We start from the raw sequence: 72,089 nt of genomic DNA, 5'->3' as shown, positions 1-72,089 counted from the left end.
ATCAAATATTTCAATCCTTCCAATACAACAGTGAGTTATTTTGCTCAAGCATTAATGTGCCCGAAGGTATAAGGCAAAATACATTGGAGACGAAAGGTAATGATCCACAATGCAACCATGTTTGCTGCCAATCTATCTCTAGGTTATTTCCTTATTTCATTCCTTTTATTCACTACACTTGTAAACCACAGCGGGAACGAACGCAAAAGACCAATTCTCTTTTTTTCTGTTTCTGCATTACCTCATTCAGAACAACGTTTCACTACCCGCTGATCCGACGCTATGATTCATTTATAACTTTGCTTCACGTTCTGCGACGGACAGAATTGATCCGTTGCTGGCATAAATCTCAGAGAGACCGCAGGATACTAAACACTTCTCAACAGCAAATTCAATCAAACATATTTATGTAATGGATATTACATCATTAGAAACGAGAGTATTCCAACTCGTTCTTCTGAGCATCTTCTGGTAATTCGTCCAGTTCTGCTGCAACAGCACTTTCTCGCTCTCACCCGTCATCCACTCGATTCCCCTTTTCTCCTCTCCTATCCACTTTCCACGTATACGTTCATAATGCATTACCGTGCTGTAAAGAGAAAAACTAAACAAGCAAAGCACCTCCTTTCCAAAATTATGTGTTTCCATGCACCTTCCGCACAGGGGATTACGAGTATTTGCAGACTCAGCAATTCATTGTTTCATTAAATGCTAATATCCTGACAAACGTTAGCTGAACTGCTTGATCAAAAATGTTGAACCATGTGGGAGAAAAAAATCCAATCAAATCCCTGACCAGAGAAATAAAAGAGCAGCCTTTAGTGCTCCTGCGTGTTATTTTCTTTCCTCCCCAAACAGTTCATCGTAAAATTTCAGCAATGCTTGTCAATATACTCATCGCAAGTGTAACGGCTTTCTTCAAGTTAATATAAATGCGATTGCGATCCTGTGCTGTGAAAAGAGTGCGCTCTCCAAGTGCAGCAAGCATCACCTGGCAGTAAAAGCTATAGTCGTCGTTATTTGTATAGTATAAGCAGAGTCATTGGTAAATACTTCCGCTTTAATGATCTGAACTATATTGCTAAAGACAATGGTTTATATTTACAGTGACTTACATGTCTGGTTAACAGACGGTTTTACTCTAGATAGGTTCATTGCAATTTGCAGAAAGAGAAGACTAAGTAATATGCTGAGACAACGGCAGCTCTGGATATAGGCACTGTAATTGGTTTGAGAGGAGTTTTGTTTTTGTAATAGGTACCTTTGTATTAAGGAATGAGACCTGTATACTTCATTGACGATGTTCTGATGTTTTGTGGCACTACACCAGCATTTTACAGGCAGCCCTTTTGGATAGAGAATTCCTGGAACAGTCATATTTTGACAGCGAGTCTGACGTTAGGGCTCATGATGCTATTTAATGTGCTGTCAAGTTGATACGCTCTAGTTTTCAGTTCGACGGTTCGACAGGTCTGGAGAGGTAACAATGCTGGAAGTATTGTTGATCTGGCGAAAGAAAGCAGGAAGAAATATATCATTTTACTTTTCAAGCATTTCTGGAAGTGAGGTCCTTTTATGGGCGACCAACGCTACAAAATGCCTTGACTAGAAAATTACAAGCATCATTTTCTATTCAGACACAAGATATTCCAAATTTACCTTTCATGAATCAACTTAAATGCTTTCCTTCTGAGCTGCTGCACAAATATATTTACTTGTGTCACAACGCAAAAGAAATTCAGAGATAACTTGATGAATGCTTTGAAATATCTGCTGGCTGTGATATTGAAATTCTGTGAAAGAAAGATATAAAAGATATTGTTACGGTACATCTCCAGCAAAAATGAATATAGAATTGAGACAGGGGTTTTTAATTAAAAAAAACATTTATTTTACTCCGCTCAACAAAAATGAGAAGTAAACACACGACTAACTCAAATGGAAGTTATCTGTTGTACGGCAAGTCGAACAGTTCTTGAAGCGATGAATGCGAACACAGTTCTTAATGTGGTAAATGCGAAAGTCCAAATGAATTATACAGTCAATTAGGAGAGACTTTCCTGAACTAACGAATTCCTCAACGACATGACGTTACTGCTGATCCCAGCCAAAATATGCTTTGCCCGAAAGACTGACAATGAAGGAAATTAAATCGGCTTAAAGGAACTGTCCTCTTCCTTGGCAAATAATACTGCCCCAACGTGTACTGCACCTACAGGCAGAGGTTATCACGGACATGGGTTACTGTTTCCTGAACGAAAAACCAATAAGATCGATCCTGTATTAAACCGCTGACGACACCAACTTTACTCGATCCTTTGGCTTTCCCTACTTTGATAAATTCTTCACTCTCCAACTGAATTGCAAAGGTAGATCAAACCAAAATTGCAACGTTTGGCAAACACTGCTGCCAATAACCTTTGAGACTTAAGATAGAAAGTAAAACTCCACTTTAAAACAAAGCTGCGTCATGAAACCAAATACGCGGCATAACGAAATAACTGATGACAGAAATGACGTCTGAACACAAAGCTCTTCCTTCACAGCAGGCTTCCCGTTTTATACCTGTTGGAACAGTCCATCACATGATATCACACTGGCGGGAAAATACCATCACAAGACCAATACATCATGCCTGCCAGATACTCAATTATATCATGGTCATAAGACAGTCACAAGATACCCACGGGAGATGTAACAATGTCAGGATATAAGCGTTCAGTTCCTTTCATTTGTCCTGCTAGGTGTCATGAAATGAATATATAGCTGTTTTCATGTGATTATCGTACAATTTTAGGTACGTTCTCAATTGTAGTAACAATACGGGTTTTTTACACCACTGTGTTCCTGGTGAATCTGTCTGCAGCCTCGCTCAAGACTCCGCCACTTTTGAATACTACTGTGACAGAAACTGAACGTATTAATTCAAATTCGCCCTAACGTTTCTTTTTATATAGCCAAAACTGTATTTGTCAGCTTTTCAACACAATTCTCCAATAATGAAAGTGATATTTCCCATCATCTGTCAACTCGCCTCTTCTTCAGAGCTTATCTGCTAAATTGTCCAGCATGGCCAGATGGGAGTCGCTGCATAGATTATTCTTCAATGTCATCTTGATAGAGGTGTATAAGATTACTAATGACATAGGTAGGAAAAGGGAAGAGGTCCTGAAAAAAGACTACAGGTATTTAGGAAGGAAGCTAAGAAACAGGACCGCAAAGGTAGTAATCTCCGGATTACTGCCTGTGCCACGAGACAGTGAGAAGAGGAATAGGATGAGGTGCAGGATAAATGCATGGCTGACGGATTGGAGCAGGAGGCAGTGATTCAGATTTCTGGACCATTGGGACCTCTTTTGGGGCAGGTGTGAGCTGTACAAACAGGACTGGTTGTACTTGAATCCCAGGGGAACCAATATCCTGGCGGGGAGGTTCGCTAAGGCTACTTGGGAGAGTTTAAGCTAGAATTGTTGGGGGTCGGAACAGAACTGAAGAGACTGGGAAAAAGGAGGTTAGCTTACAAACAGAGAAAGTTTATCGACAGTCCGACAGGGAGGAAATGTAGATGATAGAGAAGGGACGCACTCAGACCGAAGGCCTGAGATGAGTTTATTTTAATGCAAGGAGTGTTGTGAACAAAGCAGATGAGCTTAGAGCGTGGATCTAACTTGGAGATATGATGTGGTGGCCATTACAGAGACTTGGATGCCTCACGGACAGGATAGGTTACTTCAAGTGCCGGGTTTTAGATGATTCAGAAAAGACAGGGAGGGAGGCCAAAGATGTGGGGACGCGGTACTGTTGATCAGAGGTAGTGTCACAGCTGCAGAAAAGGTAGACGCCATGGAGGATTCTGTGGGTGGAGGTTAGGAACAGGAAGGAGACACCAACTTCACTGGGTGTCTTTAAATGCCGCCTAATAGTAACAGGGATATCAAGGAGCAGATAGGGAAACAGATCCCAGAAAGGTATAATAATAACAGAGTTGACGTGATGGGAGATTTTAATTTCCCAAATATCGATTGGCATCTCCCTAAAGGGAGGGGTTTAGATGGGGTGGAATTTGTTAGGTGTGTTCAGGAAGGTTTCTTGACTCAGTATGTAGATAAGCCTACAAGAGGAGAGGCTGTACTTGATTTGGTATTCACAATTGAACCTGGTCAGGTGTCAAATCTCTCAGTGGGAGAGCACTTTGGAGATAATTATCATAATTCTAACTTTTTTAAAATAGCATTGGAAAAAAATGGAACAGACAAGTTAGAAAGCATTGAATTGGGGTAAGGAGAATTATGAGGTTGTCAGGCAGGAAACTGGAAGTTTAAATTGGCAACAAATGTTCTCAAGGAAAAGTATGGAAGAAATGTGGGATATATTCAGGGGATATCTGTGTAGAGCTCTGTCTAGCAGAGGTGCTTAATGAATACTTCGGTTCATTATTCACTATGGAAAAGGATCTTAGTGATTGTAATGATGACTTGCGGCAGACTGAAAAGCTTGAACATGTAGATATTAAGAAAGAGAATGTGCTGGAGCATTTGGAAAGCACCAATAGATAAGTCGCTGGAACCGGATGAAATGTACACTAGTCTACTGTGGGGAGGGGGGCCGAGGGAGGAGATTGCTGGGCCTCTGACGATGATCTTTGCATCCGCAATAGGTACGGGAGAGTTTCCCGAGGATTGGAGGGTTGCGAATGTTGGTCCTTTATTCAGGAAAGGGAGTAGAGATAGTCCAGGAAATTATAGACCAGTGAGTCTTACCTCACTAGTTGATAAGTTGATGGAGAAGATCCTGAGAGGCAGGATTTATGAACATTTGGAGCGATATAATATGACTAGGAGTAGTCAGCTTGGCTTTATAAAGGGCAGGTCGTGCCATCGAGCCTGATTGAATTTTTTGAGGATGTGACTAAACCTATTGATGAAGGAAGAGCAGTAGATGTAGTGTATATGGATTTCAGCCAGGCATTCGATAAGGTAACCCATGCAAGGCTTATTGAGAAAGTAAGGAGGCATGGGATCCAAGGGGACATTGCTTTGTGGAATCAGAACTGGCTTGCCCAAAGAAGGCAAAGAGCGGTTGTAGACGGGTCATATTCTGCATGGAGGTCGGTCACCAGTGGAGTGTCTCAGGGATCTGTTCTGGGACCCTTTTCGTGATTTTTATAAATGACCGTGGTGAGGAAGTGGAGGGATGGGTTAGTAAGTCTGTTGATAATACAAAGGTTGAATGTATTGTGGATAGTATGGGGGGGGGGCAGTCAGAGGTTACGGCGGGACATTGATGAGATACAAAACTAGACTGAGAAGTGGCAGATGGAGTTCAACCCAGTTACGCGTGAAGTGTTTCATTTTGGTAAGTCAAATATGATAGCAGAATATAGTATTAATGGTAAGACTCTTGGCAGTGTGGAGGATCAGAGAGATCTTGGGGTCCGAGTCTATAGGACGCTCAAAGCAGCTGCGCAAGTTGACTCTGTGGTTAAGAAGGCGTATGGTGGACTGGACTTCATGAAACGTGTAATTGAATTTAGGAGCTGAGAGGTAATGTTGCAGCAAAATGGAACCCTGCTCAGACCCCACTTGGAGTACTGTGCTCACTTTTGGTCGCCTCACTACAGGAAGGATGTGGAACCCATAGAAAGGGTGCGAAGGAGATTTACAAGAGTGTTGCCTGGATTGGGGAGCGTGCCTTATGAGAATAGGTTGAGTGAACTCGGCCTTTTCTCCTTGGAGCGAAGGAGGATGAGAGGTGACCTCATTCTGCCCTGCAGAGCCGATGTATGGTTGGCATGACAATAAAGTTTTTGAATCTTGAATCTAGAGGTATACAAGATGATAACAGTCATTGATCATTTGGATAGTCAAAGGCATTTTCCCCTGGGCTGAAATGGTTGCCACAAGATGACACAGGTTTAATGTGCTGGAGGAGTAGATACAGAGGAGGTGTCAGGGATAAGTTTTTTACTCAGAGAGTGGTGACTGTGTGGAATGGGCTGTGGTGGTGTCGGATACGATAGGACCTTTTAAAAGTCTTTCAGGTAGGTACATGTAACTTAGTAAAATTCAGGGCTATAGACAAGCCTAGTACTTTCTAAGGTTGGGATGTGTTCGGCACAACTTTGTGGACCGAAGTGTCTGTATTGTGTTGTAGGTTTTCTATGTTTCTGTTACTAGACAACGGGGTGACCCGTTGGGGCACCCTTTGAGAGAAATGTAGTGTAGTCTGATGCAACCAGAATGAACATTAAATTTTCCTTAATGCTATTGATATTGCTTTGTTTTAAAAATTGAAGAATAAAACCCAGTTTATTAAAGAAGAAGGACGCGTAGCAATGCAAATATATAGCTCCTACTCGTTTAACGAAGGTCACTTCTGATGGCAACATTTCTGATTGATCTGCCACCCTTGTGCCTCTCGTTGTCATTATGGAAACAGGCAGTCCTTTCGTGCTCTGTCTCTTCATCTCTTCCGCTGTTTGTTCTTTGTTTCTGACCTTGCAAACGAGCATTTCTCAGTTCCTTTGCCTCTTCCTCTGTCCTCCTCCTGTGCCTGTTGTTGTCATTCTGGAGATGTACATGCCTCTTTTCCTCTGTCTCTTCTTCTCTCATCTTTTTTGTCCTGACTCTTTGATCCTGGAGTCGTGCGGCCCTGTCCTCATCCTATTCTTGGTCTCTCTCTCTCTATTGCTGCTTCCCGACGACGTTTGGCGTCCTCCTTCTCTTTCCACGCGGCATAAGTAGGCTGAGCATAATTTTTTTACCCTAATTCTGGATAGATGATTCGAAGAAGTAATGCCAAAGGAAGCTGAGTATTCTTGATAATGTGGTTGGTGCTCTCCTGAATGGACGTTCTACCGTCACCGCTGTCCTGTGACTGTAGCAAAGGGTTTTTTGGGTGTTTCGAAGTACGTCATTACGGGTTAGGGTTATTATGTCATGCTTAAATTTAGAGAAGATCTGATATTCCGTTTTTGAAACTAGTCAACACTTTTATCCACTGTGGGGACCATTTTTGAGTTATTTTAAGAACCTTCGATTTATTGTAAAAGTACAGATGGTGGCTAATTATATATTTTATTATATGACAAGGGTCTCCCCCCCCCACTTTTTTTCTTGTTCTTCTTAATAGCTCAGACTTTGGAAGTATATACCATTTTTTTAATATTTCAATATTACGGATTAACTATTTTTATGAATACATAGTTTTGTGGTTGTAACTGTATTTTAATACAATGTATTTGGTACTATTTCTGACTTATCAGATATATCTTCTTGTACTCTGTATTCCTTTATGCAGAAACTAATAAAATTTTTGAAAGAGAAGTAGGTCATTACAGTAAGATTTAATGATCTCTTATTGATGGGTGGCAGTTAGTACTGTCCCAATCCTGCACATGCTGATGGTGATATCTGACCACTCGAAATGGAGCTGCCCTGCCCTTTTGCTCCGGTTGGTGCCGCTGTTGAGGCTAGCCGTGCGCATGCCTCGTGGTGTTGCGTCCCGATTTCCAGGAAGGCGGATCGGCTCTCGGGTGAAAGGTAGCCTGTTGATTTTTGCGAATGAGCAATTTTATACGAATATATAACTTTGAACTTTGCCTGCATTCTGTAAGTTAGCGCATTTTAAGTCGACTTAGCCAGAAAAAGTGCCGCTGTAATATTCGATTTGCGCTAATATGAGGTCACAAACAGACAAACAGACAGACAGAGCATGAGAGTTTTAGTAGTATATTGATGGGAGAAAGAAAATAGTAAATTTTGCTAGCTCTATTCTGAGCAATATCCTCACCAGCATTCAGAAATTGCTGTAGCAGAATACATTATCTTTTCGCCAGATCTTAAAGTCCAGAGTGCATACATTCTGTTTAAGAGGAGGGAAACTTAAATGACATGTAGGAGGCAAAATTGCTTTAACCTAGAGTGCTGGGTGCCTAGTATGCGCCTGCGAGGTATGGTGGTGCAGGACATTATCTCTACACCCCACCACCTTCCATCGTCAGAAATCTGAAAGCACATATATCCAGATTGAAGGACTTTTAGTGTCCTCATTTTATAAGAAGACTCAAAGGTTGACTAAACTCAAAGTCAAAGTCACGGTGGAATTTATTATCAGAGTACATAGATGTCACCACATATAACCCTGAGATTCATTTATGTGGGCAGACTTAGCAAATCTATAGAAGAGTAACTGTAAACGGGATCAACGAACAACAGATTTTGACAATACAGATATAAATGAATATCAATGAATAACGAACATAAAATAACAAGATAATAAAGTCCTTAAATGAGTGAAATTTTGATCAAGAGACTGAGGGCTGAGGGGTAGTATCTGATCCTGAACGTTGTGGTGAGAGTTCAGAGGCAACTGAACCTTCTACCTGATGGAACTAGCGAGAAAAGAACATGACATGGGTGGTGAGGTGCTTTGATGTTAGATTCTGCATTTCTAGGGCAATGTTACATATCGATGTGCTTAATATTCAAAATTTTCAAAAACCGTTAGTGGGATTCAGCAAATATTGCATGTGTGCGTAAAAGGCCACTGTACTCCCTCCACTCTATTATTTATAACTTCGGAAATGACCTTCTAAATCATCCTCATAAGCTTCAGCTAATGATGGATGAGAATCAAGATTCATCAGAAATAAAATTAACAGCATGGAGATCATATTATATATGATTGATATTATTTATCATGTTTCAGCTTTATTCGATGTTGTATATGTTTTGGGGATTCGATATTTATGTATTATTTCTAATTTCGTAAATTTCATTATTAAATGATCAAATGTTGAGAGGGTAGTGTTCCTAGTTCATTTTATTGCGAAATATAAGACCAACAGTTTAGGAAAGCTTCGTTTTAGAAAATAGACAATAGACAATAGGTGCAGAAGTAGACCATTCGGCCCTTCGAGCCTGCACCGCCATACTGAGATCATGGCTGATCATCTACTATCAATACCCGGTTCCTGCCTTGTCCCCATATCCCTAGATTCCCCTATCCATAAGATACCTATCTAGTTCCTTCTTGAAAGCATCCAGAGAATTGGCTTCAACTGCCTTCCGAGGCAGTGCATTCCACACCCCCACAACTCTCTGGGAGAAGAAGTTTTTCCTTAACTCTGTCCTAAATGATATACCCCTTATTCTTAAACCATGCCCTCTGGTACTGGACTCTCCCAACATCTGAAACATATTTCCTGCCTCTATCTTGTCCAATCCCTTAATAATCTTATATGTTGCAATCAGATCCCCTCTCAATCTCCTTAATTCCAGCGTGTACAAGCCCAGTCTCTCTAACCTCTCTGCGTAAGACATTCCAGGAATTAACCTTGTGAATCTACGCTGTACTTCCTCTACAGCCAGGACGTCCTTCCTTAACCCTGGAGACAAAAACTGTACACAATACTCCAGGTGTGGTCTCACCAGGGCCCGGTACAAATGCAAAATAATTTCCTTGCTCCTGTACTCTATTCCCTTTGTAATAAAGGCGAACATTCCATTAGCCTTCTTCACTGCCAGCTGCACTTGCTCATTCACCTTCAGTGACTGATGAACCAGGACTCCTAGATCGCTTTGTATTTCTCCCTTACCTAACTCTACACAAGTCAGATAATAATCTGCCTTCCTGTTCTTACTCCCAAAGTGGATAACCTCACACTTACTCACATTAAACGTCATCTGCCAAGTATCTGCCCACTCACCCAGCCTATCCAAGTCACCCCGAATTCTCCTAACATCCTCATCACATGTCACACTGCCACCAAGCTTATTATCATCAGAAAACTTGCTGATGTTATTCTCAATGCCTTCATCTAAATCGTTGATGTAAATCGTAAACAGCTGTGGTGCCAATACCGAGACCTGTGGCACCCCACTAGTCACCACCAGCCATTCCGAGAAACACCCACTCACCGCTACCCTTTGCTTTCTATCTGCCAACCAGTTTTCTATCCATGTCGATATCTTCCCCCCAATGCCATAAGCTCTGATTTTACCCAGCAATCTCCTATGTGGGACCTTATCAAATGCCTTCTGAAAATCGGGGTACATTACATCCACTGGATCTCCCTTGTCTAACTTCCTGGTTACATCCTCGAAAAACTCCAATAGGTTAGTCAAGCATGATTTGCCCTTGGTAAATCCATGCTGGCTCGGCCCAGTCCTATCACTGCTATCTAGATATGCCACTATTTCATCTTTAAAAATGGACTCTAGCATCTTCCCCACTACTGATGTTAGGCTGACAGGACGATAGTTATCTGTTTTCTCCCTCCCTCCTTTCTTAAAAAAGTGGGATAACATTAGCCATTCTCCAATCCTCAGGAACTGATCCTGAATCTAAGGAACATTGGAAAATGATTACCAATGCATCCGCAATTTCCAGAGCCACCTCCTTTATTACCCTAGGATGCAGACCATCTGGACCTGGAGATTTGTTAACCTTCAGTCCCATCAGTCTACTCATCACCGTTTCCTTCCTAATGTCAATCTGTTTCATGTCCTCGTTTACCCTATGTCCTTGGCCCATCCATATATCTGTGAGGTTGCGTGCATCTTGCCTAGTGAAGACAGATCTAAAGTACTTATTAAATTCTTCTGCCATTTCTCTGTTTCCCATAACAATTTCATTCAATTCATTCTTCAAGGGCCCAACATTGTTCTTAACTATCTTTTTTCTCTTCACATACCTAAAAAAGCTTTTGCTATCCTCCTTTATATTCCTGGCTAGCTTGCATTCGTACCTCTTTTTTCCTCCCCGTATTGCTTGTTTAGCTAAGTTCTGTTGTTCCTTAAAAATTTCCCAATCATCTGTCTTCCCACTCACCTTAGCTCTATCATACTTCTTTTTTTTTAATGCTATGCAATCTCTGACTTCTTTTGTCAACCACTATGGCCCCTTTCCCCCCTTTCAATCCTTCCTTCTCCGGGGATGAACTGATTTTGCACTTTGTGCATTATTCCCAAGAATACCTGCCATTGCTGTTCCACTGTCTTTTCTGCCAGGATATCCTTCCATTTAACTTTGGCCAGCTCCTCCCTCATGGCTCCATAGTGTCCTTTGTTCAACTGCCACACTGACACCTCCGAGCTGCCCTTATCCTTCTCAAATTGCAGATAAAAACATATTATGGTCATAACCTCCTAATGGCTGCCTTTACTTCAAGATCGCTTATCAAATCCTGTTCATTACACAACGCTGGATCCAGAATAACCTTGTCCCTGGTCGGCTTTCGTACAAGCTGTTCCAAGAATGCATCCCGTAGGCACTCTACAAACTCCCTATCCTGGGGTCCAGCACCAACCTGATTCTCCCAGTTCACCTACATGTTGAAATCCCCCATAACTACTGCGACATTACCTTTGCCACATGCCAATGTTAACTCCCTATTCAACTTGCACCCAATATCAATGCCACTGTTTGGGGGCCTTTAGACAACAACCATTAGGGTATTTTTGCCCTTACTATTCCTCAGTTCTATCCACACAGACTCTACTTCTCCTGATCCTATGTCCCCCCTTGCAAAGGACTGAATCTCATTCCTCACCAACAGGGCCACCCCACCCACTCTGCCCACATTTCTGTCCCTACGATAGCAGGTATACCCTTGTACATTCATTTCCCAGGTCTGATCTCCCTGCAGCCATGTCTCCATTATCCCAACAACATCATAGTTACCCATTCACCCCTGAGCTTCAAGCTCATCGGCCATATTTCTGACACTTCGTGATTCAGATATAGAATTTTTTGCCCATTTCTCCTCTCTCTGTTTAAGTCGCTGCCTATTGTGCTTAACCCAGCTCCCCGAACATACATCGGGCTATACGCCCCTTGAATTTTGTTGTCCTTCTTAAATTTACTTATTCTTTCTGCACATTTAGCACCATGTCCCGTCAGACCATCCCTCTGTACATGTGTCCTCCTTATCCCTTGTTCCGCCTCACCTTTCTCTACTACACACTTAATATTCCGGAATCGTGAATTTCCCACCTATCCTTTATTCTTCATCTTGCTATCCTCTCTCACATTCTGAATCACTGCCCACTGCAAATTTAGTTTAACACCCCCCTCCCCAACCGAGCAGCACTAGCAAACTTTCCTGCAAGAATGTTAGTACCGCTCCAGTTCAGGTGTAAACCGTCCCGTCGGAACTGATCCCACCTTCCCTGGAACAAAGCCCAATTATCTAAAAACCTGAAGCCCTCCTCCTGCACCATCCTCTCAGCCACGTATTAATCTGTATAATCCTTCTGTTCCTTCGCTCACTCGCACGTGGCACAGGTAGCAATCCTGAGATTGTTACCCTGGAGGTCCTGCCCTTCAGCTTCGCACCTAACTCCCTGAACTCACTACGCAGGACGCCCTCACTCATCCTACCGATGCCGTTGGTCCCTACATGGACCACAAAATCTGGACTCTTGCCCTCCCTCTCGAGAATAACCTGAACCTGTCAGGGTCCGGTCCGGTCCGGTCCGGAATCCGCGTTCCGGGTCTTGATCCGGTCCGAGGGCACCGGACTCCGTGTCCTGCAGTTGTCCCACCCATCACTCATTGAGCTGCAGGTGTTTATAAGGGACCTTGGGACTCGGACCAGGTGGGTGGTCGTTTTGTTCTGTCTCCTATTTCTCCGCTGGCTCCGAACTCTTCTCTGCATTCTGTTAACCTGCCCTGGCTCAGATCTACTCGTCATCATGCTTCTCTGCCCCGTACCAGTACTGCCAGGTTGGTCCTCTCCCCCCACCTTTCTTCCCATGCGCTGGTACCGCTTCTCCGCTAGTTTGTTTTGTTCGCGCGGTCGCGCTGTCTGCCGGCCGATTCCGATTTTCCTGCTTTCATGGCTGTTGTGTTGGTCACCCTGGACCTATGCCTGTTCCTATCCCTTGCCTCCTTCGGGCAGGCCCGGCCGGTCTGCCGCTGCCCGGCAAGGTGTTCTGCCCCGTCCTCCTCTTCCGCCCGAACCCTGTGATTGTGCCCCGCACCCGCCTAGGGGTCTGCGTCGTGCCCAGGCCTCCGGTGTTCCCGCCTGCGAGGCGGCCCTACCCGTGACATATGCGGCAGGCCCAGGGAGGGCTCACTTCTGCCCCGTCGTCCTCTTCCGCCTGAATCCTGGGATTGTGCCCCGCACCCGCCTAGGGGTTCGCGTCGTGCCCAGGCCTCCGGTGTTTCCGCCTGGGAGGCGGCCCTTCCCGGGATTTATGCGGCCCGCCCAGGGAGGGCTCTCTGCCAGCCTATCTAGTCACCTAGACCTGTCTGCCTGCCTGCCTGAACACCCGGGGACCTGTCTACCTGCCTGCTTGAACCCCCGGGGACCTGTCTGCCTGCCTGCCTGCCTGAACCCCGGGGACCTGTCTGCCTGCCTGCCTGAACCCCCGGGGACCTGTCTACCTGCCTGCCTGAACCCCGGGAGACTGTCTACTTGAACTCGAACTCCGGGAGCCCGCTCCGCTCTGCCTGCCTGACACTCTATCTACCTGAACCCCAGCTCTACCCTTAAATGCACATGGCATCCCCATCCTGTCCTCCCCAGTACTTCAGTGTCTGCGTCCTGCGTTTGGGTCCATCCGGCCGCGTTCCTGACAACACCCTATCGTGGATGTCCCGGACCCCAGCACCAGGGAGGCAACATACCATCCGAGACTCCCGATCTTCCCCACAAAATCTCCTATCTGCCCCCCTGGCTATAGAATCCCCTATCACTACCGCTCTCTTCTCTTCCCTCCTCCGCTTCCTAGTTGACGGTCCAACCTCAGTGCCAGAGACAGGACCACTGCAACTTGTTCCTTGTAGGTCATCCCCACCAACAGTATCCAAAACGGTATACTTATTGTTGATGGGAACAGCCACAGGGGTGGTCTGCTCTGTTTTGGGGGAACATTGTGGATCTTTTTTATGAAGTGTATGTTGTATGACATGTATGCGCAGCAGGACAGTTGAGAGTCCAGAGATGCTTATGTAATGCAAGCCATCACTTAAGATTGAAGTCAGAAGGACTACAGGAAGTTGCGTGGTTGCTCAAACATAGGAAGTGAATGAAAATCTCAGGGGTTTATACAGATATATGCAGAGCAACAGGATAACAAGGGAAATGGTGATCCGCATAAAAACCAACGTGAACATCTATGCATGATGCTGAAAATGATGGCGGATATCTTAAATGAGTCTTCACATCTCAATTTAATGGGAAGACGGACATGGACCTTGTACAACGAACACAAAACTTTAGTGATGTAATGGACCACATCTGGACTACAAAATATGTGGTACTGCTGACTTGTGGCAAATTAGAGTAGATTAAGTACCTAGCTCTTGGCAAGGTGTATTTTTCAGCTACTGCAAGAATTGCAGGGGAACTATTGGAAGAATTTCAAATTTCCTTTGTCATGGCTGAAGTGCCGGAAGACTGGATGATAGCTAATAATTAACTGTTCCGTTGTTCAAGAAAGTCACCGTGCCAGGTAATCATGGGACAGTGAGTATGGTATTAGTAGCAGGAAAATTATTGGAAGCTACTCTAAGACACGGGATATTTCAGCATTTATGTTGACAAGAACTGATCAGGGATAGCCAACATGTCTTTGTGCTTTGTACGCCTTGTCTAAAGAATCGTACTGAGTTTGTCGAGTAGGTTTCCTAAACCGGCAGTCGACTTTGTCTACCTGGACTTTCGTAAGGCCTTTGACGAATGGTAGGCTTGTCCAGGAGAGTCAGTCGCTTCCTATTGAGGCAAAAGTAAAAAAATTGGAGAAAATATTGGTCTAGCAGCAAAAAACAGATTTTGGCAAGGAATCTCTCTGCAGATTGTGAGTAGTCATGAAATCATTGCGGATTTTGTTGTACTTTATGAGATTGGGATTTACATAGTGAACTGAACAGTGAAGCCGAACAAAGAGATCTCGGAATACAGACATATTATTCATTGAGAGTGGAGTCACGAGTGGATTGCGTCGTAAAGCCAACTTTTGCTGCATTAGCCCCCGTTCATCAAAATACTGAGTACAGACGTTGCGATGTTATGTTGAAGACTTTTGTGAAATCAAATTTGATTTCTCTTTCTCCTCTTTTATGGTGACCCATCTAAAAGATGTTATCAATAAAGTTGTTGAATTACAGGAAAAATTTATGATGTTACCATGAATTTGAGGATCTGACTTATGGAGAAAGTTTAAGTAGGTTATAGTTTTATTTCCCGCAACATAGAGTACCATTTTCAGTATTTTAGTGCTCCATTACTCTATTACCGTCTTTGGGATTATGATAAATGCAATGAAATTTCAAATATAGATTAATATCACAGCAAGTTTTGACAGGAGGTGACACAAAATTCATAGTATCGCCGCGTGCATTAACTGTGAATATACTGCGGAAGGGGTTAAATTGCAAATCTATTTCTTACTACGATTTCTTACTACGGAGATGCAGTACAAAAAAATCGGAGCATTGATTGAGTGCAAGTTGCAATGCAGAATAAATTGTTTCCGTTACGAAGAAGGCAGACAACGTAATACAAAATCATAGCCGAGTACACTGTAAGGTTATGAGTCCAGATTATCTTACTCGGAGAGCATTCAAAAGATTTTGTGTAGAGTAGAATAATCAATGAACTTCAAGCAATCCATGGAAGCTGCATTTCGACTTCAATATCATTTGTCCGATGTGAGGTTCTGGGCAGCGGCTGGGGCGAGAATGATCGGTGCAGACGAGGTCTTTGATTTTGTTAGCTGTTTTACAGAGGCAATGAAATCTGTATTCAGTTGAATATGCCGTTTACAACGTCCATCCAAATTGACATCGTATTTAGTGATGGCCCAAATGTAGTGCGAGAGACACAGACGCGGAATGAACAATTCGCTGAGTTCAAATAAGAACTGTACATAACAAAACAAAAGCAAACTAAGACTAACAGGATTACTAACTAAAACTTTCAAACTAAGTTGCAGGAAAGGAATGGAAATATGAATAGACAGTTAGCGCAGAGATCCCCTGCGGCCATTTCCCTCAATATTAAGCATACCGTTTTGGATACTGATGTGGGGGATGAACTTCCAGGGAATACGTCGGAGACCAGATTACTGGCACTGAGCATAGATCCGTGATGTAGAAGGGAAACAGCGAGAAGGGAGAGGTAGTGATAGGGGACTAACTAGTCAGGCAACAGACAGCAGATTCTGTTGACGCGAACGGGAAACACAAATCATATGTTGCATTCCAGGTGCCAGGGTCAAGGAGGTCTTGAACCGGGTGCACAGCATTCTAGAGGGGGGGGCGGATAGCAACCAGATGTCTTGGTACATATTGTTACGAATGACGTAAGAAGGAAAACCAAAGATGTCCTGAAAAGAGAATTTAGAGAGCTGCGTAGAAAGCTAAGAACCAGGACATCCAGGGTAGTAATTCCCAGACTGCTTTCTGTGCCACGCGCCACTGAGATTTAAAACAGGATAAACTGGCAGTTTGATGCGTGCCTGAAAAACTGGTGCAGAGGCAGAGTTTCAGGTTTTTGAATAATTGAATAATTTAGATCTCTTCTGGCGTAGGTATAACCTGATCAAACGTGACAGGTGCTCCTGAAACCGAGGGGGACCTATATTCTCGCGGACAGGTTTATTAGAGCTGTTGAGCAGGGTTTAAACTAACTTGTCAGAGGTGTGAACGGGAGTGAAGGTTTTCAAGATAGGACAGATGGTAAAAGGCAAAGATAGCGTTCAGTCAGACTGTCAGGAAGGACGGTCAGATGATAGGACAAAATTGCAGTCAGCTTGGTGTACATCAGCGCGTTACAGATGCAAAATCAAAAATGGTAGCCCACAGAGTACTTAAAGTGTTATATCTCAATGGGCTGAGTATAAAAATGAGGGTGGATAATCTTGTTCCATTATTACAGCTTGGCAGGTATGATGTTGTGACCATCAATGAATCGCGGCTGAAAAATAGTTGTCATTGGAAGTTGAATCTTCAAGGTTTCACGTTGTATGTGAGAGGGTAGGAAGATAGGCAGAGGGTGTGGCGTAGCCTTGCTGGCAAAGAATGTCATCACTTCAGTACAAAGATGTGACTTAGAATGGGAAGATTTTGAACCCTTGTGGATTGAGTTCAGAAACTACAAGTTTTAAAGGGTCCTCATAGTAGTAGTGTACAGGCCTCCCACAGTAGCTGGTTTGTGAACCACAGATTACAATGATAAACTGAAAAGGCGAGTCAAAAGAGAAAAGTAATGATAGTCATAAGAGATTTCAACATGCAGGTCGTTTGGAGATGTTAGGCTGGTAATGGATCTCAAGATAGTGAGTTTTTTGAATACCTACGAGATGGCTTTTGAGAGCGATTTTTCGTTGCGCCTACTAGGGGATCAGCTATAATGGATTAAGTGTGGTATAATGAACCGGAGGCGATTAGGTAATTTAAGGTAAATGAAAACCTTAGGAAACCGTGATCTCAATATGATTGAGATCAACTTGAAATTATATGTGGAGTAAGTAAAGTCTGTCGTAGCAGTATTTCATGGAGTAAAGGAAATTACAGAATTATGAGAGAAGAATTGGCAAAAGTAACTTGGAAGGAGATGCTGGCAGGGATGACCACAAAACATTAATGGCGGGAGTTTCCGGCAACAAATCTGAGGAAGGTGAAGAATTGATGTATTCCAAAGCAAAGAAATACTCAAATGGCAGAAAGTACAACCGTGGCTGACAAGGGAAGTCAAAACTAAAGTAAAAGCAAAAGGAGAGGGCATAGAACTAAGGAAAAAAATAGTCGTAAGTGTGCGGATTGGGTAGCTTTTAAAATCTTACAGAGAACAACTAAAGAATTAGTAGGATGAAAGAGATAAAGTATGAAAGCAAGCTGGCAAACAATATCAGTTTGGAAAGTAAACAGTAAAAACGTTTTTTTTTCAAATATGTGAAAAACAAAGGAAAGACATAAGTGGATAAAGGACGGCTACAAAATGAGGCCGGAAAAATAATGACGAGAGTCAACGAAATAGATTATCTAAATGAGTATTTTGCATCAGTATTCACTGTGGAAGACACTAGCAGTGTTTCAGATGCGGAAGGGTGTGAGGGAATGGAAGTGAGTGTAGTTCCAACTACAAGGAGAATGTACAGAAAGCTGAAAGACCTAAGGGTACGGAAGTCACCCTGAACACATGAACGGCACCCTAGTTAATGGTACAGACTGTGGAGACATTAGAATGCACTTCAAAAACAAACTGGACTCTGACATGGTGAGACAGGACTAGTAAATTCCAAATGCCACTCCTTTAAGGAAGGAGGAAGGCAGTAGAAATGGTATTATGCACTGGTTAGGTTGATCTCAGTGATCGGGAAGATGCTGGGGTCAATTGTTAAAGATGTGTTTATGAAGTATGTGGTGACATAGGACAAGAAAGGACATAGATCTCGTGGTTTCCTCAAGGGAAAATCTTATCTGATGCAACTGTTTGAATAATTTGTGGAATTTAAAAGTAGGATAGATAATGGAGTATCAGGGGATGTATATTCGGAGTGTGAAAAGGCTTTTGAAAACGTGTCACACAAAGCTTCCTACCAAGTTAAGAGCACATGGTACCACAGGAAAGATACGAGCCTGCTTTGAACACTTGCTGATTGGGAGAAAGCAGCGAGTGTGATTAACAATAACCCTTACTGGTTGGCTGCTGAAGGCCCGTGGTGTTCCACAGGGGTCGGTGTTGTGACCGCCTCTTTTTTATGCTGTATAGCAATGATTTAGTTGATGGAAAAGATGACTTTCTTGCTAAGTTTGCAGTTGATACGGAGGGGTGGGTCATGTATTGTTGAGGAAACAGATAGGCTGCAGAAGGACAAAGAGATTAGGAAAACGGGCAAGAAAGTAGCAAATAAAACACAATGTTGTAAGATGTATGGACTTGCACTTTGTTAGTTGAAATAAATGCGCAGACTATTTTTTTAATTTCTAAACGGGGAGAAAGTATAAAAGTCTGAAATGCAAAGATACCTGGAAGTGTTTCTGCAGAAAATCCTAAAGGTTAACTTTCAGGTTGATTCAGTGGTGACGAAGGCAAATGCAATGTCAACATCCATTACACAAAGTCTTCTAGAATGCAAGACCGGGGATGTATGCTAGAACTTTTGTATGCTAGAATAATTATATAAGGCAGTGGAGAGACCTCACCTTGAATATTCTGAACTGTTTTGGGCTTCTCATCTAAGAAGTGGTATGCTGGGATTGGAGACGTTTCAGAGGAGGTTTATAAGAATGATTCCGGGAATGACAGTTTTATCATAGAAGGAACGTTTGATAACTCTGGGTCTATATTCGCCAGAATTTAGAAGGAAGATGGGAGATCTAATTGGAACCTTTCGAATGTTGAAATGGCTAGACAGAATTGAGGTGGAAAGGATATTTCCCACGGAGGGCTGTTTAGGACAAGAGGGGCGTCTATTTAAAACAGAGACGAGTAGGATGGTGAATTTTTAGCCGGTTGGCGGTGAATTTGTGGTTTATTTTCTACCATAGACAGCTGTGGAGATCAGGTCATTCCATGTATTGAAGGCAGAGCTTGGTAGGTTCTTCACTGGACATAACATCAAAGGAGAGAAGGCCAGAGATTTGGGCTGAGGAGGGGAAAGGTTATCAACCGTGATTTAGTGGCAAAGAATTCGATGGGCCAAAAGCCTAATTCTACTCCTATGACATACGGTATGTCTTATGTCTAAAATCTAACAGCGTCCCAGCGGCTCGGAAATAGTAACTTAGTAATAAGTTTTGCAGCTCCTTTACTGGGTCGATCCAAATTGTATTGTTTATTCCTGCATCGTGAATCGATGTTAGCCAGGGGCGTGGTGGGGGCGGGGGGCGGCGTTCCAACGCTGATTCGGTCGAGATGGCTAACGCGAAAGGGAGGGTGGGAAATGAACTACCATTATACTCAGTGCTCTCAGATTTCATAACAGAAGCCATGAATGTGACAGAAACTATCAATACCCCAAGATCCTTGCATTTTTAAAAAGGTTTGATTTTGGTTCCCATTTCCGATCGTAAATCCTCAATAGGAAATATGGACATTGTTTTGTTAAAGCAGTTCAGTTTTCATTGGAATATTTTTGTTGTTTGTTTGATTGACCGCTTTTAATTTTTGGTTCCAGATGGCTAATTTTATGGTTTGGGTTAATTATTGATTGGTCTCAATATAGATGTTGTATACTGAGCAGATTTAACCGTCAAGTTCAAACTGGGAAAAACTCTATATGAGGTTGAACCCACGCTCCAACGACTGATTCATGGCTTTGCAGCATAAGTTCCCTGACTCGGGACAAATCTGGAGAAGCTTGCAGGTAAATATTACTAATTAATTTTGAGAATATATCTTAAGAATCTAGACAATACGCAAGAGGACAGAAGAATGGGAAAGATTTTATATGGGCATTGTGTTGCTGAATATCTGTGCAAATCCACCTTAAGAACATGCTTTTTGAATTCATTGTAATTAACACAGATTATTATTGTCTTTGTTCAAATTGTTGGCAATAACAATGTACAGAAGCGGAAATTATGCAACAGATATAAATAAGATAATTTAACTATAAATAAACAATGTATACATAGAGTTTTCCTATTGGGAAATAGTTACATTTATTTAGCTCAATGATATTCAGAAAATCCAGACTACTGAATGATCCCACACCCATCCGTCCAAAAGCTTTGAGCAGAGAATTTACCAAGGCGTCTCTCAAATATCGTTCATTATTGCATTAGCACAACTGATATTTCCAATTCCGTAATCGGATGGAAATGCCACAGAATGTATAGAACTGCAACACTATCTTTTCCACGGAATCAGGATCATTTTTTTTCAGATTAGTTGACAACTAGCCCATATTTGTCATTATGCAACCTGTGCACATATTTATCCCTATAAATCGTGATGCAGACATATCGTCGGAAAATAAAGTTCAGAGAGGATTTGAATTGTGCAGTGAAATTTCCGTTAGCAATGATAGTTAAATTAAATAAATGAAAATGCACACGGTGACCAGTCTTCCTCTTTACGCATTAATTATTTTTCAGTAGGAATGAAATGACTTATATTTGATTACATCCTGCCTGAAGTATACATCATCCATGCTGTTGGATCTTCTGAGCCGTCTGACCCGTTTAACGACATTGAAATGGAAAACTCTACAGCTGTTATTTGCAGAATGAATTTTTAAAAATATCTACAATAATGAAATCGAATGGAAGGAATGAAAGATGAAAATTATTGGATACATTATGAAATGTAATCACAGAATGAAAGAAATCATGTGGGAAGGAGAAAATGAATGAAGACAGAACACAAGAGAAGAAGAACAAGGAGAAATAAATACTAAGAGAGAAGAAAAAGAAAGAAAAGTCGAAAATAAAAGAAGGTCCTGATGGGATTTCAATTCTTTGCGCTGTCACAAGCCTACCTATAACTAAATCCGTTCCAAATGTTCAATTATATCAACAGTGTGATATTGTGTGAAACACATTAAAGTCTAAGTAGGCCATTCTCAACGGGTGGGGTGGCACATGGTCCACCTTAGGGGCTCTGACACATTTGAAGGGGGCCAAAAACTGAACATTTTAAGAAAGGCGCCCTGGTAAATGAAACGATGAAATACTCAAGCAGCAACCTTCATTGGAGTCAATAGTTTCCCTCCTATTTACAATATCTTTCCAACATACCGTTGGGATTCAGCGCACCTGGTAAATGCAATGCTTAAGCTCGCCCCACACAGTCTCATTTCAGCGTCAGTCGCGAATCAGACTGCACCGGGTCAACGTATTCAAATCAAGGGTTCTCGCAACCATTATCGCCATACTTTTTTCTCCGAAGATCAGCATGTCTTGCTAGGCCTTTTTTAACCTAGTAACTTTGAAGTATATGTGTTTGGGTATACTGTACGTTAAGGCAGGTTGTGAAAAGTATTTATTACTGCATATGAAGTCACCAAAAAAAAATCCCTGGATCCGGGTGACAGCATTTTTTGTCAGTAATGTATCTGCATTTTGCGCGCCTATTATTTTCAGAAATATTTCTAGCCATGAGTTCCTTGTTTTATATTACTTTATCACATAGTTACTACTAAAATAGTGTTCATAACGGAAGACTCAGACTGCAGGTGTGTCCATTTCTGCTGGTCCTTTTTAACCGGGAGCAGCTAGACTTAGTAAACTTAGTAGGACGTCTCAATCTTTCGCTTTCAGTTGTCATAAAGGCAGTAAACTTCATCAAATCCCATGCCCTTCAGTATCATCTTTTTCCAGCAGGTCTGTGAAGAAAATGATGAAGACTTCCAGACGTCGCTGCTGCACACCAGGGTGAGGTGGTTTCCCAAGGAAAACTGTCTTCAACGTCCTGTTACAGTCTGGGACACCAGAATTTCCTCCATGTCTGATAAAGAGTATGGAGAAAGACTCGTTGATGCTAAGGCAGACATATTTTATCTGGCAGATATATTTCAGAAACTTAATTTGCTAAGCAAACCTTGCAGGGCACAAACAATAACCTCATATATTGTAAGGAAGCCATTGTTTCTTTCCTTAAGAAACTCGAAGTCTTTTGCCACAGTACGGGACGTGGGGATTTTTTTTACAATTGTCCAACCTGAAGACGATCGCAGAGGCTCTGAAGGATGATGTCCTTACCGTTTACGTGAAACACCTCAAGCAAACACAAAAGGATATGCAAGAAAGACTTGATGACCTGTTAAATATTGATATCTCGGATTGGATTTTGAATCTTTTTGAAGTACAACCCACCAAAGTTGCGGCAGAAATTCAAGAGAGTTTGATTGATCTTCAGAGTGATCTAACTGCACGTCGTCAGTTCAGTCAGTTTCATAAAGATTTTTGGTCTGCCGAATAGATTTACAGCACTGTGGGAAAAAGCCCAAATGTTTTTATTGCCATTTCCTCAACATATTTGGTTGAGAGCAAATTCGGCAAGGTAGTTTCCTTGAAAAATTCCAGGAACAGAATTGATATCGCAACAAGAGGTGACCTCCGACTGTCATTGTCTAATTTGGAGTCTAATATCATGAAATTTGAAGAAAAGCACCAAGCTCAAGGATCACATTAAGCCAGGTAGATGTTTAATTTCATACAGTCATTGTTTTTAAAGTTTTGTCCAGTATGTCGGAATGTTCAAGTTTACTTGGTGTTCAATAATAAATGATTTTCTGTCTATCTGTTCATGTTGTATCATGTTTATTTGAAAGGGGGTCCCTGGAACCTCAGAAGAACTCGTAAGGGGGCTGTGGCCAAAAAACTGCTGAGAATCACTGATCTAATTCATGAATACATTTAAGGAAAGCAATGCTAAATTAACAAATCTTTAGAAGTACCTTGGCAATAAATCTACACTTCTTATCCTTGCTTTCCACAGCAATCTGTGAACAGAGAGTCATAATCTCATAGAGAAGTAAAGCAACACAACAGGTTCTTAGGCTAACCAAGACCACCGTGAAGCACTTGAATTGCCTTGTCACATCACCCCGCGCACGAATCACGATCCTCCATTGTGGAGTGCAGAAAGAGTAAGACGAGGGGATACACACCAGTACATATAGAGGAATCAGAAGTAGAAAGGGTGAGCACATTCAAGTTCCTTGTTGTCAATATCTCCAAGAATCTACCTGGACTCAACATACCGATGCGGCTATAGCGAAGGCGCAACAGTTATTAAATTTTGTTTGAAGTTTGCCGAAATTTGGTATGTTACCTAAAACACTCGCATATTTCTACAACTACATTGTGAAGAGAATTCTAATTTGCTGAATCACCTTCCGGTACTGGAGGCAGGGGACCGGGGCTGCTGCACAGAAGCAAAGTAAGCTGCAGGTAGTGCTTTGTCATGGCACTAACCTCCTTAGTATTCAGGACATCTGCATGGAGCGTTGCCTCAAAAAGGCGGCGTCCATCATTGAGAAACGGCATCACTCCGGACATGTCCTCTACTCATTGAGACAATTAAGATGGAAGTACGGAAGCCTGAAGGCACACACTCAGCGGTTCCAGAATAGCTTTTTCCGCACTTTCATCCGCTTTCTAAAAAAAAATGAATCCAAGACCTCAACCACTCTTACTCTTATTTCGGTTTTTGAGCTACTAATTTAAATATAAATATTTCTATATATCGAGCCGGCATGCTACTATTCGCTCTGGCAGCTCGCTCCACACTCTCACGGCCACCACATGTTCCACTTAAACGTTTTACCTTTGACCTTAACAATATAACCTGTAGGTGTAGACTCAGCACACATCAGTGGAAAAAGACTGCTTGCACTTACCCTACCCATATCCCTTGCAAATGTGCATACCTCTATCAAATCTCCCATCGATTTTCTACGTTCCAAGGAATAAAAAACTTTCCGTAAAATTGAAGACCTCCATTTCCAGCAGCAACCTTGTAAAATTTCTCTGCAGTTTTTCAACCTTATTTACAACTTTACCACAGGAATGTGAACAGTACTGCACAATACCGCAAATTGGGCTTCACCAATATCTTATAAAACTTCATCATAACATCACACCTCCTGCACCCAATGCTTTGATCTCTGATGGCCAATTTGACAAAAGTTTTCTTTACGACAGAATATCCCTTGACGTCACTTACTTTGTTCCACTGTAGTCCTCTGGGCTCTCCTGTTCACTATTAAAGGCCTACCCTGCTTGGCCCTATCAGGGTGAAACTCGTACTTCCTTGCATGAAATTCGATATGTCTTTTTTTTCTCCTGTTGTACCAGCTGGTCCATGTACGGCTGCAAGTTATGATAGTTTTCCTCACTGTCCACCACACAGCCAGTCTTTATGTCATCCACAAATGTGTTGCTTACCGTTGCCGACATTATTGGTGTACATGACAAGCAGCAACGAACCCGGCATTGATCCTTGCGGCACTCCACAAGTATCATGACTCCAGTCAGAGAGGCAAACACCTACTACCGCTCTCTGGCATCTCCCACAGGGCCAATTTCTAATCGAATTAACTACCTCAATAGGAATGTCAAGCAAATAAGCCTTTCTGACAAATTACCAACGGCGACCTTGTCATATTCCTTACTAAGTTCTATGTAGACAACATCCACTGTCTGCCTTTATCAACTTTACTGGTAACTTCCTCGAAAATCTATTTGAGATTGGTTAGATACGACGAGACACGCACAAAGCCATGCTGAATGTCCCAATGCAGTCCATGTCTATCCACAACTTCATATCTTCGATCTCTTACAATATATTCCAATAACTGTCTGTTACGTACCCGTGACACGTGACAGTGGTGTAGTTGTCACGTGACAGGTGTTGAAGCTATACTGGACTTGAGATAATGGTCTTGTGATGGTGGAGTGACGTCATTTTCCCGCCAGTAGAGGTCATGTGACAGGTTTTTTTTACAGGGTATAAAAGGAGGACCCCTTCCTGTGAGGAGGGGCAGTTCGCGGCTGGATTTGCCATGTTGACTTCATGCTACTGCGTGATTTAATGTTATGAACCAGTTTAGTTGAAAGATGGAGCTTTATTTAATGCCTAAAGTTTAAATGGTCATAGCCAGCAGTTTCTTTATAATACTGCTAGTTAAAGATCAGTGGAGAGTGAAGATCGGATTTCGGGAGTTAAAAGATCGAGGAAAGTCTATTTCGACGGTGAAACGGGTTCGACCTTGTTTGATCCTCATTCGGAAGGAATTCGTTGACTGTGCTCGTGTTAATCCCTGTGAAATAGCAGAAAGGATTGAGTACAGTGTTGTAAAGGAAAGGTCAGTGCCTTTAAGCCGTTACATTTCATCTTCATAAATTCTTCGTGGGAAAAGTAGTTCGACTGGGAACTGCAACAACACGACGTGAAAGAGAATTTAAATTGTCTTAAAAAGTCTCTCCCTTAAATGGACTGTAATAATTTTGCACTTTTGCAATACTACTTTGAAGAACTTTTTTTTCAACATCACTTTAAGAACTGTTTAAGCTGCCGCACAAGCAGCTGATTTCCGGTTACGTTAGTGATTTGTTTGCTTTTTGGGGGTTTGTTTTTCAGTGTTTAATAAAAGTTTTGCTTGTTATCAAAACCCTGCCTCACTCATGTATTAATTGTTGCTGAATCCGTATGGCTGTCCCACTACTGATGTCACTCTCAACGACCTATAATTTTCTGGTTTGCTTTTAGAGCCTTCCCTGAACAGCGTATCAATGTTAGTTATCCACAAATCCACCTTTACCCGCAGGTCACAGGATATTTTAAGTATCTTGTTACGTATTCCGTAACTGGATCACTTACCAGTAATAATAGAGAGGGCCGCTGAAGTCTGATGGTACCATTTTCAAACGTTTTTATTTATAAAGGGGCACAAAAGTAAGGTTAATACAAACATTCAGATACCATAAGTCGTCACTACTCAATCTAAAGCGCAGGTATAGTAATAACCAATAAGAAATAAACTCTATCGTTGTCTATGGGTAATGTATATATTGTCCGCTGTATATCTGAAAGTCTCTTGCGGTCACTGCAGTTCCACCAGCTGCCGCCTTTGGTGGTGTCGCGTTGGTGCACTTTTGTTAGAAAGAGAGAGAGAGAGAGATTGAATGAAACAGTTACCCGCCGGGTTTGTCCAACCTTTAGGGGTTCGATTCCGTCTTTTGTCTCATTGGGGAATGGACGCTCACTGGTGGCCTCCCCTGTAGCCAAGCCGTTCTCTCGTGGTGAGGTCGCCAATCCCAGGCAAGGAAAAGACGCACAGGAACCCCACCACCGGCTGTCGCTATTAAACGCTGTCGCAGGATTTCTAGCGTGTCTTCTGATGCGTCTAAAGGGGTCCCTCCCCCCCCTCCAGACCCTCCTTTATACTTCCTCACGGGATCGCAGGTGTCAATCTCTCTCAACCAGCCCACTTTGCCCGAGGGCTTTACACGTGGTCTTCATGAGACAATGGTCAGGGTCGCTTTATTCTGCATCCCGGACGTGGTATTCAGCACGTCTCCCTCTCTCTCCCATTTCCGGTGTCTATTCAGCACGTCTCTCTCTCTCTTGGGTCATTGACCCCCCCCCCCCCCTTCACTAGGGCTCTTGCGATTCTCGCAAAGGAGGGGGCTGGTATCATAACAATCTCCTCTAGGGCATTTGCAGTTTCCCCACTTGCCTCCCACAGAGTACGAGGGAACAACTTGTTAGGTCCTAAGCCTTTATCAACCCTAATTTGCCTCAAGGCAGCAAGCACCTCCTCCGCTGTAATCTGTATAGGTTCCATGAACTCGCTGCGAATTTGCTTCTCATCTATGAAATATGTATTAGTCACCCGATGAAATACAGATGCAGATAAATTATTTAAGATCCCCTCCACATCTTCTGTCTCCACGATATATTAGCGTTCTGATCTTCTTGAGGACCAATTGCTTGTCCTTTGCAATCCTATTGTTCTCAGCAAATCTACAGAGTCTGATAATCGGTTAGGATTCTCCTTCACCTTGTCTACTAGAGCAAACTAATGCTATCATTTAGCCTTCCTGGTTTATTTTTAAAGGCTTTCTTGCGTTTGGCATACTTCATAACTCCTCGTTTGCTCCTATCTGTCTAATCTACTATGTAACACATTTTGTTCTTAGCCAGTGTCCCAATCTCACTTAAAAATAAAAGGTCAGTGCACTTGTTACCTTTAGCTTTTATTCTGAAAATCACACAAAGTTTGTACTCTCACATGCAACTCTGCCAGAAAATAGCCAACCCAATCCAAGCCTGATCACTTCTGATAACAAAATGGCTCATTTTCCAAATTAGCACTTTATCTTTAGGACAAGACTTATCTTTTTGTTTTCCATATTCACTTTGAAACTAATGGCATTCTGATCACTAGACGCAAACGACTTTCACCTGCCTTGTCTCATTCCCCAATAAGAACTTAAGCATCGCACACTGTCTCATTGGGAAAAATAAAAATTAAAAATAAACTTAACTGGAAACGTTTGATACACTCTATCCCAACTTCTCGTTTTACAGCATGAGAGTCTTAGTCAATATGTGGAAAGTTAAAAGCACCTACTATTATAACAACCTGATACAAGATCCCGCTATTTCTCTAAGTTTTCCCTCAAATTCTTCGTACTGTTGGATGTTATATAATTCAGCCCAATTACCTTCGTGGTAGCTTTCCTATTCCTCTTTTCCACCTATAAAACCTCACTGGACGAGTTATTTGGGCTGTCCCGATTGAGCACTTCAGTGATGTATTCCCTGCTTAGTAAAGCCACACACCCTCTTTCATCTGTGGATGTCGACCACAACTGAACACCGGAATATTAAGCTGCCAGTCCTTCCCCTCCTGCAACCAAGTCTGCAGTATAGTAACTCCATGTGCTTGCGCACCAACACAGCTTATCTGCTCTTCCTGAAATACTTATTGCATTGAATTATAGGGAACCTTTTGATTCCCGACTTTGACTGAGGTCCGAAAACATTTTTCTCCTTAACGTCCCGACCTTCTGTTCTGACATTCGTTTACTCGTCCCTTTGCAAATCAACGCATTTAACTTTCTGATATTCTTGATCCTATGCTAATTTGCATGTTGCCCAGGTGGTAATCCAGAGATTTGTACTATTTGTATTCTACTCTATAATGTAGTCCAAAGTTGCTCACATTCCCCTAGCAGACCTCTTTCCTCATTCTACCTAAGTCGTTGTTACCCACATGGATCATGACAACTGAATCTTTCTCCTCCCACTGCAAACTCCTCTGCAGGTCTCATAGGATGTCCTGAATCAGGCACCAAGTTGGCAACACAGCCTTCAGGACACTTTATCCTCGCGACAGAGAACTTTGTCTATTCCCCTGACTATAGTATTCCCAAGTATTGCTACATGTCTCCTTTTTCCCCACTCTTCAATGGCTCCCTGAACTAGGGTGCCACGGTTAGGTTTTTCAGCATTCCTACATACACCATTCATCCTGTCTGGCGCTCCAGCAGCACTGTCTCTTGGATCCCACTACCCGCCTCATTCGCATTTACATTGAACTTTACCACAAAACGAATTTGTGGCGGATAATCTCATGCGTGTGTCTATGTCCTGAAACAGTGAATCCAGATAACTCTGCCCCTCCCTGAAGATCCTCAGTGTCGTAAGCTCAGATTCCAGGTCATCAACTTTAAGCCTGCGTTCCTCAAGCAACCAACACTTGCTCCAGATGTCAAGAGGAACCACAATGGGGTCGACAGCACTCACAACATGCAGCTACAGCACATCACTTGATCCTGCATAATCCCCTCTTTATTTAAAGAGCTGTAACTTAGTGATTTTTTTATTCAACGACTGCAAAAGCCTTACTTGCTACTTGCTTGTGCCTCCCCGTCAGAGCCTCAAGTTCCCACTCCTACACTGGTCCACTCGCATAATTGCCGCTCTATTTTTGACCCTGCTTTACTTTAATTTGCGCCTGCTATTGAATCGATTGTTCTGCTGGTAATGCACAAAACCCTGAAAAACGCTCCCTCTTTAAAACTTTTCTCCCCGACCTGTGCGAAGCTTGCTCTCTCTGCAAATTGATTGGTCCAGCACTAATGCACCTAGCCCAGCGAAACGTTGTATTTTTAAACACGTGTACCCGACTTGTGTGAGGCCTACTCTCTTTCCCTCCGAATCGATTTGTCCGTCAATAATGCAGACCTTCCAGGAGATGCAGCTCTGTGCATCTGGTACACATGTACTGGAGATCGCCCTGATATCCGACATCCCACACACATACTACATATACAGTGGCATGCAGAAGTTTGGGAACCTTTGGTCAAAATTTCTGTTACTATGCATAGATTGGCGAGTAAAAGATGACCGGATTTCTTAAGGGCATCAAGTTAAAGATGACGCATCTCTTTAATAGTTTAAGCAAGATAACTTTTTTTTTCCCATCATTTACAGTTTCAAAATAACAAAAAAAGGAAAAGGGTCCAAGCAAAGGTCAGTACCCTGCACAGTCAGTACTTAGTAACACCCCCTTTGGGAAGCATCAGAGCTTGTAAATGCTTTCTGTAGCAAGCTAAAAGTCTTTCAGTTCTTGTTTGGGGGATTTTCGCCCATTCTTCCTTGCAAAAGGCTTCAAGTTCTGTGAGATCATTGCGCCGTCTTGCATGCACTGCTCTTTTGAGGTCTATCCACAGAATTTTGATGATGTTTGGATCGGTGGACTGTGAGGGCCTCGGCGAAACCTTCAGCTTGTGCTTCTTGAGGTAGTCCATTTTTTTTTTCATTTGTGGTGTGTTTAGGTTCATTTTCTTGTTATAGAAGCCATTCTCTTTTCATCTTCAGCTTTCGTACAAATGGTGTGAGGTTTGCTTCCAGAATTTACTGGTATTTAATTGAATTAATTCTTCCCTCTACCAGTGAAATGGTCCCTGTGCCACTGGCTGCAACACAAGCCCAAAGGATGATAGATCCACCCCGTGCTTAACAGTTGGAGAGGTGTCTTTTCATGAAATTCTGCACCTTTTTTTCTCCAAACATACCTTTGCTCATTGCGACCACATAAGTTCTATTTTAACTTCAACAGTCCACAAGACTTGTTTCCGAAATGCATCAGGCTTCTTTAGATGTTCCTTTGCAAACTTCTGACGCTGAATTTTGTGTTGAGAACGCAGGAAAGGCTTTCTTCTGATGACTCTTCCATGAAGGTCATATATGTGCTGGTGTTGCTGCACAGTAGAACAGTGTACCACCACTCCAGAGTCTGCTAAATCTTCCTGAAGATCTTTTGCAGTCAAACGGGAGTTTTGATTGGCCTTTCTAGCAATCCTGCGAGAAGTTCTCTGGGGAAGTTTTCTTCGTTTTCCAGACCTCAACTCGACATCCACCGTTCCTATTAACTGCCATTTCTTAATTACATTACGAACTAAGATAACAGCTAAATGAAAACGCTTTGCTATCTTCTTATAGCCTTTTCCTGCTTTGAAGGCATCATTTATTTTAATTTTCGGAATTCTAGGCAGCTGCTCAGAGGAGCCCATGACTGTTAATGGTTGTGACACGGTTTGTGGAGTCCGGGTGTTTATAAAGCTGTGAAATTTGCATCACCTGGCCTTCCTAACGATCACTGTGAAAAAAAAACATTGCCCTAACAAGCTAATTAAGTTCCGAGACTTTGGTAAAAGTTATCTGAGAGCTCAATTCTCTTGGAGTACCCAAACCTTTGCATGATGCTCCTTTCCTTTTTCACTCTAAAATTCTACAAAAAGGAAATAATACACTAATCTTGTTGAAATGTTGAAAAAAAGGTTTCATCTTTAATTTTTATCACTTTTGGAGATAAGTTCATCTTCTGCTCACTTAACTATTCACAGTAACAGAATTTTTTACCAGTGGTGCCCAACCGTATGCATGCCACTGTAAAAACATTGCCCCAGGAGCTATTCTCACTGTTGTACTCTGTCGTAAAGGATGAGCAAATTTCACGGTCATACACGCATACACGTCTTACTGGCAACAAATAAAGCAATAAGTTTGGCCTTGTCATCACCTACCACCTTATGAGCCTTTGCATAAAACTCATAATTCTCCATAAATCCTAGCAGATGAAAGGAAGATATCACGAAAGAAACTGCATCCCACATCAGCATCCTCCCCTCTCTCCCCCCTCCCCCACTCCACTCTACGGGAGTGGGCTCCCGCAGTGAAACCCTTTACCAGTTACCTGACTTACCTTGTTATATATAAAGTGGTTGTCTTTCATCTTATTTTTCTGTCCTGGAGAAGGGTTTAGGCCCGAAACGTCTGTTCATTTCGTTCCATAGAAGCTGCCTGACCTGTTGATTTGGTCTGGCATTTTGTGTTGGTCTGGATTTCCAGCATCTGCACAATCTCTTGTGTAAGTGAGTTTCATACTCAAATACCCCTTTGCTGCAGCTTTTCGATTTATCTAATGCATGTGCTGATATGGCCTAGAACACGTTTAGCCAGCTGTGGTATTTATAAATAAAATTGAAGTAACCCTTTACGGAAGGAAGGATTAAAACAAAAATCACTTGCTGCAGAAACAGCGAAGTTAGGTCCTGGTATTGTGATTATGTTGGTAATGAACATTTAGGGAACAGAGTAATTTTATTTGAGGTTAGCAAGTGGCAACAGAGGATGTGAAAACTAAGAAAGGCCGTGTCACTGTGTACTCCTTGAAGCTAATGCTGATACAATCTTAACACCAGATTTTCCTCTGCACACCTCACCAGAAATCGCTGAATTGCCTTTCATCAGAAAATGACATTTTATAGGCCATAGATTTAGCGACCCATCTTCACGGCTCTATGGAGCAAAGAATTCCAACATCCTTTGAAAAAGGTATTCGGTACGTTACCGACCTAGGTTGTGACTCCTTACTGTTTAACAGTGCCCCATGTTCTGGACTATATATAGGATATTCTAAGAATCGACATTTTGGTATTTCGAAGCCATCTGCCTCAGAATCGTAAGCGTAATCGTAACCTTGCAATGGGGTTTAGCTTCCCGATGGTGTATCCACTCAGTAGTGATGAGAATATCACCTGAACAACATGAATAGCGTCTTAGCATTTTTACGGTGGAGGCAGTAAATATTTATTTCACACTGCGCTTATTTTTCTTTGACGCCATGAGCATTTTCTTTGTTAGGTTTAGAGTAATGACTGTTTTCTTTTTTCGCCAGTTTTGCGAACAGACATTCGGGGATGGCTATGACACTGCCCCAGTGTCCATTTTGAAAGTTACTGCCTCATTTTGCAGCTGAACCGTGGTACACCAGCCTTGTCTATTAGATCTACAACCCACAGGAAAGCACTATTTTCGTCTGAGTTATATTCTGCGTGCCTGAAACACTGCTTTGGAGTGACACTGGCTTCTCTAATGGCCAGCTCATTTCCATTGGGGGCAGTTCACTTCTTTTGATGTACAGAACTCTTCGACATCTAATAGAGACTTGCCACGTATCCTGTAGTTGAACATTTTACGTGTTATTTGATTTGAGTGTGTCTTTCATTTGAACTGAACTCCACTGTTACCCCTTTCTGTATTATTTCTGACTGCACCTTGATTGTCTTTACTGTATAGCTTCTAGCTTTAGCTCAGCATAGTTTTCGTACCTGTGATTTGCCTGTTGCTGACGAACAATCTCACTTTGTCTGACCATAGTATTAGCTTTCGCTAGTAGGAGATTTGTCTGCAAATTAAGTCCCACTGACAATTGCATGTCCAGTAGACTTACAACAATCGTCTCTTTCCTGAGCTCATCTCTCACGTTTCGATATGCACAGTTGTCTGAGTACATACAAAGCTGCGATAAAATCGTTTACACTGTCACATGGCTCCTACTTTCTAAAATTATACTTTGTCATCTCGTATATCACATTGTACTTTCCTCAAATTTTTTTCTTTGAATTTGTCCTGACTGTGCTGTACCTGTTTTTCTGAGCTTCTATCAGTCATAATCCACACATTTGCCCTGTCACCCATGCAGTATTTCAATGTGTTTACGTACTGCTCCTCTGAAGCCTGATTGAATTGCTTGCAGCCTTATATGTCTCAAAGCGCTTGCGCCATCTGTTAATGTCCTCCAGTTCAGAGAAGTCAAATGTCTCTGGAGTCTTTCTTAGGTAGGTAGATTAAGCTACTTCAGGTATCCGCGCCTTTTCCTATTTTTTTTTAATGTTTAGTTTTACTGATTGGACTCAGAAGTCTTATTTTCTTCCCTGGAGAGTTTGGATGACTTTGCTGTCTTCTCTGCTGTGCCTGTGTATCTGTGCACTTCCACAGCTTAGTTAAAATATATCTAGTGTTGAGTGCAACTTGAAAACGTTGCCTAGCAACCTTGTCCAGGTCTCCTCCTCTAACCCTAACCTTCCCACGAGAGAATTAAAATGGCCAGTTAAACTACCAGGTATATGAATGGTCTATGGGACGAATCCGGAGCACCCTGGGAAAAGTCACGCACTCCACAGAGCAGTCGTAAAGAGAAGCCTTCAATAACGGTGCCGGAATGGAACTCCGAAGTCCAGAGAGCCCGTGTTGTAGTAGCATGGCGTTAGCTGCTAAAATATGGAGGAACTGGAGAATATCAGCGTAAGAGGAAAGGGTACGGACCGGCAGCAGCTTTCCTAAATGTATCGCCGGTTAAAATGTCAGATTGGTAATTGGGCAAACTCGTTAGAGCGAAGGGTTTGCTTCTATGCTGCATAGTAGTACGGGCAAAGCAAAACAGCAATGAGCAGAAATAGGAAAAGAAAGTAATCCTTTCAGAATCTAACTGGTATTTTGCTCCCCTCACCTTCCGCCAGACAAACTTAGAATTTAGCCAAAAAGACGTTTACTTGATTCGCGTGATTCTTAGAATTTTTGATAACCCAGTGGCGAAATGTACCCAACAGTATGTCTCAGTAAAAAGCAGTTGGAAGGACCTCATCCGGTGCTCGATTGTGGTCGAAGTTTCCACAGCAACGAGGCTGACGTCAGCAAATAGCGGTTTAATTTTGTCCACGAGTTGACCCAGTTCAACACTGTTGATTTGTGAACTTACTTTTTCACATTGTGGCAGCAGATAAAAAAGATCTACAATGCTGGAGAAATGGAAACTGAAGCCTGTTTTGATTTCGCTGTTATTTCAAGCAACCTTCTATGGTAAGACAAGTCGTTTATGGTGAAAGTATGGCGGTTTGGCAAGACTGACGTGACAGACAGAAGTGTTTGACAGAATAGCGTCTGGCGTATGTATAACAAAATTAACTAATGCTGAACAGTAACCTGGAATGGAAGTATGAGGGGAATGATATCCCACGATGCTTTTCCTTGACAAGATTTTAGTTTACTTTCGTATAACAAAAGTAAATTTAACTGGATGCTATCTTGATTTGGAGACCCCATTTACAAGTAGAGTTTACGTAGTCTTGGACATTGTTGTCTGGGGCTTAGAAAATTTGCGGATGACCTGATGGAATTATTTAAAATAATGAGGGGTATCGACAGTGTGAAAGATATAAATGTATGTTTTTTATCCGTGGGACGTTGAGGGAGGGGTAGATGGTTGTTAAAATAGTACGACACAAATTTAAGAGGAGTACCATGCGATTTTTAAAAGTTAGTGGATTTAGCCTAGTATATCATGGATTAAGCTCTTGCAACCACTGAGCACATCTACACGGGTCGCTGTCGTGGGACAGTATCATCTATCATCAGAGATTCCCGCCACCCAGACCATGCATTTTTTTTCTCTCGTTACTGCCATCAGGTAGAAAGTACAAGAGCCTCAGGACTCCACCACCAGGTTCAAGAACATGTACTACTCCTCAACCATCTGGCTCTTGAACAAAGTGGATAACAACACTCACTTGCCCATCCATTGGTTCCCAGAACCAATGTTTTCCCTTTACAAGCTTTTTATCATAATCGCATGTTCTCTTTGTTCCCATTGCTATTAAATTCTATTTGCATTTGCGTATTCTATTTTTTTCTTCTGCACTCAAGTTGATCTTTCACTGATCCTGTTACTACTCTATAGATTTGTTGAGTGTGAGAAATGAATCTCAGGGTTGCATATGGTGATATATATGTATATTGAAAAAAATATATACAGCAATCGGCAAGTTCACACATGTGCAGCAGGTACATGAAATGGGCTAACAGAAATGTGCTTTGAGATGGGTCCATTAGCAACACTTAATAGCCATCCAGATCAGTACCTAGCTAGAATAAATTTAGCGGACTATGGGCCAAATGATACAGAGCACAGGGCATGACTTTCTTTATCATTTTGTCAATACAATTGCCTTGTTAAATTCAGATCAGTCAAACGTAGACGTTAAGATTAGGAGAAGAATTGCTAGCTCTGGTGAGTTTTACTTACCGCAACCCTATTCTGATCGGCAAAATATAACTTTGCACACTATGTACGTAGAGTCATAGAGGATTGTTTAAGCAGCGTATGAAAATCTATTGCTTCCTTTCATAACAGTGCAGCGCACTGCTGCTGAAGAAATTACAAATGTTGCATTATATAAATTCTGATAATCGCAGGGTGCGTCTAGACTTTGATACTGCTACCTGATTGACAGCCTCAGTGAGACGTAAAATGGAATCTATTCGGGTGAAAACACGCATGTTGGGGAGCTCATAGCAGGCCAGGTCGCATCGATGGAAAAGTATAGTCGGCGTTTCGGGCTGGTTAAAAAGGTTAATAATGATATTCTGATTCTAATCCGGTATCCGTGATGTTCCAATCTAATGCTGCATTGGGGAGAGGAGCACATTGCCCAACATACTGCATTACATGCTGACTTGTAAATATATGCTAATTTTTTTCTTAAATTCACTCTAAGCTGCAATACAACACTGAGTCTGCGTGTTCAGGAGTGGGCTGACGCAGTTTTATAACGGGATTGAGCAACACAACATCTACTGCAACTGCTGTTAAGACAAAATACTGGTCAAACGATCAATGTCTGTACAGAGCAGGATGTGGTCTGTTCAGGTTCTAAGAGCATTGTAACTGGAATTTGAGTATGAAACTGTTTATTATTCTGACACGTGATGAGATACAGTGAAGTCTTCTGGCATGCATTTGCTACAAATCAGATTATTACACTGTGCATTGTGAGAGAACAAGATTTAAATAAAACAAATAGTGCAAAATAATATTGAGACAGCTACAGAGAACGCACAGGACTGGCATATAATAATATGTAGGATCATAACAGGTCATGCCATTATTCATTTGTTTTTATTAGGGAACTACCTAGTTGACTTAATATAGTGGGATAGAAGGTGCTTTGAGCTAGTGATAAGTGTTTTCGGGTTTCTGTAACTTCCGCTGGAAAACGTAGATGAGAAGGCAGAATGTCCAGGGTCCAGGGTGCGTCTAGACTTTGATAATGCTACTTAATTGACAGCGTCAGTGAGACGTAAAATGGAATCTATTCGGGGGAACACACGCATGTTGGGGGAGCTCATAGCAGGCCAGGCAACATCTATGGAAAAGTATAGTCGGCGTTTCGGGCAGGTTAAAAAGGTCAAAGTTAGAAGCTGGGGACAGTGGATGTGGCGGGGGGTGGGGGAAGAAGCACAAAATGATAGGTGAAACCGGGAGTAGGACAGCTGAAGTAGAGCGATGGGAAGTTGATGGTGAAAAATATATAGGGCTGGAGAAGAGGGATTCTGATTGGAGAAGAAAGGAGGGCATGCAAGAAGGAAAAGGCAGAGGAGCACCAGAAGGAGGTGATGGGCAGGAAAGGATATAAGGTGAAAGGGACTGAGGCATGCTTAATGGAAGGCATTACCAGATTTCCATTCCGTTGTTCATTCCATTAGGTAGACGGTGTTGCTTGTATATCCAGCATCTGCAGATTTTTTTTATTTTTTTGTCCATGGAGGGTAGACTGATGTCCCGCAAGGGCTGAACTGTGTCCACGAGACTCTGCAGTTGTTTTTTTCTTCCACGTTCAGAGCTGGTGACATACCAAGTCGTTTTGTATCCAGAAAAGATTACTTCTAACGTGTATCAGTAAAATTAATACCTGTCGACTAAGTCACTCCAGCATTGGCTTAGCCTATGGAGGAAGCAGAGGCATTGGGGAGCTTCCCGGACAGGACCGCGACAGTACATTGTTAATGTTCAACCTTAGGATTGTGCGTATTGCAACCTTCTCAAACCTCTCAGACTCAACAACTTTTGAGTAAACAGGAGTATGTACACCTATGCCGCTACTAAATACAATGTGCAGTTCCATGGCTTTTTTGATGACGAGAGAAGTGTTGTTCATATGAAACCATGTTACTAATCTATAAATCTCCTTCTATTACTCCGACCCATCGTCAAGCGAGATGTGGCTCACTACGGTGGTATCTTCTGCAAACATGCAGATGCCAGCAGATGTTTTGAGAACATAATCTGTCCACGAATTCAGGAATGTACAAAGAAGCACTTGCAGTATATCCTGTTATAAAAGCATGAAAGGGGACAGAAACGTGGTCATGTGGAAATGACCACAGCACAAAGAGCGCCCACGAACTCTGGAAAGTGTGGCATGTTTGGACATCATGTTGCAGATCATTTTTATTTCCATCCCTCATAAGTTTACGAGGCCGGAACTAGTGACCACAGAGTGCTACAATGGTCAGATAAATCTGTATGTTCATTTTTGCAGAGTTCATTTGGTCCATTTTGGTCCAAGATACTGGTAATCAGATTGAGAGTGTAGTCGAGGCAGAGATAAGAAAAGTCATGATCTCACTGCATAGCCTGATGTCCGATTAATATTGCAGAAACTGGCGAATCTTAATCGGTGTAATTACGGTCACATATAGAGAAGTACTATGAAAAATATTCTTTCGTGTACCATCCGTGAACATTGCAACTGTGCATGGAGGTAGAACAAAGAACAAACAACAAACAACAATAGAGCAAGGTACAGGCCATTAGGCCCAAAATGTTGTACCGACCCTTTAACCCTGCCTCCCATATAACCCTTCACCCTAAATTCCTCCATATACTTGTCTAGTAGTCTCTTAAATTTCACTAGTGTATCTGCCTCCACCATTGACTCAGACAGTGCATTCCTCTCATCAACCACTCTCTGAGTAAAAAACCTTCCTCTAATATCCCCCTTGAACTTTCCTTCCCTTACCTTAAAGCCATGTCCTCTTGTATTGATCAGTGGTGCCCTGGGAAGGGTCGCTGGCTGTCCACTCTATCTATTCCTCTTAATATCTTGTATTCCTCTATCATGTCTCCTCTCATCCTCCTCCTCTCCAGAGAGTGAAGCCCCAGCTCCCTTAATCTCTGATCATAATGCACACTCTCTAAACCAGGCAGCATCCTTGTAAATCTCCTCTGTACCTTTTCCAATTCTTCCACATGCTTCCTATAGTGAGGCGACCAGAACTGGACACAGTACTCCAAGTGTGGCCTAACCAGAGTTTTATAGAGCTGCATCATTACCTCGCTACTCTTAAACTCTATCTCTCGACTTATGAAAGCTGAACCGCATAAGCTTTCTTAACTACCCTATCTACTGTGAGGCAACTTTCAAGGATCTGTGGAACTTTACCCATAGATCCCTCTGCTCCACCTGACTCCCAAGTATCCTACCCATTTACTGTGTACTCTGCGATGAAGTTTGTCCTTCCAAAGTGTACCACCTCACACTTCACTGGGTTGAATTCCATCTGCCACTTCTCAGCCCACTTCTGCATCTTGTCAATGTCTCTCTGCAATCATCGACAATCCTCAACACTATCCACAACACCTCCAAACTTTGTGTCGTCTGCAAATTTGTCAACCCACCGTCCAACCCCCCACATCCAGGTCGTTAATAAAAATCTCGAAAAGTAGAGGTCCCTGAACCGATCCTTGTTTGGACACCACTAGTCACAATCCTCTAATCTGAATGTATTCCCTCCAGCACGACCCTCTGCTTTCTGCAACCAAGCGAATTCTGAATTCACCTGACCAAATTTCGCTGGATCCCATGCCTTCTGACTTTCTGAAAAAGCCTACCGTGTGGTACCTTGTCAAATGCCGTACTAAAATCCATCTAGATCACATCCACTACACTACCCTCATCTTTATGCCTGGTCACCGCCTCAAAGAAATCTATCAGGCTTGTTAGACACGATCTGCCCTTCACAAAGCCACCCTGACTGTCCCTGATCAGACCATGATTCTTTAAATGCCCATAGATTCTATCTCTAAGATTCTTTTCCAACAGCTTTCCCACCATAGACATAAGGCTCACTGGTCTATAATTACCCGAACTATCCCTACTAACTTTTTTGAATAAGTGAATAAAATTCGACTCCCTGCAATCCTCCGGTACCATTCCCCTGGACAACGAGGAAATAAAGATCTTAGCCAGAGGCTCAGCAATCTCTTCCCTCGCCTCGTGGAGCAGCCTGGGGAATATTCCGTCGGGCCCCAGGGACTTACCCGTCCTTATGTATTTTAACAACTCCAATACCTCCTCTCCCTTAATATCAACATGCTCCAGGACATCAACCTCACTCATATTGTCCTCACCGTCAAGTTCCCTCTCATTGGTGAATACCGAAGAGAAGTATTCATTGAGGAAGTCGCTTACTTCCTCAGCCTCCGGGCAAATCTTCCCACCTTTATCTCTAATCGGTCCTATCTTCACTCCTGTTAAACTTTTGTTCTTCAAATGATTGAAGAATGACAGAGTTTTCCTTTACCCTACTCGCCAAGGCCTTCCCATGCACCGTTCTTGCTCTCCTCAGCCATTTCTTAAGCTCTTTTCTTGCTACCCAATATTCCTGAATAGACTCATCTGATCCTTGCTTCCTAAACCTCACGTAAACTGCCTTCTCCCTTCCGACTAGATTATCCACCTCACTTGTCACCCATGGTTCCTTCTCCCTACCATTCTTTATCTTCCTCACTGGGACAAATTTATCCCTAACATTCTGCGAGATGTTAGGGAGCACAAGGAAAAAGTAATAACCGAATTCAGAACAAGATGTTGGTTACAGAGAAAGTGAGGAGCTGTCCAATAATAACTATGAAGAACATAACAATGCAGAATATGAGGACAAGAGTCTATCTTGTCATAATAGGTGACGTTGAATGTTATATCTGTTTCGACTGTATGCTGAAAACGTTGCAAAAAGGTATTTTGATTTACTACGTGTATTTTCAAATGATACTAATTATATCAATTATCATTTCCCTGTAGATCTCTGATTACTGTGTCCTTTGTTATACACCGGTATCTCAAATTCCATCTTTCTCATTCCTCAACTGTATGACGGTATGTTTCTGATCTTCTAACAGACAACCAGGTTGTAATCGAAGCACGTGAAGATCATCTGATCGGAATACTGGGTGAATCGGTTTTATTCCCCCTTCACCGTGCCTCAAGAGAGGAAGTACGTGAAATAAGCTGGGAGAAAGGGAGCCAAGCATTTCTAAAGTGCATTCCTAACCAACATTTTTGTCATGTGTACAAGCAGCAGGAAAGCAGAGTATATTGTTTCCCGGATTGTTCTTTAAGACTCTCTGGCCTCCTGGACAATGACAGTGGGATGTATCGAGCTGAAATTCTTTTCTATAATGGGCGGATGGAAATCAAAATTATCTACCTCGATATTCTTGGTAAGTATATTGTTTCCTGTCAGTTTGTCATTGTGTCTAATTTTAGGACCGACTTTTAGATTTGTCATAAATTTATCATTTTGTCACTGTGCTGCCGTGTAAATTTCTGATCGCCCAGCTGTGCAAACGATTCCATTAAGGCGGTGAAGGTGCAGACAAAGACTGGAGAGCTCGCATAATAGGAAAAGGATGGATAGGACAGGACTTCATTCCTTGGAACATAGGAAGCTGGAGGGGACGAGAAAATTGAATATAAAATCAGTCAGGAGGGGCGTAGAAGAGGTGGATTGTCACGCATTTTCTCGGTTACGGGAGTGACGATGGAACAGGATGGCACTTGTAAAGGCAAGAGGGCAATGCATAGACACTCTCCAGTTCGCCTCAGCTACTGGGCATTGTTGTATACAGAAAGAAACAAATGGTTCCAATTTCCACCAAATAAAACCCGCTTTAGTAATGTTTGTAAGTTCAGGGTTTTATATTAAACTTCAGGACAAATGAACAACAAACGTTTTTCGGCTGTAACTAAAGAGTCGAATAGTAACGATAATTGCTTGTTTATAGTTCCAGTTTCGCTTCCAACTATTGTGGTCGTCCGAGGTAACTCAAGTATCCATCGCAGTTTGACTTTAACTTGCAACATAACAGAAGGGAGCTTGCCGCAGTATTTCTGGGAGAAGGACGGGAAACGATTGACGCTTAGCCAGAGATATATCTTAACGAACGACAATAACAGCATATCGATTCATAACTTCACCAGCACAGACTGTGGGACTTACACCTGCACAGTTCGGAATAGTATTAGCAAGCACAAAGCTGAGCGGACTATGCTTGGTGAGTATGGTCACTGGCATCAATAAACATTAACATATTAATCATGCCATGTTTGTATGATTGCTGTGTTATTCTGACCATGTTACAGATCCGTTGCTCTTGCGGTTCCTACCATTGGTTAGTATTGGCTGTCCGTATTATTCTACAGTGACAAGAGATCTTTGCCTGTGAATGCTAAAGTGAAAAAAAAAGCCGTTGTACGGCGACAGTTCCACTCCTTCGACCTTGGAATTCGGGTCCAGTGGTACGGGTGGTCTTTACAAACTGAGGTCTTCCCTGTCTGCAGTGGATGGCCGAGACTACTAGGCATTATCGCGCCCATCGCTTCCAAGGGCGCGTTGCAGAACCGCCGTCTTTGTTTTTAAATTTAACTGCTGACACCTTCCGTATAGTCCACAGCAGATTACTTCACGTGCTGGGACATGCATGTCCCATTCACACTAGTGCATGAGGCCCGCCGGCTTCTTATAAGTGCTTTAGTCTGTCTGTCGATGCACTGTACCGGGTGTGGGCCCAGCAAATGCAAACAGCTGCTAGGAGACGCAGGTGAGAGCTGAGTTTCCGCTGTGGCCCAAACATGAGTGATCTGTCACAGGTGGACACGATTCCCCTACAGCAGAGGTCCTATTCCTTCCTGGAAACGCGATACACCCCGCCATTGCTTCGTAATATGAATTTACATTGTGTATTTCTTCAACTCAGTAGAAGTACAATTTAAACTAAACCTTATAACTGTACAGTGCGTGTCACATTGGGGTTTATTTCTAAATGAAAGCCAGTATCTCTAGCAAGTATAGAGTTATCTCTGAAAACTTCATGCCAGTAGTTCTCTCCTACGGAAAAGCTGCAATGTGTGCATGCGTCTCAACGTACGTATGGTGAGCAGTTGGTATTATTACACCAAATGAGACTGTTGACTGAAACAGCACTTGGTGAGAGACAACATCTGATCATGATTGTTGTCAACACAAAAGATAAAGCTATGCGTGCCCTCATAGTCGAAACGCTAGAGAGATGCAGTGTACTATCTGAGATTGCAAACCTTCGACTATGATTCAATGCGAAACATCGAACGTTTATTTTAACTAATCACATCTTAACACATCCCTGTTGCCAGCCCCTTTTCCACTCCCTAACAACTTACACACACACACACACACACACACACACACACACACACACACACACACACACACACACACACACACACACACACACACACACACACACACACACACACACACACACACACACACACACACACACACCCAACACAGGTCAGCTTATACCCTAGGCTGGTAATCTTATTACGAAAAATTACCCAAGAAAACATGTGTCGCTGGGATCTGAAAGATAACCGGAGCATTTCCAAGTAACTCATGCACAACCGGGTAAAACGTGCCAAACCCTGCCTGCAAACAGCTCAGGATCTCAGTATGGACCCTTCCTCTCTGGAGATATGATACAATTTTACCAGTTACATAACAAGTCTACAGTGATTTGCAATTAGAAATGACGAGGCTTCATAGTTCTTTTTTCTATCCACAATACTTGCCTTTATTGCCCAAAAACTGTCATAATAGAAAGGAAGACATGTTAACGATCTTAAAGTGGAAAAGTCGTCTTTGGTTAGGATACCCTTGGGGTGCTATTTGCAATTGCAAATGTCAAACGAATGGAATGTTTTGGAAAGGTGCAGAAAGGTTCACCAGCAGGCACACTAGTTTAGAGTTTATAAGTTAAAAGGAGTCTGTGAACAACTTACATTGTTTATCTGAAGCTTTGGAACTTCAATATTCAATATTGTACATTGTCGTACCTTTGTTCACAGCTCAAAGAGAATGTTGTGATTGGTCTGAAATACGGTGCAGCATTATCAAAAATACAATATGCATGAAAACACAATAATTATAAATACATATTATTATCTTATATATATATATATATATATATATATATAGGCTGACTTTATGTATATAAATTAAAGCTAGCTACACTAGTATCTGTACATAAGGTAATTCTGTCAAGAAAAGCTTAAATATTGGTGGTGTGGATTGTGGGTCAATGGGTTTATTGGTGGAGGTAATGTTCAATCTTGAAGGTCTGGATGAAGTAAATGTTTGTTCAGTCTGTCCTCCTGGCGTGGATGCTAAATAATCCGTTCGCTGATGGGGTAGGAAAAACAGTCCATCCGCCTTGTGGGTGGATCCTTTATGATGTTACTAGCTTTCTTTCAGGCACTTTTCTGTGCCTATCTCTTTGATGGAGGGATGACTGCTACTAGGTTCGATGTTTATGTTCTAATCATAAAAGTATGAAAGGGAAATTAGTAGATTTTAAACGCCCGTCCAACTATGTGATCAGAATCCTAATGAGGACTTCTTCTGATGAATTTTTTTTTAATAAATATTGCTAGTGAACACGTTGGAAGTTCTGCTCATAGAGCTTATAATTGTTTACATTTCTTCTCCTTATACCTTAGGTGAGGATAGCTTGGAATGTGCGACGTCAGTTTATCTTCTTATAATAAGTGCCGCAGTAATTTGTTTCCTCGGGTTCGTTCTAGTCGTTGTACTCTTCAACAAGTGGAGGGCCTCTAGGACAGGTAATATGCACACATTGCACACCATTAATGGCAGTGCATTTTTAAAGCTTCAGAGGTTCATAGGTCCAATTTAATGTCACAAATTGCCACAATATACATTCTGAAATGCTCTTTCTCGGCAAACATCCAGGAAAAAAGAGAGGTGCCCCAAAGAATGAACGAGACTTAAACGTGAGAACCCCAAAGTACTCCCCCTCAGCTACCCTCCCTCCCGCGCATAAGCAGCAGCAAGCAACGATATCGCCCTCACCCCCCAGCAAAAAAAAGTGCACCCGCTACCGAGCATCAGTGTGATCTAGGCGATAAGAAAGACAGACCATGCAGTTAACCCAAAAAGTATCGCATTTCATCCGGCATTCGACAAACCAGAGGTTCTCTCTCTCCCTAATAAGAGTGAGGGAAGCGTCCCCCATTTTCACAGCGAGCGGGACACATAACCACAACACGTTAGTTTACGATGTTAAGAATTCACTTTCGTGGCTTTTTTCAAGCTCTTTGCCCGAAGATTGCAAATATCTCGAGTCGTCGGGCCCACAGCGGGAGATTTTCCGGCCTTCCCGACCACTGACGTGTCTCTTATCGTGACACTGATCCTCGATCCACCCGTTTCCAGAGCCCCGAGATCTTAGGCTTCCGAGTTCGAGCAAAACCCTTAGGCTGAGCGCTTGGCATGTTGAACAACAACGGCTGGTCCTGAGACCCCAAGAACGGGTCCCATTTCCGCAAAGAACCGAAATCTGCGTGTAAATCCAAGTCGGGGTCTTCAAAATATATTAAAGATAGAAATAGAGCTGTTTCGGAAGATACAACCAAAAGAGTCGCCGTTGAGCTCCATCTTAACTTCGCCTCCAACCCCGTGTTATATTTCTGATATAATATCGAATGAAAAAAAGATTATTCCTTCACGTTGATACTTATGTTCTCATTCCCTAAGATAGGCCTGCGAATTTGGCTTTCACGAATATCAGGTATATCACAACTTTGGGGTGCACGAATCACTGTGTGAATCATGCTTTCGTTTCCTTTCGTTTCATTTCAAAACGTTGTTTCTCATTACTCTTTCTAAAGTACCTCTTCCACCTATCATATTCCAGCTTTACTATCATTCCCCTTCGACACTCAACTCCCCCCTTACCTGATCTTCCATGTCACCCTCCAGCTTGTAATACTCCACCTTCCCAACATTTTATTCTGGTTTTCCCCACTTTCGCATTTCGGTCATAATGAAGGGTCTCACCCCGTGTTATCGGCTGTCTACTTCTCTCCTTAGATGTTGCCCCGCCTGCTATATTCCACCGCTATTTGGTATGCGCTATTGTTCCCATATTTTTATATTTGCTGTGATATCGTTAAGCTCATATAAACAGCCGTTTTACTATTAATCGAGTCAGCATCTGAGGACTGTAACAATAAACAATTATATTCAGTAAATCCTATACTATTATAAACATCCTTTCCATATGATGGAAGATCGATTTAGAATGAACATCAGGTTATACAGGAACGGCTCGCTATTTCAGCGAAGTAAATGGTGCAGGCAAAGTGCAACACCAAAGAATAGCTGCCATGTTTCTAGACGATTTCTTACGCCAACTGCTTCCAAACAACAGTTACATTTCATAATCTTTCATTTACGTATACCTGTTACGTTCTCAGTGATTCTACAAGGTTTGAATAAAACAGAGGAATAAAGTATTTTTTTGTATTTTTTTATTGAAGTCCATCATCAAACAAACATTTCCATAAGATTAATTTCAGACATTATACATATATATCATATATATTCATATATATAACAAATCACCACAAAGTATTTATCTGAGGTATAAACTTAAAGAAAAGAGTGGAAAGAAAAACAAGCAAAATGAAAGAACTATGTACAAGTAGGGAGTGTTTTTTACAACAGATTCATTGATTTGTGAGAATAAAATCAGGCCTATGAGGCATTATGTAGTTAAACTATTTTTCCCAGTAAGAATCAAATTGTTCCAGCTTATGATTAACAGATGCTGTTATCTTCTCTATTTTGTAAATGTCCATCGTAATTTCCATCCATGTATTTAAAGTTGGGCTCTCCTGTGATAACCATTTCCTAGTAAGAGTCTTTTTATCAGCCACCAACAGTATATTCATTAAATATTTATCACTTTTCAACCATTCTTGAGGTATATATCTAAAATATATTGTCTTACTCACTAAGGGTAATGTTAGAGTCAAAGAGCTGGAATGCACGGAAGCATGTCCCGCACATGCTTGCACATACGCAATCGTTTGGCCCATATTTTCAAATATTACTTCCTACCATGTACCGGCCCAAAATATTGTTAGCCTATTTTTATTGTCCGGCTATTTCCTCTCGCAGCTATTTCGATTCATATACCACATTCTGTGTGTAAAGATCTTGTGTTCTCCGTAAGATTCAATTAAATATTTTCCTTTTGAACCTGAGCCTAAACAATTCAATCAAACAATTTAGTTCTTGATTCCCCAACCTGAAGAAAATACTTAATACATTCCCTCTTTCGATACATCTGAAGATTTTACATCTCTGTAAGATCACCAGTTCATTTGCTCCGAAGAATAAAGTCTAAGTCTGTCTGCCTATCACTCCCCCCACTAATAAACTTTCTTGTAATTCCTTTCTGCACTCTTTCTAGATTAATCATATTTTTAAGAATAGGACAACGAAACCTAAGCACAGTACACCAAATAAGGCCTTACTAGCGCCCTCCACACGACGTCATCATAACTTCTATATTCAATGCCCTGATGGATTCAGGGCAAGAAGATCTTTCATCATCCTCTGCATAGATAACTACTTCCTTGAAGTACTGTGCGTATTTGACCCTAAATTCCTTATACCACGCAGAAGTCTGCGGTATCTTGTGGACTCCGCAGTGACCTCCTTTTCACGGTGTTTATATATATATATATATATATATATATATATATATATATATATATATGTGTGTGTGTGTGTGTGTGTGTGTGTGTGTGTGTGTGTGTGTGTGTGTGTGAGTGTGTGTGTGTGTGTGTGTGTGTGTGTGCGTGTGTGTGTAGATAGATGGATAGATATAGATTGCAACTGCCTATCTCTATTTTTTATCAGAATTAAAATCAATTCGTCACTCTTCAAACCCTTATTCAGTTGATCAAGATTTTCCTGTACTTGTGATAACTTTGTCGTTGTCCAGTTAGTTGCTTATATTAGTGTCATCCGCATACGTACTCGCCATGTCTTGTAGTATATTTTTATTTGAATCGCTGACATAGATGAAATATAACTATAGGCCAGTACCGACCCTGAGACACGCTGCTACTTGGTGGCCTCCAGTCCAAGAAAAATACATTTCACTAACGCCCTTTCCTTCCTGCGATCAAGTTGGATGTGTACTGAGTTAGCCATTTATCCATGATTCCAATGGAATCAAACCTTCCAGAAATATCTACCAGGTAGAGATTTATCAAAGACTTTACAAAGTCCTTATGACCTACACCTACACGTTACAGACCTTTCTGGTCGAATCATCAAGAGTCATTGCCGATGGTCACACATTATTGCTCACGATCAAAGCCATAGTGAATACCATTGTCTTGCCAACATCATATCCATTAGACTTCTCCCTAGTAACGTATCTCAATGTTAGATTTATTGGTCGATAGTTTCTCTATTTCTCTGCTCCTTATAACGTATACGCATAACATTCGCTACTTTTCGTTGTAATGATAGCTCAACCAGGGCTAGTGCCGATGCAAGCATCAGCTGGGGCTTGGGTAATTTTTCTCTCTAACCTTCCACTGAATTCCGCTGTGTACATAATAGGCAGGGTTGTATGCTGCAAGTCTCCGCTTTCCACACCACCGATGTTGTCCAAGGGAAGGACAAGGGCCAATAAAGATTGGCACCGGTAGCTTCGCAGAGCAATGTCTTGCTCAAGGACACAACACGATAGCTCGAACTAGCTGCCTTCAGATCACTAGACAAACGCCTTAACTACATGGCCATGCGCCAACACATATGTCAGTGGACATATGTTACTTTAAAACCGTTTTAGACCACCACCTCCGCCTTAAGTTTAAAACGAAGCATCTTCGTGAAAAAGTGAAACCCCATCCACACCACACATCATTTAAATTTCCGAACAGCAAGGCATTACATCTTTCTCTACGGCAAAACAATGGGGGAAATATCATTAAGACCTTGTCCAAATTCTAATCTCAATAACATATATAATAAATATATTGTTCTAAACAAAAAAAAACTATTGTGCATATTTTAGAAATTACCTGCATCTTATGTAAACGGAGGTTACATTACCACAAGAAAATCTGCAATTCCTTGGAAATCCAAGCAACTCACACAAAATGGTTAAGGAATTCATCGATGGAGAAGAGTAAACATTTGAGGTTTTGGGCCGATACCATGCATAAATGCCTTCAACAATTTATGTGCGAGAGCTTACATAGAAATATATTTAACATATGGAACAAATACAAAACCGAAAGGAATACGGGACACGATTCATTGTTTTTAACTCACCTTTGACATGTTCCATGCATTGCAAAATATATTGCTCTCTGGGTGGCGAGATAAAGATACAACCCAATGAAATGAGGTGTAAGGCACTTCTTCCCTCCGCTAGCCTTCAAGTCGACATTAAGCAAAGAGTAGAATCTGCTTAGCCCCCAGATCAGGGTCTGGTTAATCCATGGGAACTGTTAGCGAATGCTTGTACCAGCAGCTAGTCCATATCATGTCCTGGTGATTTGAGCAGGGCTGCGATTCAACCAATCTCTGAAAAGTATCAATTATAATTATTGTCAACCTTCTTGTCAAGATACTGCCCTGAATAAGCCAAATGCCAAGCCATTTCTGTATAAAGAAATGCCAAGAACAATGATGGTCAAAACACCAGGGTCGCCTACAACACCACACTTAAGGATTATATTTTATCTAGTTCAGATTCTGCCAACCTGGGGACCACTGACCTTTTGGTTAATAATAGTGGTGCATGATATATAAAAGATTGGGTACCCCTGTTAGTGAATGAGCAGCTTTTAAATTTCAATCAATTTGCAGAACCAAAAATACTTGCATGATATGAAGCACTGACGATTTCTGTACATTTCTGTACAAATGTACAGAAATCGTCAGTGCTTCATATCATGCAAGTATTTTTGGTTCTGCAAATTGATTGAAATTTATATAAATTTAATATAAATTTATATACATATAAATAATATAATATAAATTTATTTAATATAAATTTAAATAAATATATTTATACAAATAAATATATTTGTATAAATATACAAATTTATATAAATATGTATATCCATACCTCTGTACGAAGTATATACATGTAAAAATATGTTTTTTTTAATTTTCTCTTTTCTTCCTTTCTATGCCAGCACTCATACTTTCAGGAACAGTTTTCTAAATATATAAAATATTTTCCAAACTGCATGGCACAATTTAAATCCAATAATAATCTTGTATCAAGCAAGGATTGTTTTGAGTATTTACTTTCCCATTTGTTACGGAGGTTTTTGTTTTTTTTGCAAATTAACCGGTGATAAAGAGACTGTGTGGATGATCAATCCTACATTGTGATTGAATAAGATAGCATTCGGTTAACCAGGTTGTTCGTCTTAAATGACTGTCGAGAAGCGCTCATTAAATATATTTCATACATGAAGCGTTTTCACTGCATTAACATAATAATATATAACTCTATTGGATGTTTTAGAAGTGTGATGCAAGTCACAGGTTTTTTACAAGCATCTTTACATTATAACATTTACATTCATAGTAAGATGGACTGAGGGCCCAGTCTAGAGTTATCAGTCTATTTTTCTATTTAGTGATACAGCTCGGAGTGGGCCCTTTCCTCCACTCGAGCCCCGCCACCCCAGCAACGCTTAACTATTGCGGTTAAGCCTAACCTAATCAATGGACAGTTTAGAATGACGAATTAACCTTTTCCGTACTTCTTTTGGCTGTGAGTGGAAATCTGCGGACCAGGAGAAAAACAATTCATTCCAGGGGCGCGACATACTGAGCCTCCTTAAAATGGGTCATAACATGGGTGAAATCACCCTCCTTCGTGATTAAGTTCAGATGTCCCTTCTGATTGTATTGATGCAGAATTGTTCACTCGGGAACTTAGTTGGTTTAATGCGTTTACGAATATTGCGGCAGAGCCGAAGAGGGCTCTTTTACTCTATCAGATTCGTTCGGGAACGCAAGTGGTTTATCTAACATCGCCTTGAGTATGAAGACTCTTTTGTTTATTTCATAGATGAACAACGAGGACGGAGGCGGCCAATATCTTCTCATCTCTTTTCCCGATAGTGCACAGCAGCCGGGCAGAAATGGACAAGAGAATGCCAACCAAGTTGTTGTATATTCAACGACTGCCAGCAGTTGATAAATCAAACAGTATCCTGCACGATTAAAGACAACCTTATTACTCGATTCCCCGACTTATTTTTGATATCCTTAAGATGAAGAAACTGGCTTCGAAAGTGTCCAAATATATTGCCCGCACGGTTTCCTGAAAATCATTATTCTATCCAAATGTTTATCCTGTGGCAATGCACGCTAACGTCAATGCACGCAAATAAGTGGGAGCTACTAACAGCACTGAAATTGAGATTGAAGTACACTATAATTTTCACAATGGATTTCATCATGAATGGAAATTGCAAAGTTTAATGATACCACAAATACTAAATTTTACTTCAGTGATGGTACAGAAAAATATTATTCCTTGTAACTATGTTTCACTTGCTCAAACGAATATTAAATTATCCATCCATAAATTCCCTGAGAAAATGTGACGTGCTGCTTTCTTGAACCGCTGCCGTCCCTGACGTGTTTATGGAGGGCATCCATATTTCAATTGCCTTCGAGGCAATTGTTGATTTTGCTTTCCGATCTCAGTCTAACCCATTTTATTCAGAAATAAAGTTTTCACAGAAAAGGAAAAAAATTGCGACATGAACGAACTTTGATTATTAGATTAAATCGTTTGGCATTTTACAATACACAACACAACATCATCAATCCTTCTTCATTGTAACATACAATGGCATTGATTTAATAGAATATTGTCGTCTTTCAGCGTTGGATGTCTTCGGTTTAGTCGTGCATAAGTTGTTCATCATGAAGATTTCTTTTTATTTAATCTTAATAAGTTCATTAATTAAAACCATTGATCGAAAGGTACAAGGTGAAGCAACCTGTGTAGCATTAGTATAATATGTGCACTTAGAAATCAGTGTAATTCCCGGTGATGTTATCCACAGAAAATGCACGTATAGCTCACTTTCGACAAATTAGACATTGTGATACATAATGCGCATAATACTACCCCTTGAACAGTAGAGGCAGCAGTATAACCCGATAATTCACGGTTGCAATTACTCCTTAAAGCTTGCGTAGGTCTTCCCATAAATGTAAATCCCATTGCAAGTGTCGGCAAAGAGAATTGTAGAACAAGAAGACATGCCCGGCCAATCAGCTAAACGTGTCCTTCAGCCTGGGAGCAAAGTCTGTTTAAGTGAAAGGTCCATTTGTTGACAAACATGAGCTTCACTGTCAGCATAAACAAATGAACGAAAGAAAGGAACAAGAAAACAAGCAAACAAGCCGAGTCCTGTGAATCCGCAGCGTTTCATCAAGCCCGGGAGAAAGAGCAAAGATTCAGAACCACAAATAGTACATCCGGAATATTACTAATACGTTCGCTGCCAAAAAAACTGTAAATCCTGACGATTCAACAGTGTGTGACCATTCCCTTCCCAGATCTTTATTTCCAGCAGAGTGTACTGCCAAAACAAGTTAAGATTAGGAAGGCATGTTCTACCGCGTAACAATGAGGCTGGAAAAAATATCGAGTATACTCTTGGCATCAATTTTAGTTAACGTCTAACACACCATCAGTATCAGCCTGTCAATACAGGCACATTTGTAGTAACCACAGCAAATATTGAGAACCTCTTGTTGACACCTGCAAATACTATTGTACACTCGAGACCTTTACAAATGTGCACTTTCAGACGGGACCCCTGTAAATACTGACATATTCTACGGGCCACCCTGCAAGTGTTGTCGCTCTGTTCAGTGCACGGAGTCATCTTGTCTACACCGAAACATACCTCAGAAAAGATTGTATCCATTGATACGCTCACATAACCCTTGAAAATAAAGGCGCACTCACTACAACGCACTGCAAATACGCCCGGGAGCTCCAGAGAACACCCATTACTAAGTACCTATTACTGTGACTAACATCTTCGTTACAGTCCTCGTTTGTGTGGTTTATTAAATCTATCGAACTTATTAAGAACATGCGTTTTTATTGTTCTCTTAATTTTAATTAATTAAGAATCGGATAATCTAATAAATGAGTGCATAATGGCCACCAAAGAAGTGAAATGGAAATGAACGACATTATTCTCTGCATCATCTATCAGATTTTTACGTACACCATATAAATGAGCTTAAATATATTGAATAATGATTTTTTTCGCACTATTAAATCAATTGTGTAATTATGTCCAGTTGGTATTTTCAGCTACGTTCCGAACCTAGCCTACATTTTAGTGCAAATACACGTGTTTGTGCAGCAGGTCAGAAGAAGTTACATGCATGCAGCTTTTTTGGAGGATGTAAACAGTGTCACCGTTACCCGTGTAATTGCACACGTTGGCAATTTGAAGGAATAGATAATGCACAACAGAAGTCACTACATTATAATATTTTCACTCAAGGAAAAACGGGAGTGTAGATCCTACTACTAGAAGGAATGTTTGAAGTAGTTCTTATGAGATGTAAAATGTGCCTAGATAACTCTTTAGTGTGGGTTTATTGGAAAGGCTGTTGGTATATAGCAGTAAATTTATCGTGTTTGTTGTTCCTCTGCCAACCCTGACGCTATGGGATAATCTGCATTATTTCCGACCTTCAGTATTATGTTTATAAGTGTCATCATTGTGAGTATGTTTGGTACATATGCCTGTTTGTCGTTTCTACTGCTTTCATTTCTTTCTGTAGAAGGCACAGCATTCTGGAACATTTTCCTTTGTCAACGTCCTGTGCCCAAGGAAACAATACTAGGCCAGCTGAATCACCATTCCTGAGCGTGGAAAGCGAAGACAATGGGTATACAAATTGTTTATTGCAAATTATTGGTGGTGTATTTAAATAAAATGATGCGATATTTACTCGTGCAGGTGGCTTGTAAAAGGTGACTCTTCCATTTGTATAATTTGGCAATGACGCCTTTCATTTTTTTTTATCATACGAAAGCCGAGCATTTGTTTTGTTGGTTTATAAAGTCAATTAAATTCCATTCTGATAATTGTTCAGTTAATATTTGGTATATTTAGTAAAGATTGGCATATAGTAATTAAAATGTTGCAACAATCCAACACTGAGCAGTAGAGTTCAGCTTTTTAATATTGTTTGTTTAGGCAGGAATTTAATAATTTTGGCCTGTTACAATCTAATTGGACGAAATGTTGCCAACCAAATGAATCATATACCTATCTAAACTTCCGTTACTCCACGGTTTTGAGAAACTGAAACAAAATCAGACATCGCGAGTCTTGGTCTCCTACATCAGCACACCTCCAAACTCCTGATCTCACTCACATTGTCACAAGGATGCAAAAGAGACAACAGTCCTTTGTGCGATCTTAGAGTGCGACGCACAGAGGAAATCCAGAATAAAAAAGCCCAAAAGTTTCAAAATGATACAATGTAAAAGAAAGCACAAAGTCCATCCAAACTATGAAATCAGCTGGGGCACAAGCAATTAAGCATGTGGGTTGCAACGGAAGCTTAGCCTTTTACAACTACTCTCACGTCTGGTCTCACTGGATAGTAACAGCAGCGTGAATATCACCATGTATGTTTAACTTAGCTTGACTGTTTAGCGACATGTCTGAACTTTTTGTTCAACAGAAGTGAATGTGAATTAATCTCCCAAAAAAGGACATCAGATAATGATTCGCCCGAACTACAAAAATAAAACAATATTGATTAACATGTATGTCCTAAAAATATGCAGATGAAATTACTCCGAGTGTGTCAATTCTCATAGGACGTCGCCGAGAGTGAGTCAATATTTACAATGTGAAACATCCTGTGCCTTCGAATGCACAGGGGGTCACTGGGTGTGTCTGTGTGTCAGTATTTACAGGAGGTTACCAGGACACTGTCAGAATTTATCTGAACTTGGTATTGACAGACAATCAGCTCACAACGTTTCTTCTAAACCCAGATTTGTTTCCCCTTTGCAGATACTGGTCAACTTGCTGGGTTCTTCCAACCGTTGTTAATTTTCAGGTTATAGATTCTCCAATGCCTCGTGTCACCACTTCTGCGTTTACTCTGCCAAGGACATTTATAACCATCCGGAAATAAATAACTCTGTTCGGAATCTTCTCCGTTACTGCTGAGAATTTATCTTCCAGTTTACGGAAATAAAGACATACAGCAGGTCATTAAATCAGAATAAGAATCAGAATCAGAATGAAGTTTACTATCACCGGCATGTGACGTGAAATTTGATAACTTAGCAGCAGCAGTTCAATGCAATACATAAGATAGAAGAAAAAATAAAATAATAATAAATAAAGAAGTAAATCAATTACAGTATACGCACATTGAATAGATTAAAATCGTTGAAAACAGAAATTTAACATATTTAAAAAATGAGGTAGTGTCCATGGCTTCAAACTCCACTTAGGATTCAAGTGGTAGAGGATAAGATGCTGTTCCCGAATCTCTGAGGGTGTGCCTTCTGACTTCTGTACCTCCTACCTGATAGTAACAGTGAGAAAACGGCATGCCCTGTGTGCTGGAAGTCCTAAGTAACGGGTACTGCCTTTCTGTGACACCGCTTCTTGATTATGTCCTGGGTTCTTTGTAGGCTAGTACCCAAGATGAAGCTGAGTAAAATTACAACCTTGTGCAGCTTTGTCTGGTCCTCTGGACCTGTACAATAGCCCTCCACCCCCCACCCCACCCCACCAGAAAGTGACGTAGCCTGTCAGAATGCGCTCTACTGTACATTTATTGATGTTTTTGAATGTATTTATTGACATACAAAATGTCTTCAAACTCCGAAATGAAGTATAGTCACTGTCTTGCCTTCTTTATAACTGTGCCGATATGTTGGGATCAGGTTAGATCCTCAGAAATCTTGACACCCAGGAACATGAAACTGCTCACTCTCTCCACTTCTGATCCCACGATGAGGATTGGTATATGTTCCTTCGTCTTACTCTACCGGAATTCGACAACCAGCTCTTTCGTGTTACTAACGTTGAGTGCCAGGTTGTTGTTTAAACACAACTCCACTAATTGGCGTAATTCACTTCTGTACGCGCTCTCGTCACCACCTGAGATTTCACCAACAATGGTTGTATCGTTAGCAAATTTATAAATGGTATTTGGGTTATCCTTAGTCACACAGTCATGGGTATATAAGTGGTAGAGCAGTGGGTTAAGCACACACCCCTGAGGTGCACCAGTGTCGGTCGTCAGTGAGGAGAAGATGATAGTGCCAATCCGCATAGACTGTGGTCTTCCAGTTAGGAAGCCAAGGATTCAATTTTTGAGGGAGGTACAGAGGCCCATGTTCTGCAAATTCTCAATCAGGATTTTGGGAATGATGGTATTAAATGCTGATCTATAGCCGATGAACAGCATCCTGACAAATGTGTTTGTGTTGTCCAGGTGGTCTGAAGCCGTGTAAAGAGCCATTGAGATTGCATCTGCCATAGACCTGTTGTGGCGATAGACAAACTGAAATGGTTCCAGGTCGATTCTGAGGTAGGAATTCAGTCTCGTCACGGCCAACCTGTCAAAGCATTTTGTCACTGTAAATCTGAGTGCTAAGGCAACTCACATTATTCTTCTTAGGCACTCGTGTAACTTTTGCCTTTTTGAAGTAAGTAGGAACTTTCACCAGTAGCAGTGAGAGGCTGAAAATGTCCTTGAAAGCTCCCGCCATTTGATTGGCACAGGTTTTTAGAGCCATACCAGGAACTCCATCGGGACGTTCCACCTTGCGAGGGTTCACTCTCTTTAAAGGCAGCCTAACATCGTCCTCTGAGACGAAATTGTCGTGAATTTTGCAGGGGTGAAAAATGTTAGTATAATAACAGAGCTGCAGTGATTAATGATACCAGTACGCATATTTCACCGGAGAAATCAGAAAAATCTGCAGCAACCTCCAGTGAGTGAGTAGGCCAGTGAAGGAGTGGAGATTTGATGCTTTGACTCGAGAGGCTTCGACGAGAAGAGGCGGAAGACGAGCTTGTTCCCAATTAGTCTTTACAATCCTTCCTGAAATAGTGATTGCCTCTCCTGTAAGATGTGGCAGTCTTGGGGGATGTCCCCTCTCCTGCAGAGTCATATCTGCCAGAAGTGCATGCGGCTGGGTGATCTGGAAGACCTGTGAGGAATCTGGAGCAGCAGCTGGATGACCTTCGACTCATACGGAAGAATGAGGCAGTTATATATGAGAGCTACAGGAAGGTAGTCACACATAGGCTGCTGGAAGCAGGTCCTTGGGTGACAGTCAGAGTGGGGGAAACGAAGGTGATAGACAGGTAGTGTAGAGCACCTCTGTAGACATTCCCCTGAATAATAAGTTTACCATCCTGGATTCTGTTGGCGGAGACGACCCACCAGGTGTGAGCCACCTTGGCAGGGCCTCTGGCACTGAGTCTGACCCTGTGGTACAGAAGCATGGGACGGAGAAGAGGAGAGCTGCCGTCATTGGAGACTGTATAGTCAGGTGAGCAAACAGGAGATTTTGTGGACTTGAGAAGGACACTTGCATAGTCTGTTGCCTCCCGGGTGCCAGGGTCCAGGATGTCTCTGACCGGCTGCAGGACATCCTGGTACGAGAGGGAGAGCAACTAGAAGTCGTGATACATGTTGGTACCAACAACATAGGCAGGAGGAGGGATGAGGTCATGAAGTGTGAGTTTCGGGAACGAGGCAGAAGGCTGAAGAGCAGTTGGCTTTCTCAAGATTGCTGCCAGTGCTATGTGATAGTGATGACAAGAATTGTAGGAGATGGTAGTTGAATGTGTGGCTGAGGAGTTGGTAAAAGGGGCAGGATTTTAGATTTTTGGATAATTGGTATCTCTTCTTGGGAAGGTGGGACCTGTGCAGATTAAATAGGTTGCACCTGAACTCGAGGGGGAGTAATGTCCTTGCAGGTAGGTTTGCTAGCATGTTCGGGAGGGTTTAAACTAATTTGCAAGTGGGGTAGGACCCGGAGCGATAGAGCAATGAAAGAAGTGCACGCAGTAAAGCCGGATCTAACATATAGAGGGGCTTTGAGGAAAGAGAAGCAGAATAAAGGGTCTAAAGGTAGTAAGGTAGAAGGGCTGAAGTGGGTGTACTTCAATGCAAGAAGCATCAGGACCAAAGGTGATGAACTGAGAGCTTGGATACATACATGGAATTATGATGTACTGGCCATTACAGAAACTTGGCTGGCACCAGGGCAGGAATGGATTCTCAATATTCCTGGATTACAGTGCTTTAAAAGTGATAGAGAGCGGGGGGAAGGGGAGGAGGGGTGGCATTACTGGTCAGGGATAATATTACAGGAACAGAAAGGGTGGGAAATGTAGCAGGATCCTCTTTTGAGACAGTATGGGTGGAAGTCAGGACCATGAAGGGAGTAGTTACTCTATTGGGGGTATTCTATAGGCTCCCTGGTAGCAGTAGAGATACCGAGGAGCAGATAGGGAGGCAGATATTGGAAAGGTGCAAAAATAACAGGGTTGTTGTCATGGGTGATTTTATCTTCTCTAATATTGATTGGCATCTGATTAGTTCCAAGGGTTTAGATGGGGCAGAATTTGTTAAGTGTGTCCAGGACGGATTCTTGTCACAGTATGTTGACAGGCTGACGAGGAGGAATGCCATACTAGATATAGTAATAGATATGAACCGGGTCAGGTCACAGATCTCTCAGAGGGTGAGCATCTGGGGGAAGGTGTTCACCACTCCTTGGCCTTTAGCATTATCATGGAAAAGGAGAGAATCAGAGAGGAAAGGAATTTTTTTAATAGGAGAAGGTCAAATTATGAGGCTATAAGGCTAGAACTTGCGGATGTGAATTGGGATGATTTTTTGCAGGGAAATGTACTCTGACATGTGGGCGATGTTTAAGGATCCCTCGCAGGATGTTAGGGATAAATTTGTCCCCATGAGGAAGATAAAGAATGGTTGGGTGAAGGAACCATGGGTGACAAGTGAGGTGGAAAATCTAGTCAGGTGGAAGAAGGCAACATATATGAGATTTAGGAAACAAGGATCAGATGGGTCTATTGATGAATATAGGGTAGCAAGAAAGGACCCTAAGAAGGGACTGAGAAGAGCAAGGGGGTATGAAAAGGTCTTGGCGAGTAGGTAAAAGGAAAACCCCAAGGCATTCTTCAATTATGTGAACAAATGGATGACAGGAGTGAAAGTAGGACCGATTAGAGATAAAAGTGGAAAAATGTGCTTGGAGGCTGCGGAAGTGAGCGAGGCCCTCAATAAATACTTCTCCGGTATACACTAATGAGATGGAACTTGATGACGGTGAGGACAATATGAGTGAGGTTGATAGTTTGGATCATGCTGATATTATGGGAGAAGAGGTGTTGGCGTTGTTAAAATACATTAGGACATATAAGTCCCCGGGGCCTGACGCAATATTCCCCAGGCTGCTCCACGAGCCGAGGGAAGAGATTGCTGAGCCTCTGGCTAGGATCTTTAGGTCCTTGTTGTCCATGGGAATGGTACCGGAGGATTGGAGGGAGGTGAATATTGTCCCCTTGTTCAAAAACGGTAGTAGGGATAGACCGGGTCATTATAGCCCAGTGAGCCTTACGTCTGTGGTGGGGAAGCTGTTGGAAAAGATACTTAGAGATAGGATCTATGGGCATTTAGAGAATCATGGTCTGATCAGAGGCATTCAGCATGGCTTTGTGAAGGGCAGATCGTGTCTAACAAGCCTGATAGAGTTCTTTGAGGAGGTGACCAGGCATATAGATGAAGGTAGTGCAGTGGATGTGATGTACATGGATTTTAGTAAGGCATATGACAAGGTTCCACACGATAGGCTTATTCAGAAAGTCAGACGGCATGGGATCCAGCGAAGTTTGTTCAGTTAGCTTGCCTGCAGAAGGCAGCGGGTCGTGTTCGAAGGGGTACATTCAGTTAGGAGGGTTCTGACTAGTGGTGTTCCACTAGAATCGGTTCTGGGACCTCTACTTTTCGTGATTTTTATTAACGACCTGGATGTGCGGGGTAGAAGGTTGGGTTGGCAAGTTTGCAGACGACACAAAGGTTGGTGGTGTTGTAGACAGTGTAGAGGATTGTCGAAGATTTCAGAAAGACATTGATAGGATGCAGAAGTGGGCTGAGAAGTGGCAGATGGAGTTCAACCATTTGAGAAGTGTGAGGTGGTATACATTGGAAGCACAATCTCCAAGGCAGAGTACAAAGTAAAGGCAGGATACTTAGTAGTGTAGAGGAGCAGAGGAATCTGGGGATACATGTCGACAGATCCCTGAAATTTGCCTCACAGGTAGATAGGGTAGTTAAGAAAGCTTATGGGGTGTTAGCTTTCAGAAGTCGAGTGATAGAGGTTAAGAGTAGCGATGTAATGATGCAGCTCTATAAAACTCTGGTTAAGCCACACTTGGAGTACTGTGTCTATTTCTGGTCGCCTCACTATTTGAAGGATGTGGAAGCATTGGAAATGATATAGAGGAGATTTACCAGGATGCTGCCTGGATTACAGAGTATGGATTATGTTCAGACATTAAGGGAGCTGGGGCTTCACTCTTTGGAGAGAATGAGTATGAGAGGAGGCATGATAGAGGTGTACAAGATATTAAGAACAATAGATAGAGTGGATAGCCAGCGCCTCTTCCCCAGGACACCACTGCTCAGTACAAGAGGACATGGCTTTAAGGTAAGGGGAGGGAAGTTCAAGGGGGATATTAAAGGAAGGCTTTTTACTCAGAGAGTGGTTGGTGTGTGGAATGCACTGCCTGAATCAGAAGTGGAGGCAGATACACTAGTGAAGTTTAAGAGACTACTAGACAGGTATATGGAGGTATTTAAGGTGTGGGCTAAAATGGAAGGCAGGGTTTTAGGGTCGGCACAATATTATGGACCGAAGGGTCTGTAATGTGCTGTACTATTCTATGTTCTATGTTCTATTTTCTGTGTTCAGCAAACAGTCTGCTGAAGTAATGCCGCCGGTCAAACAGCATAAATAGAGGAAGAATGAACCTTGATGTATTTGGTCGAAAACCAGCATCCAAGAGGGGTACAATCTTTTCATCCACTAATTAACCCGCTATCCCCAGGCACTTTGCTTGTTGTTACCAATTTATCCCATACAAAGAAAACAAGCCATTCTGATTCGTCATATGTTGGCCATTTCGGTATCTTCTTTAAATTCTCACCGACCTCACTTACCCCATCGCTATCCTGGACCTTATCTGTTCTAAAGCTGCGATCCAAGCTTTGCTGATTGCCATGACATAGCCCGTCATCTTGCATATATTTATTCTTCTTTCTTGAACTGCTACTCTATCTCCCCACATTCTGTATGCTGCATGCAGCGCACTAGCCGAGCACTAAAAGTGTGTCGTTTTGCTGCTGAATCCTTAATCAAAACTGAAAACTGCTGCAATCTGATGCCTTACTCGGGATTTCGATAACCGTAGGAACGATGTATAAAATTACATACACCTGATGCGTTAGTGGCTCATGCATTTTTCCGGTGGAGCAACCAAAGAAACAATCGGTTCCAGCCCTGATGAGAAATTAACAGAATATTTCTGAAATGCGTAGATATAGTCCTCCAGAGAATCGACTTAGTAACAATAATACGACTTCATAAGACCTTCAAAACAAAAGACATGCCTGCAGCCATTCTTGAATTCAATTTGGTGGAACATTAGCGATCTCACAATATCAAAAAGTTCCTGAATTTTGCAGGGTTCAAGAATGTTAGTATAACCACAGAGCTGCAGTGGTTAATTATGTCAGTGGACGTAGTTCATCAGAGAAATCAGAAATAAAAACTTTATTTCCCATTTTACAAAGAGTTAGTTCAGTATATAGTAAAATCCGTTGATTTGCGACAGCAATACCGTGCAAGACATTAAAAATAAAAATTACAATAAGAGATATTAAAAAATCAATTAAACAAATCATGTAAATCAAGTCTAGTCAACTTTTATTGTCATTTCGACCATAACTGCTGGTACAGTGCATAGTAAAAATGAGACAACGTTTTTCAGGACCATGGTTTATATCACACAGTACAAAAAACTAGACTGAAATACGTAATTTTAAAAAAAACAGAGAAAGCTATACTACAGACCTACACTGGACTGCATAAAGTGCACAAAAACAGTGCAGACATTACAATAAATAATAAACAGGACAGTAGGGCAAGGTGTCAGTCCAGGCTTCGGGTATTGAGGAGTCAGATAGCTTGGGGGAAGAAACTGTTATATAGTCTGTTCGTAAGAACCCGAATGCTTCGGAGCCTTTTCCCAGACGGCAGGAGGGAGAAGTATGAGGGGTGCATGGGGTCCTTCATAATGTTGTTTCCTTTGCGGATACAGCGTGTAGTATAAATGTCCGTGATGGCTGGAAGAGAGACCCCGATGATCTTCTCAGCTGACCTCACTATCCGCTGCAGGGTCTTGCAATCCGAGATGGTACAATTTCCGAACCAGGCAGTGATGCAGTTGCTCAGGACGCTCTCAATACAACCCTTGTAGAATGTGATGAGGATTGGGGGGTGTGGGAGATGGACTTTCCTCAGCCTTTGCAAAAAGTAAAGACACTGCCGGGCTTTCTTGGCTATGGAGTTGATGTTGAGGGACCAGGTGAAATCCTCCGTCAGGTGAACACCAAGAAATTTGGCGCTCTTTACGATCTCTACCGAGGAGCCGTCGATGTTCAGCGGGGAGTGGTCGCTCCGTGCCCTCCTGAAGTCAACAACCATCTCTTTTGTTTTGTTCACATTAAGAGACAGGTTATTGTCTCTGCACCAGTCCGTTAGCCGCTTCACCTCCTCTCTGTAAGCTGACACGTCGTTCTTGCCGATGGGACACACCACGATGGTGTCATCGGCGAACTTGATGATGTGGTTGGAGCTGTGTGTTGCAGCACAGTCGTGGGTCAGCAGAGTGAACAGCAGTGGACTGAGCACTCAACCTTGGGGAGACCCCGTGCTCAGCGTGATGGTGTTGGAGATGCTGCTCCCGATCCGGACTGACTGAGATCTCCCAGTCAAGAAGTCTAGGATCCAGTTGCAGAGGGAGGTGTTCAGGCCCAATAGGCTCAGCTTTCAAATCAGTTTCTGAGGGATGGTAGTGTTGAATGCTGAACTAAAGTCTATGAACAGCATCCTAACGTATGTGTCTTTTTCGTCCAGGTGGGTTAGGGCCAGGTGGAGGGTAATGGCAATGGCATCATCTGTTGAACGGTTGGGATGGTATGCAAGCTGCAGGGGGTCCAGTGAGAGGCGCAGCAGGGTCTTGATGTGCCTCATGACGAGCCTCTCGAAACACTTCATGATGATGGGTGTAAGTGCAACGGGACGGTAGTCGTTTAGGCAGGACACTGAAGACTTCTTCGGCACAGGGACGACGGTGGCGGCCTTGAAGTACGTTGGAATGGTGGCGCTGCTCAGGAAGATGTTGAAGGTGTCAGTGAGAACATCTGCTAGCTAGTCTGCACATCCTCTGAGCACTCTACCAGGGATGTTGTCTGGTCCAGCTGCCTTCCGTGGGTTGTCCCCGCACAGGGTTCTTCTCACGTAGGCCACGGAGAGAAATGTGATGTAAATGTAAATCTGCAAATATTGGTCCATTGTCCATTCATAAACCTTATTACGAAGCAGAGGGGTAGAATCTCTTGACAGTGTCAATTCAGGCTCCTGCACCTGCTCTCTGATTGAAGTAATACGAAAGGTAATTACAGATTTGATGTATTTATTGTACGTTTAGACGGTCGATACACCGAGACATATTCACTGGAGACAAGGAGACCGGGGGTGATCTGGATTTTTTTTAAAGTAAAAACTTATATAAGGCGAATACACAGACATTTTCCCCAGAGAAAGGAATTACTCTATTCCTTTCTATTGTGGGACACGGGTTAGAGGTAAAAGTGGAATTGATTTAAAAAGCCGAGCGTTTAAAATAGAGCATAGAATATGGAAAGGGCTGACAGAGAATGTATCGATCTGGGTGCATTGAAAGAACACAGGGACAGACTCTGGACAGGAGCGGTCATGGAGCGCTTGTGCTGAAAGTTAATTCCACACTCTCACAATGCTCTGAGTGAAGAATCTTTCCATTAAGTTCCTATTAATCTTCTTACCTTACCCCCTTAACCCATGACATCTGATTGTAGTCTATCCCACCATCAGTCGAAAAAGCCAGAAAACTTAACTCTTTCAACATCGTTTACATAGTTTCTGTAACTGGGCTCCAAATGGGACTTCATCAACGTTTATTACAACTTCTACATAACATTCTATCTTCTGGACTCAGTTCATTGATTTATGAAGTTCAATGTGCCAAAAGATTTCTTTGCCATTCTACCTGTGCTTAACACCACTCTCAACGAATTATGGACATGTATTCCCAGATCCCTTTTTCTACCACATACTTCAGCGCCCTACCGTTCACTGTGTAATACCTACCCTGGTTGCTCCTGGCGAAATGCATTTCCTCGCACATGTTTGCATTAAATTCATTTCGTCATTTTCAGCCCATTTTTTCCAGCTGACGCAGGTCCCTTTGCAATCCATGGTAGTCTTCACCACTGTCCACTACACCTTCAAATTATGTATACTTGCAAATCTGCTGATCTATTTAACATCATTATCATTCGTATCATTACTAAGGATGGCAAACAACAAAGCACCGTTGCGTGCGGTACACCACTCGTCACAGGCCTACTGTTCGAGAGGCAAACCTTTACCACAACTCTATGGATTCTCCGACAAAGTCAATGTCTAATCCAAATGTCTAGCTCATTTTGTATTCCGAACGACTGAACCTTCTGGATAGCCTTCCCCTGCGGGACCTTGTCAAGTTTGCTACTAAAATCAAAGTAGACACATCAATTGGCTGAAGTTGTAAACTACCCTTAATCGGTATACGTCCATTCAAATACGTATTTTCCTGGTCCCATAGAATACTTTCCATTAACGTTCTCACAACTGATGGTAGAATCGCTGCCTTATAGTTTCCTTGTTTCTGTTTACATTCATATCAGCTATGAACTTGTTCAATTGACTTGTAATTTTTTTTCATCGGCGGAGCGGTTCATGTCATCAATTTATTTTCTTCCAATTCAGTCAGTTTGTTCTTGTAGATTACACTTTAGATCCAATTCACCTTCACTCACTGAAGTTAACTTTAATAAATAAAATTCCTCTCATCGTATGCAGGGTGTGCTGTCTTTTATTCTTGGTACTGAATTGGAACATCACAAAAACCGGGGTTTGGGGTGGGAAATCTCATGGATTTGGCTGGGCTGGAGTGTGTATTCCCTAGACTTACCCAGCCCAAGGAAACCATGGTTTCATTGTGGGAGCTCGTCCGGGATTCATTTCACTGGATACTGTGTGATTGCCCTGAGCATTGATCCCGTGGGTTGTGTGTTTAAGCCCCTGTTAAACTATTGTTCGGTAAAGTGATTATTTTAAGTGGTTATGGATACCACAGGGGTTGAGAGGTAATACGAATCCACGCGATGACCTGTAACGAGTGCGTGTTTATTGAATGTGTTGGACATTCTAGCACCAATGCACTGTGGAGTACCGTTGAAGCATTAAGAACAGTTTCAATCATGGAGCGGAGGTTTGACAAAATGGTGAGCAAATTCGTGGTTTTAGTTCAGACTAGTGCTGACGTAGAGCGATAGTGGAACTGCCTGGTACTACTGACACCCCGGGAGAGCGGGGGCCTGTGCGCTGTTGATACTTTCCTGGAGGAGGTGTCTGCAGACGAGGAGCCCCACTCGGAAGAAAATTTCCTTGGGGCGGAGACTTTAAAGACAAGTTGTTCTCATTTTTCCAGAGAGAGGGGAAGTAGTCACATTTAAAAGGTTTAGTGAGTTCTCCAGAGAGCAGTGAGCTTTCCGAGTTGGTATCGGCCCTTACCTCCCTGGCGAGTAAATGGCCAAGTGCCCAGGTGGAAAATCACAGTTATTGTACGATCAGAAAATCCTACAAAATCCTACCTTGGCGCTTCACAGTGGCGTATGAGTGACACTGGCCGAACATCAGCGAAGTACGGTGGAGATTCGTTCTCTGGCAGGTCTAGCCTAATCGTGAAGGTGATGTTCCATCGGTATACTGCTCGACTAGCTAAATCAAGGAGGTAAACATGTTTTTTCTACTTTGTAGATTATGCCCCTTCAGGCAAAGGCTACACCCAACGAGGACGCCGGCAGCAGGGCGTCTGATGGTGTCTGTGGTAGATGAATCCAAAAGGGACAATGGTTCAACCACCTTGGTGGCATGCGGAGGAACTAGGGTGCTGGTCAACAGATGGCATCAATGGACTATTTAGATGCACTGCGGACAGCTTCCTTATCCACCAAGTCTGTTACACTCCTGTGTACCACTTAGCGTCAGATTTGGAAGCCCAGAGAGACTGTGTGGTGGGGGCACGACACCTTCTATCTTATTACTGTGCAAGGCGTGCTGGAGTAGAGTTTCTGGAGTGGGAGAGAGTGCCGATCCAATGATGGTCTTGTGGCCCATAATCGTGCCTGCAGAGACTAAGCTCTCAGCACTGTTAACATCGAAATCAATGGACAGCCGAAGAAGAAGATGGATCAGAATATTTTCGGGAATAACGCCCATCCCCGAAGGGGAAGATTACTATGAGACTTGGGCGAAACAGCCCTCTCAGATGCTGAATGAGCGGCAGAGCTCTGATGACCTGAAAAGACAGGGAATTTGAGACAGCCTGAAACGGCCGGGTGCTGATGTAGTGAGATCCCTAAAGACAAAACTTTTGGCTACTTCCGCAGACTACGTGCAAGTGCTAGGAAGAGCTACTTGCCGCAGCGGTAAGACAAATGGAGCTTCTGACAGGGTTTCAGGTGAAGGGGTGGGGGGGAACTTCCCGCCTACGTTTTTCGGCGAAACTGTTGAGTTGCTTGCGGCGTGGGGGAGGGGTGGTTATTTAGACGGCGAAGGTGAATCAGGAATTCACAGAGTGGCGAAAAGTGCATAGTCACAGGACATGAGCGGTTGGGGTCTCCGAATGTCTCGTAAGAGGCACCACACCCCACCCCTCGTTTGTCGATCTGTCAGAGAAGTAAGATAGGAGCAGACTGCGACGGAGGAGCGGGAGGCCCCGGCAGCAGGGCACAGACCTGTGCAGTAGATCCCGCTGCTGAAATGACCCCTGATCGCCCATCCGCCGGGGTAGTAAAACAGCTTGTGGCAGAGTTTAGAACAGAGAAATGCGGGGAAACAGCGGAAAGGACGAGATCGAAGCTCATCACTGAATGTGATACGACTCAGAGGATGAAAAAATGGGTGTGTGGTAATTGCTGCCCTTTGTAATTTCCCCAATAATTGACGATGAGATTCGCAACTCACGCTGAAGCGATTGAAATAGCAGTGGACTGGCAGATTTGCGGTTAGAAAATAACGGGAGATTGGACTCATAAGTAACTGGGCAGGAAGCTGAGCTCAACCAAGTGACGAGGGGACCTGAATTGTCGGGAGGCGCGAGTAACGGACAGGGAGATGCCTCCTTATGTAGAGGGATTGTCTCAAGCTGAAGAAGTAGATGCTGGCGTAAGAAGGTCTGAAAGAATCAGGAACCCCCCCCCCCCCCAGAGAGACTGGTCTATGCTGCAGCCGTGCAGCAGTGGAACAGAGTGTGGCACCTACCCACTTGGTGACATAAATCTCTGCTATTTACATCTAAGTTGGAGGCCCTGATATCACGAAATTTTTGTGAAAATTTGTGCTATTTATGATGTGGTGAAAAACTATCTCAAAGTCCTGAAGACGTTGTAACCTCTTGGTAAAAGTTTCACTGCCAACGTAATGGTCGTTCTATAGAACGACTGTTTGTGCTACAGTTAGAGATAACCCGTATTTTGCACTGCGAATCATTCAATCTGGACAGCTTCTTTTGTGTGCCTGACATCAAGTGTGAACTGCGATGTTTGTTTCGGAGGGAAATTAAGATAGAAGACGCTGGAGAGAACCAGTTGTAAGGTGCGACAAGGTTGGGAACAGTGATTTCATGGAGCAAGATGCGGATGTCGATGTCTACAGAGGATCAGTGAATATGTCTTTCGAAAAGATGAGCTCCAACTTGAGCAAATTTTACCGCTTAATAATAATGGACTTTTTTTCTTTCTTTTCTTCACTAACACTTTAGTTACGTTAACAGTCATAAATATAATTGCTTTCATCGTATGCAGTGTGCTGTCTGTGATTTCTTGGCGACGATTTGTAACAGGATAGCAAGTTACACATCAGTTACACAAACTGGGGATTGGGGTGGGAGCGCTGTCCCATTCTCGCGGATTTGGTGGGACCGGAGTATGTATTCCCTAGATTTACGCAGCCCAAGAAAATTGGGTTTTCAAACTGAACCAACACTTTATTTATATTGGTCTTTAAATATATATAACCTGACAAAAAACGTTATAATGCTTAATTGCCTAGCTAGGGATATTTCCGAGACGCACGCTAACGTTCCTTCTGGGAAGTATTATTCACTACCGAACCCTTTTATATCTTCTGCAGTAAAACAGTGCATGATCCGTTGAACGGTCTCAGACACGCCATTATTTACTCGTTGTTGCAGCTGCCGGTATGCCTGGAAATATATTATATCAAATTTGAATAGTGTGTCTTCGTGATAATGATCTTGTTGTTGTTGTTGTTGTTGTTTACCCATGCTGTAAATCTTGTGTTATTGCATCCATCTGATTGAGTTTCTCAGATCAGTGATACGCTGCAGTGTAGGGCAATACAAAGTCCACAAGTTTCTCAAGTGGCTGAAGTGAAAAGAGGAGAAACCCCGGTTTTGCAGTAGTGCATTTGATGAGTACATGCATGTCACCACTGACGACTCTGAGATTCTTTTTCTGCGAACATACTTGCCAAATCTACAGAACAGTAACAATAAATAGCATCAATGGACAACAAGCTGTGCAGGTACAGATATATATAAGCAACATTAGATAACGGACATGTAACGTCAAGACAATAATGTCCTTAAATGAGTGTCGTTGTCCACTTGTATTCAATAGCCTGACTGTTGAATGGCAATACCCGTTCTTGAACCTGCCATCTCCGAGGTAGAGAGTGACAACTCCGTGACTGAAACGAAACGCAAGGGTGAAAATATGAAAATAGTCTTCTTCCTGTGTTGGGGGTGCCTGTAACCAAGGGAGGCACGGGAAAGTTAAGGTAACAACATTCTGGATAACATTAGCATCATAGAAAGTAGGTGAAATAAAACCATCGCTGCATGCATAGGTCAAGTATCGCCAAAAGTGAGTCAGCAGAGATGGAATTCCAATAACATAATTCCTAATTGACACAAGAGTCTCCAAATATTTCTGCTCATTTATTAGAATGTAACATTTCTTTCTAACCCAACGCCTTTCGTGCAGACTTGGATTTCAGTGGAATCTGAATACATTTCTATTCAACCTTAACCGGCTTCAATTCAATGATACCCAATTATGAGTTATACCATATTTATAGAAACATGCATACCTCATGCATTGTCTATGGTAGTTAGATGTACGTGTTTCGGTGACTGTGACTGAAGCTTATTCCGAACGATTTTTGAATAAAATTGCGGTTTACAGAGCTTTGTTACCGCTTCTCATATAACAAAACATGTGTTGGAAGACTGGAATTGAAACAGACTGTTCTGTAAATGGTCAGCAAAGTAGAATGTGGGAGAAGAAGCAGAGTTTACAATTTAATTCACCTGATGAGTTAGCTCTGTCGCTCCGATTATGCATGCTACTTTGCATGTTGGGTTTATTCAATACCCTTCTCATATAACCTCACTAAAAGCTCTTTCACGTACTGGAAGTTCTCCACCATCAAACATACCTTGTTCTCTGCTTTCAGTTTTATTCAGGATATTGTGATATTATAGACACCGATTCAATACTTTGACAGAATGAGATTGTTGTCAGCTTAATTGTACTCAATCTTGCTTTGTTTCAGATAATAACAATGCCGTTGCAATTCTCTCGCTAAGATGCACTATTTCTCAATGTATCAATTATTACCTGCTTGGTATAGCAGCGCCGAGTCTGCTCCTCGTCATCATCGAAGTAATACTCAAAATGATTGTGACATTTACTTCCTAGGCAGCTTCATGTCGATGACGCTATTATTAAGTTTCAAAATCGTCCTCATTTACAAATCCAGGCACATTGCCATCTTGTTCATTGTTGTCGTCACGTTCTATTGCTTCCTGACGATTTGATGTGGCAAAGTAAAGTCCAAGTACTACAGGAAGGTGTTGGCCACCGTGTTTGGGATAGTTTTCACGCTGGACTGCTTGCAGAACATAGCATGGTGCGGTAAGTTTGAACTGATGCAAGTAATCAGCACGACTCCGTGATACTGCGACATAAAAGGCAAGTTCTATACCGCTCCGTTGTGAATAATATACTTCGATTGTAATTGCATCGCAACTCGCTTGCTCCCGTTCCTGCTCATCGTACTGCTCATCCTGACTGTTAGATACATCATAATGGCGAGCAAACCGCACAATGCTCTCCGCTGCCACAATTGCAAGGACCCTGAAGAGGAGAACATTTTACTTTTCTACATTTCCAACACTTTTGGTCTCCAGTAGATGACGTTTATAATCTATTTCCTCTACGATCGATTCTCAAAAACCTTGACGTACTGGGGTTGTGATTACCTCGTGTTTATCTTATTGGAGGTCGGCTACATGCTCCTGCTTCTGAGATGCTGCACAGTTCCTACATTTATGTAACAACTCAACATAATGCCCCGCGTCAATTCTTCAGCCACACGTTTAACTGCACCCTCTTTATATTACTATCCTCACGGTCGCATGGCACAGGCAGCTATCCCGAGATTACTATCCACGAGGGCCTGCTTCCAAGCATCCTTCCTAACTCCCAGTATTCTTTGTTCAGACCCTCCTCCTTTATTATATACCGTCGAAATCCATCTACCAAACATACTGATTTTTTCAGCCACGACTCAGTGATGCCCACAATGCCATACCTACTAATTTGTAACTACTCTACAAAATCTTATGCGATAATATCTATACTACGTGCGTTCAAATATAGCATTTTTTTCTTTGGATAACTCCGTAATCTATTTTGATCTTTCCTTCTTTTTTTACTGTACCCTCACTTTTCCAAAAGTTTGCACTGTTAAATCTGATGTTTAGTTCAAGGACACAGTTCTACCCATCTGACTGACTACAAATTTGCCTGATCAAATCCTTCTATTTCTCACAGTCTCACTACACACTCCTTGATTCTTTTCCCAACTGCCTACTTTATGCCAGATGTACTTCTGTATTTGAAATCAAACTCGACTTTGTCCATTGACGTTAAAAAGTATATTAATCCTATTACAAGATTTAAGACATGTTGTCATAAGTTTAAATATAATTAAGACAACCAAATGATATTATTTCTATCTTTACTCTCTCTATTTTTCATTTCAAGGTTCTTTTGGAGACCCTGACCTGGGGTTCCATGCTGTCTTCGGTTCTTTGCGGAAATGCAACCTGCTCGCGGTCTCTCACGACTGATCGTTTGTTTCGATATGCCAAGGACGCGGCCTAGTGGACTAGCGCGCATTCAGGGTCCCGGATTTTCGTGGCTCTGGAGGTGGGCAGAATCAAGGTCGGTAGCGCCGCAGAAAACCGGTGTGTCGGGGAGGATGGAAGATCGTAAGTAGAGAGCTGGCTCCTGGCTGTGCCGCGAGAAACTCGACTTCTCCAGGCACAGAGGTCGGAAAAAGTGAAGCAACAGACTTTTAACACCATAAATCGGCGAGTTGTTTTGTTATGCCTCCCCTCTGGCTGTGAAACGGGGATTCCACTTTTTCCCTTCTCAAGGAGAGAGAAAGCCTGTAGTTTGTCGACTTACCAGATGAACGACTAGTCTTTGGGGTACTCCAAGAATGTGTCTTTATTGATGCTTTGCTGTACGCTCAGTGCTCGGTGGAAGGTGCTGGTTTGCTTGTTTGCTGGTGAGGGAGGTGAGAGGCATTGCTTGCTGCTGCTTATGCGGGGAAGGGAGAGCTGGGAGGGCTTTGGGTTTCTGATATTTATCTGCCAACCATTCTTTGGGGAAGTACTCTGTTTTCGTGTATGTTTGCGAAGTAAAGGAATTTCAGGATGTTTATTGCACATAAATGCACCTATTGAAACCTATTCAATAGAATAACGCCCTTTATTACAAGGGT

The 72,089-nt window shown here is 42.2% G+C and overlaps 1 protein-coding gene across 2 annotated transcripts; it reads left to right on the top strand.

The window, feature by feature from the left end:
- Positions 1–34,476: 34,476 nt before the first annotated feature.
- Positions 34,477–51,389, top strand: LOC140736119 (hepatic and glial cell adhesion molecule-like). 2 transcript variants are annotated; one of them, XM_073061953.1, is made up of 5 exons: positions 34,477–34,621; positions 40,782–41,102; positions 41,667–41,936; positions 44,419–44,541; positions 50,844–51,389. In XM_073061953.1, the coding sequence occupies exons 1-5, from the start codon at positions 34,558–34,560 to the stop codon at positions 50,894–50,896; spliced, it is 831 nt and encodes a 276-aa protein (XP_072918054.1). In that variant the 5' UTR covers positions 34,477–34,557; the 3' UTR covers positions 50,897–51,389. The 2 variants fall into 2 exon arrangements, with proteins under 2 accessions (XP_072918054.1, XP_072918138.1); XM_073062037.1 differs by lacking the exon at positions 44,419–44,541.
- Positions 51,390–72,089: the final 20,700 nt, after the last annotated feature.

The sequence above is a fragment of the Hemitrygon akajei genome, chromosome 1 (assembly GCF_048418815.1).
Source record: "Hemitrygon akajei chromosome 1, sHemAka1.3, whole genome shotgun sequence".
NCBI lineage: Eukaryota > Metazoa > Chordata > Chondrichthyes > Myliobatiformes > Dasyatidae > Hemitrygon > Hemitrygon akajei.
The sequence above is the reverse complement of the archived record's forward strand: the minus strand, read 5'-3'. Positions and strand labels throughout refer to the sequence as shown.

Excerpts from the sequence above, each read along its gene's own strand:
- LOC140736119 (XM_073061953.1), top strand. The coding sequence starts at position 34,558 with ATGCTGGAGAAATGGAAACTGAAGCCTGTTTTGATTTCGCTGTTATTT. Across the intron at positions 34,622-40,781 it reads ATTTCAAGCAACCTTCTATG|ACAACCAGGTTGTAATCGAA; the intron begins GTAAGACAAGTC and ends ATCTTCTAACAG. Across the intron at positions 41,103-41,666 it reads TATCTACCTCGATATTCTTG|TTCCAGTTTCGCTTCCAACT; the intron begins GTAAGTATATTG and ends GCTTGTTTATAG.